The 66057-nt window shown below is 44.0% G+C and overlaps 1 protein-coding gene across 3 annotated transcripts; it reads left to right on the top strand.

The window, feature by feature from the left end:
* The first annotated feature begins 5356 nt into the window (after positions 1–5356).
* Positions 5357–46592, top strand: nuak2 (NUAK family, SNF1-like kinase, 2). 3 transcript variants are annotated; one of them, XM_068057462.1, is made up of 8 exons: positions 5357–5523; positions 6546–6851; positions 22724–22844; positions 29533–29684; positions 33997–34062; positions 39971–40090; positions 41145–41277; positions 42178–46592. In XM_068057462.1, exons 2-8 carry the CDS (start codon positions 6621–6623, stop codon positions 43281–43283), a joined length of 1929 nt encoding a protein of 642 aa, XP_067913563.1. In that variant the 5' UTR covers positions 5357–5523; positions 6546–6620; the 3' UTR covers positions 43284–46592. The 3 variants fall into 3 exon arrangements, with proteins under 3 accessions (XP_067913563.1, XP_067913562.1, XP_067913564.1); XM_068057461.1 differs by lacking the exon at positions 5357–5523 and adding an exon at positions 5769–6168; XM_068057463.1 differs by lacking the exon at positions 5357–5523 and adding an exon at positions 5769–6201.
* Positions 46593–66057: the final 19465 nt, after the last annotated feature.

The following is a 66057-nucleotide window of genomic DNA, read 5'->3' as shown; positions in this document are numbered from 1 at the left end:
GGTGAGAACTCAAGGTTCCGGTTGCTGTGTCGGTGTGGGATGAGTAAACACCAGGTGGCAGTAAGAGAGAACAGTGATCCTGTAAATCATCTTGGCTACACTGTAAGACCGATATAGAACATGAGTCACGACAGACACCCCCACTTTTAGCCACAATAATCCTTAAAACCAACAAACAGAACTTCACCCCCCTCCATGTATTTTGATTAATTAAATAAAAACCACTGGAATGCATTACAACGCTCAAAAAGCTTGCGCTGTGCTGTAATGCAAAGAGACAGGCAGGGCTGCAGTTTGCAAAACTGAATACTGCTCCCACTCAACTATTCCATCTATAATGAGCTTCCTGCATATTCTTCCTGTTCATTTTTAATCTCACTGTGCTGTTCAAAGGGAAAACAAATGAAGGAACCGCAGCCTCTGGGTTACATAGGATATACAGGACAGTAACAGGCCATTTGGTCCAACCAGTTGGTGTTTATGCTTTACCTGAGCCCCCTCCCGTTTTTCCACATCTAGCTCTATCAGCATAGCCTTCTATTCCTTTTTCTCTCATGTGTTTATCCAGCTTCCCCTTAAATGTATCTATGCTATTCGCCTCAACTACTCCCTGTGGTAGTGAGTTCCACATTCTCAGCACTCTCTACGTAAAGAAGTTTCTTCTCGGTGACTATTGTATATTCATGGCCTCCAGTTTTGCTCTTCCCCCACAAATGGAAATATTTTCTTTCCGTGTCTACTCTGTCAGAATCTTTCAGAATTTTGAAGACATCTATCAGTCACTCCTCAGCCTTTTCGAGAGATAAAAGACCCAGGCTGGTCCATCCTTTCCTGATAGGTATAACCTCACCATTCTAGTAATCTCCTTGTAAATGTTATCATGTTTAATTCCTCACTTTCTCCCCCTCCCATTTACTCCTCTCCTAAAGGTGCAGGCTCTTCTTTGTGGCGCAGTTCAAACAATGCTGGAATATTAGTGTGATCTGAATAAATTTGCAATCAATTTGTACAGGACTGTGCAATTCAGCAGTGTTACAGGGATCTTGTCACACCAGCCTTCTCTCTGATCAATCGAGTGTCTGTTACTAGGCAATGATCACCAGCTGACCACGGGGGGACTTCACAGAATTGGAGTTGGGGGAGGGGAGGACACTGCAGTTGTCCTCAGTGCCTTTTGGCTAAGAAATAAAAAAAGACAGTCCTCGCTCCTGCCTCTGATTGCCATTCAATGTGTGGATATCAGGTTAGAATAGGGCCGCCATGCCTCCACAAATAGTCTACCAACTTGCCCCCCTCTCCTGCACGCACATCAAGAATTGTGGGCAAGGTCTCTGTGCATCCGTATCCCAACTGGAATTGGCACAATTATGGGACGGAAATAAAGTCCAGTTAAACAGGTTTCCTGTGTTGCAGTGTCCTCGATGATCTAATAGCTGCTAATCGTCCCTGCGGAATCAGCTACCTGATAACATTGGCTTTACTTTTCTTTAACATTTAACTGTGCTCAGCTGTGTGCTAGGTCACTCCTTCTTAAAGCAGTTGATGTTGGCCAGCAAGCAGCTAACAGCTCAACATCCATACTGGAAACACAGGGCAGGAGCGAGTGAGGGTACCAGAGTGACAAGCTTCAGTGGCAAATATCAGCCTATATTATGTCCAAAAATCTCGAGTGAGATTTGAACCTAGAACTTTCTGACTTTGAGGTGGGAGTGCTACCCACTGAGCTGAGGCTTGAAGCAAGCCTGAAGACTCAAGATCCATAGAGCAAAACACCAACCAAAGTCGCAAAAAGTAACAGGGAAGATAGAACATATGAAGAACAAATGATTAGATGACGCCAAGTTTGGATTTTAAAAGTCTGTAGGTAAAAGGAGCAAGAGAAGACTGGGGAGAGCTGTGGAGTGTTTATGCCGAGGGAAAGAATGAGTTATAATAGAGACCCAGTGATGAGTCTTCATTTCAACACATTGAGGGTGAAGGGAGGAGGAAGAGTGACATGTTTGCAGTATAACGCACTGCTATGGGACAAGTGGGCTTGTGTTGTGGTTACTGAGGAATGATTGCCCATATACAACTGAAACACATAGAGCTGCTAATATCAACACGTCCTGATAGTCCTGTCTTGAACCGGCTCATGTGAGGAATGGAAGGAATGCTTGCGTGTTGTGGAAACAACTTTCCCTGTTACTGTCTCGGCAGGTCGTGCTGTGGATAAATTTCACTAACTGTAAGATCAAGGGTTGTGAGGCTGGCGAGTGAACTTCTGGTGATTGAGGGAGAGACCATGTCGACATTTAGGAATAGATTAGATGGGTGGTTGAAGGAAAAGGGCGATATGTGAAATTTGGGAACATGGTGGCCACAAAGTGGTGAAGGACAAATAGCAGCGCAGTTCCATGTTGCAGCTTCTCTGTAATTCTACATAACTGAGACTCCGGGTTGGATTTTCCAGTGGGCGTCGGAACCTCAAAGTCATGCTCATATTGGGGTCACGAGCCGGCCACGTCATCAATGCGCTCGCCGCACAACTTTCCTGGAGGCAGCCTCCTAACAGACCGCCTTCGTGCTCGCCGCCCTATTAAGGACAATGGGCGAGGCCCCAGGCCCAATCGGAGGGCCCGCAGCGGTCAGGCCTACAGCTCCACAGGGAGAGGTGGGCACTGCCAAGGCAGGCCGGGGAGAACAAGGGCACCTGAATATGGCGGCACCCTTGGCTGTCTGTGCAGAAGTGAACACATTCGGGCCATCAGGTTGGATGGGAAACCCCTCTGTAGGACTATTGATGAAAGGGCTGCAGCCGTTCATCCCTGCAGCCCTGTTATTGGGGAATGGAACCTCTGGCTCCAATGGCCCCCTGGCTTGCCACCTGGAAGCCACTTCAATTGGCACTGGTGCAAAATGGCCCCTAAGCTGGGCCTTAATTGCGCTAATTGGCTGTCCATGGAGGGGGCAGCTGACCCGGTTCCCAGTCTGCCCCGGAAAAGTGTGCTGGAGGCAGAAATACATTGAGGAGCCATCCCGACGCATCTCCCCCCATCCTATTTTTCTAATCCCCCTGCCCTCAACTCTGTCTCCATGGATCTGGGAAAATCCAGCCCTTAGTTTCTACACAGTGGGAATGCAGAGAGGAGAAAGAGCTTGCAGACAAGTGTGCTTGGTGGTGAGAAGGAACAAGGGAAGAAAGTTCAGAGCAGCATTGACCTTTAACCCTGAGGACAATTGATGTCAGGTACCGGGTAGCCTATGACCCTGAAGAATTACATCATCGGGGCACTGCAGCCAAGGAAGCAGAAGAGAGAGAGTCTGTTACCCTGACATCACTGTTTGCTTTAAAAAGATCTATCACGAGTTCCTGTAGAAATGTACCGCAGGGAGAAATCTCTGCAGGACAGCATATAACAAAAGCAAATAAAACAGCTTTAAAATAGATGAGTATGACTCTTTTTGCGAGCAGAAGGAAATTTCTGCTTGTTAAAAGGAAAGAGATACTTGCATTTATGTAGAGATTCTCTACATCGTGGAAATACCAAAGAGAATAAATTATATTTGACATGCAGTGACTGTAATGTGTCCACCCGCCATTCCACTCAACAGCAATCATGGGTTAAGGGAGAAAAGTTGACTAGGAAATTCAAATAGCTTGTTTGGGACCTTACAGATCCTGCCTGAGGGACAGATCTCCAACAATAATAATAAAAGAAAAAGAAAGGAAGAGAAAAAAAAGAACACCAGAAAGAATTAAGAGCCAATGAAGTGCAGTCAAGTGATGTAGTGTAGGAAATACGGCAGCCAATTTATACACAGCAAGCTCCCACAAACAGCAATGTGATAGTGAGCAGATGATCTGATTTACTGATGTTGGTTGAGGGGTAAGTATTGGCCAGGACAGCAGGGGAGAACTCTCGGCTCTTCTTGGAAACAATGCCATGAAATATTTTCTGTCAGTCTGAAAGGGCAGACGGAGCCTTGGCTTAACATCCCTTCAGAAAGATGGCACCTCCGACAGTGCAGCGCTCCCTCACTACTGCACTGGAGCGCCAGCCTGGATTATGTGCGGAAGTCTCCTGATAACCAGAGACTAAGGAAAGCTGGTAAGCAAAGAGACATCAGCACTGGAGAATTCAATGCGTATTACCCTATATTGGTATAAAGTATAGTGTATATAGTATAGTAGTGCTAAAGACATGTTTTCCTGTCTAAGCAATTTCACTGGGGACTTTTCTTCTTTAGATTATGAGTTCATTGTTTTTCAGTGGTTATGTCACCCATGATTAATCGCAGGCACCATGTCAATCAAACAGACTCAGGAAAGTAAAACAATGCTGAATTCCCGATGTCGCTACAGAACTGGAAGTCACACAGCCCCTTCCCATGCTCGCCTGATGTAGTCACTCTGCCCATATTTGGACTGTAAATCAATTTTGGGAATACTGAACCTTTTCACATCCCACTCGGTGCCTAACTGAGTTCTTTATTGGAACAAGGTGTCTGCACAAATGATGAAATCTGTCATTTACCCACCTTTGCTTCATACCCTTGATATCTCTACCCAATAAAAATCTGTCAATCTTGATGCTACATTTTTTAATTGACCCCCCACAAAGGAGGGTGAAAATTCTGCATTTCCATTGCTCTTTGGGTGAAAAAGTGCTTCCTTAATTTCACTCACTATTCTCAGCTGAAGAGAGACAGTCAACAATTGTACGTCCCTCGCTGTCGCATCCTTGGGCCATTTTACTGCAGTGTCGCTTTAAGATCTTTTTTTAAATCAAAAAATAAATACAGGCCAAAAAAAGTGGAAACTTTTGCAAATTGCTAACAGTAACTAATCTCTGCTTCATAGCTAGTTATTCATGGTTAATCTTTACTGAGAAAAATCATTGTTCTTGGACCTTGTGCAGCCATTGTTCCTGGGTTGAAGTGCTTACATCTCCTGATTGATCGAGACCATTGGGAATGCTTGTGGTGTCTGGTATCCCTGCACGTCCTAGTGGGCAAGACAGAGATAGTACCTGCACCCGGAGGTGCAGTGCCCCAAGATCGGGGTTGTGGGGAAGAAGGCAATTAGCTCGAGTCTCCACCTTTTCATTACTGTGCACAGCAAAATATAATGACATCAGGGAGGGCCAGGATCAGGTTCGACTGGGATGGCACCCACGGTGGAATAGCTGAAAAATGACCACTTTGATATTGCACAGCAGCCACCCAATCTTCCGGGAGGGGTGGGGGGGGGGGGGGGGCAGTCATTTGAAGGGTTAAAAAAAAGGTTTGTTCACTGATAACATTTCAGATGCTTCACCAAAACAGCTGCCAGGTTGGGAATGCTTTAATGATCAGTTTAATAAACGGGGACACACTCTGAATGTATGAGACTGAAAATCTCAGACTTTTAAAGTGCCGCCACCATCGACTGAGGCAGGCATCACCAGAGAGACACCTGGCCTGATCCAATGTCTTGGCCACTCGTGTTTCGGTAGGAGGCAGTGCGATTCGATTAGAAACAGGAACCGATTATGTTACCAGGTAATCTCGAGGATTCTTTTGTAATTGCTAATTAATTCCGGGAACTGTTCACTGTAAGAACTCTGTTCACGTGTTTCCACCTGGGGAATTTTGGTTCCTGTACACACACTTCAATGACGTCGCTTTCCACTTTTAATTTTTAATTCTGTGCAGAAGACCTGATGTAATTCTGTCACCCAATCCCAGTAAAGTCCCTGGCGAGCTGATGTATCACGGTTTTTAACACACATATGGAAGTCAGTTCTGATGGTCATCAAGTTGAAACATTCACTTTGTTTATCTCTCTCCTGCAGACGCTGCCTGATCTCTCTTACTATGGATTTCCAGCAATTTCTGTTTTTATTTCAGATTTCCAGCACCATCTGTATTTTGCATTAATGTCCTTTGCTGGGTTGGCCGGTCTGACTGCTCAGCTCTCGGGGATCAGTGTGCCTTCCGTCCTCAGGGTAGCTCAGGCGGGGTTCAGAGTTAAGGGGCTGCTTCAATTTGCCTCTCAGTACATCTGGGCAAAGGGGGAAGAGAGGGGAAAAAAATGCTTATATTCTTCCTGCTCCTGCTCTCTCTCCAGCCGCCCCGACTGGCAAATGTGCTTGGCGATGATGCCCCTAGCAGTCGAATAACCAGTGGCGGCTTCCCTAATCACAGGTGAATATAACAACAGCAAGGTAGGAGGGTTTGGTAAGTGGAGCATCTTCTAAACTACCAATAACTTGCGTTGACCAGAAAAAATATAAGTTTGGTAAAGATAACTGAGCTGGGTCTGGAGGCGCTCGACCAATGACGAGTCATGGGGCGGGGCTATTTGACTGTGACGCAAAGGGGCGGGGTTAGGCTAATTAGGCGGCTGCTGAAGGGTCCACACGCGACTGGGATCTGGATTATTGCAACTGTGTTAGTGAGCGGATGCATTGTATCCTTATTACCTGCACAATGAGCGAACAGTAACAATGTGTTACTTTACCACGAAGCTCTGATCTGCTACATTTACATCGTTTCTCTCTCTCCCTCCGCTCCTCTTACAGCCTCCCGATACTTTTTCATTCCTCCTTCGGATCTCCTTCCTTCCATCCATCCCTCCCTCTCTCTCTCTCTCTCTCATGGATCCAGCCTCTCCCTGTCTGAGCCGGGGCTCGGCCCTGGGTGCCGCCTGTTCGCCTTCAGTAAGTGGCGGCAGGGATCATCCTCTGCCGCTGGCCGAGATGAAGCGCCAGGCGGTGAAGAGACACCACCACAAGCACAACCTGAGACACCGCTACGAGTTCCGCGAAACCTTGGGGAAAGGCACTTACGGCAAAGTGAAGAAAGCGGTTGACAGATCCGGCCGAGTGGTGAGAATTCGTCATTTTTTTTTAATATATTAAATTTGCATATCATCTAAAATTGATCACAAATGAAGATCTAATTTTCTGCTCGGTGGTGTACGGGTAGAATTACTGCACGGAAGGGTTGTTGCTGCTGAGATGCTGGCGGCTTCTCTCCTGAGCGAGTCAGTGAAATCGACTCGCTGTTAATTTCCCCGGAGCCCTCAGCGCCTTGTCTTTAATAAACTCGCTTCACTTCATTTCACTCAGCGCCCAATTCTACTGATCAAATCTGCTCCATCGGCGCTTCTACTCACAAACACAACTCATTTTCTGACAGATCTGGGGCAGATATTACTTGTTACACGGCTGACCAGGATCTCAAGGCTGAGGTGCTCGCTTCCCCCACCCAGGGACGTGCTCCAGTTTCTCTTTAGAGTTTGTAAAAAGCTATGTGTGTGTGTGTTTTCATTGTTGATGTGGAAATGTGTTTCACAGGGAAAATATTTTTAAATGATCTTTTTTTTTATGTATGTGGCAGATCCAGTTAATAATACATTTAATATGGGTTAGATGCTGTGTAGGTTTTAACTAAGAACTAACAATCTGAACACGCTTCTGTTGGTGATCTCATGGCGTTATATTTCTGTGTGAAGATAACAATAGCTGATACTTCTGGTTATCGACACGATCATTGTTGCCGATTTCCAATTAAGTCAAATATCGATCCCAATGGATTTCCTGCACTTTTCCCAGGTGGCTGTGAATCATATCTCACCGCCCTAGCCATTTTTAAGCAAGGCTGGTGGGTTATGGCGGCTGAATAGGTCAAATGTCGGTTCTATTACATGGGATTTCTTTGTGAGGACTGCAAGCTGCTGGCCTCGGTTAGTGGGTCTGCTTTAATCTTCTGTGCAACCTGGTCTTGGGTAGAAGAGGTTCCCTTTCCCCAGAGTGTAGCAACAGCACCATTGAGATGCTGCTCATGGATTGACAGCAAATTGTTAGTAAGTCCCAATTCTGATCCTTCGCTGTTGCTTTCTTGTTATCAGGGCCTCTCTGGCCAGATGAGAATTTCAGGAGTTTCCCCGTGTATGGTTCTATTGCCAAGTCATCAGCAAATCCCTTATTCAGTGGGATTCCCACTCTCTGAAATGGTGAATTCTTCTCCCCTTCCCAATAAAAAGTTGTGGATGCTGACTCCTGACTCCTCAAAGCCTGTCCACCATCTACAAGGCCCAAGTCAGGAGTGTAATGGAATACATTTGCCTGGATGGGTGCAGCTCCAACAACACTCAAGAGGCTCGCCACCATCCAGGACAAATCAGCCCGCTTGATTGGCACCCCATCCACAAACATTCACTCCCTCCACCACCGACGCACATTGGCAGTAGTGTGTACCATCTACAAGATGCACTGCAGCAATGCACCAAGGTTCCTTCAACAGCACCTTCCAATCTGCAACCTCTATCGCCTAGAAGGACAAGGGCAGCAGATGCATGGGAACACCATCACCTGCAAGTTCCCCTCCAAGTCGCACACCATCCTGACTTGGAACTATATCGCCGTTCCTTCGCTGTCGCTGGGTCAAAATCCTGGAACTCCCTTCCTAACAGCACTGTGGGTGAACCTACCCCACGTGGACGGCAGCGATTCAAGAAGGCAGCTCACCGTCACCTTCTCAAGGGCAATTAGGGATGGGAATAAATGCTGGCCTGGCCAGTGATGCTCACATCCCATGCAAAGAATATATTAAAATTTCAAGACAGAGATTGATAGATTTTTGTTGTGTGAGCATATTAACGGTTAAAGAACAATGATGGGTGATTGGAGTTGCGGTACAGATTGACCATGATCTAATTGGCAGAATGGGCTTGAGGGGCTGAAAGGCCACTTTCTGTTCCCTTTCAGGGAAAGCATGTTCGCTTCTGCTTGTTACAAGCAAATTCCTTCAAGGGAACTGCCTTTCTCTCTCGCCCCCAGTCTGTGGCCATATGGCAGGGCTACCCTGTCAGTTAATTTTCCTCTGATTGAAAACTGACTAGTGACTAGCTGCTGTTTTTTCAGCAGTTCATGAAGGGTGAAATATAATGGGCCAAAATTGAATACTTATCTGAAATTTGGCCTGACACTGCGCTTGCCCCATTGTGTGGTCATTTCAGAGCTGTTACTGGGATTTTAGTAAGACAAAATAGTGGGTGTGTCGAGCGTGGTGGCTGTAATCTTCTGTTTCTACATCAGCAGCACATGATTTTCCACCCCTCAAAGTATAACAGCAGAGAGTCTCGGGCTGGTGAATACAGCAGTGCAAATCCCCAGCAACTGTGGCCACTGGAATTGCAGAGGATTCCCTCAATCTGCTTTTTGCATTGTCTTTGAAGGGGCACTTGTGTCACTGGTTCCCACCACACAGGTCCCGTGCAACCCAACCCAGTACCCCATGTAAACCTACCAGATTCACTGAGACCCAGTTGTAAATAGGTTGGCAGTTTTGGGAAGTCAGACAAACATATGCTTCAGTGTTACCCTGGTTTAGGGAGATGGGGTGGTGGTGAGGGGTGTGCATGAGGCCCTGAGTTAGGTACTGGCAGCACAAACCCCATACCAAGGCTGATATCAAAGTTGCTGCAGATTCTGTCTGTGTCTGGACAGAGCATTTTGAGCTGAGCTAGAATCATAGAATGATGCTGTACAGAAAGAGGCCATTCAGCCCATCATACCTATGCCAGCCAATTAGACCCATATCTTTACCCTGCAAATCTTTCCCCTTCAAGTATTTATCCAGTTCCCTTTTGAAAGTTACCATTGAGTGTACTGCCATCACCCTTTCCGGTAGCGCATTCCAGATCACAGATTGCTGCCTGGCGAAATTCTCTTCTTCTCCACACTCTTTCCCCCCCCCACCCCACCTGCCCCCTTTTATTTTTTGCCAATTACCGAAAATCTGTATTCTCTGGTTACATTGGAGTGAAGTAATGGCGGTCATGGATGGCAGCAATCTTAGTCAATGAATTGAGGGTAACACATAAGATATGTAATGGTACATTAAAAGACACTGGTTTAATTCTGATTTATTCATTTCACTGCATTGGTATCATAGTGATTCCTGAATCCGGTGCTCCCCCGGTAGGGATTGCACTTTGGAAAATCACAGGTTCATAGGCTTGAGATGTTCCATCCATTAATTTTAATGGACAGAAAATCATGGCTGTGTATCCATGGTTTCCCAATATTTGCTTCCCGGTGAAAATACTGTTGTACTATAATATTGGGATCTTTGTACCAAAGAATAAAAGGAGAATAGTGTGGCATACTAAGATATTTATATTGGAATCTTTGCTTCATATTTCACTTAAGTCACAAATTTTATCTTTTAGGAATCTGTACTGCACAATCTGTCAATCACATCATAGTACACCATCCCATACTAAATATTTTTCAAACTTTCCAAAGTCTGCTCATTTAGTTTATAAACTGCAGAAATTTGAATTACACCCACTCAGCTGGTTCCGTGCAGCTATTTTCCCATTTTTGTTGATCCTTCTCCTCTTCCAGTTTTCTCCATTCCCTCCAAGACCCTGGCTCACACTGGGGTCCAGTTCCATGAGATTGGGCACCTACCAGTAGCTCACACGACAGGTAATTCTTCAAATGAGTCAAGGCGATGAGGTTTGGTTGAATTTATTGGCCACATGGAACATCATGATCCAAAGTGGGATCCTCTCCCCATATTCTAAGCCCATGTGCTTTCCAAAAGGGATCAGAGTTCAGGATGGGGGGACAGTCCAGAGGCAAAGAGGGCAGTTGAGTTGAATATCACCTACAGCCACCTGCCTCCAATTAACTTAACAGCAATACTGAGATACTTTAAACAAGGGAACCCAGTTTATTCAAAACAAAGTCAAAATTTTGTCAAATCTTTGGAACACAATCTCTTGCAAAAGTGACACATGGATGCTTTAGTGTATGTGTGTCCAGTATGCCTTGACTGGTCAATTTGAACATGTAAATGGAAGCTTAACAATGCAGTTTGGGGATTGGGGCTTCTTTGACTCAGTACCTGGGGTAAGTCCTTAGGAAAAAAAAAAATTACCTTTGATGGGATTGGATTTTCTCAACAGGGTTGACCCTGCCCCTTTCTCCTTCGAAATAAATGCTTTCAAGAGGATAGAATGGCAGTTTGACACGTGGAGTAATGATTAGAGTCATGCTATTGTGCTTATTAACAGTGCTCATGCACCTGAGTTACAGTGAAAGCACTAATGTAAGCAGCACAGAATCTATTTGTGATTCAGGCTTGTTTGCTCAGTGATAACGTCTGAGCAAACAATCCTGAATCCCAAAATTCATGCTGTTAAATGAGGTACTTTAAAAATAAACCCAATTTCAACCAAGCTTTATGCTTGCAGAAGTTCAGCTTGCTGTCGGATTTAGAAATAGCAGGCATTTGATTGAATGCCCCGTGTCATTATAAAATCATTGCTATATGTTAACGTTTCACCCAGAATCTGGTATGGATGGGTCACTCGGTGCTCAAGCAACAGACCATAACTGGCAACCACAAAGTGTGAGAGATTGCAAGTCCACTGCAATAAGCAGAAATGCTTTTTTGTGTGTTTAGAGGGACAGACCTTGAAAGGGGACCATACCACATATTCGAACAAAAACAAAAAGCTTGGTTCACAAGAGTTTTTTATATTTATTCTCAATGTGGACATTGCTGGCAAGGCTGGTATTGCCCATCCCTAATTGCCCTAGAAGTTGGTGGTAGTGACCCTTATTCTTGAACCACTGCACTCTGTGTGCAGTGCTGTTAGGTAGGGAGTTCTGGGATTCTGACCTGGTAACAAGGAGGAATGGCCTTTATATCCAAGTCAAGCTGGGTTATTATTGTAATGGAAGGCTACCCCTCCCCCCAACACAGTGATCCTGAGAAAACCTTGTACTTGAAGCGAGATTTTTTTTTTTTTACTCCTAGTTTATTTTTATAAAGCATTTATCCCATGCTCTTGTCATGCTTTTAAAACTATTACAAATTTACTGTTATTACAATGCTGCCAGACGATGGAAATTCATGCCATAGTTCAGATAAATGCAGTGGCCGGGTAGTACTCAGTGGCTCATTGTGCTCACTTGAGTGACGAGCTGCCCCTCAACGCTCTTGTCAGTTGGCCTGTGTGAACGCACTGGCTCTCACAACAGTGCTCTCATTGAACGGGTGGTATTCTGGACTGGAGCCCTGGGTGAGATTATTCAAACAGGTGCAGCTGTGTGAAAGCTAGCCTGTTCATTAAATATGTAGGAAGTCTCTCAAGGAGTGGTCACTGGGTGAAATGTGCTGATTAAATCTGCACTCGTTGGGTTTCTAAAACTTGCTTTCACTTTGGAGAAAGTGCTATTGCAGAGAAGGATAATTAAGGTGCATTTGTAATGCTGTAAACTGACCCCACAATCATGGCGATAGTTACAGGAGGTGGTGGTGTGCTGGGGAGACAGTGGAGTGATCTTTGTTTATTGTTCCTTTTGCCTCTTCCTTGCTCCCAGAGTTTTATTAGTAGAGTTATTTTTGTTGGATTTTATTTAAAGATTCCCATCTACCTCCCACCCCCCTCTTCTCCACCCTCCCCCCCACACACACATTCTGCCACCAGCCCATCTCAAACTCCTGTCCCTCTTTTTATTTTTTGTTTACAGGCACTTGTATTTTATTTCCTAATGGAGAATCTGGGGTCCGGAATCTCGCTCCATTGTACAGGATCCCACCAAGTCTGAAAAGAGTAAGATGATAAGAGAAATCTAGGAGTAATTATAGGCCAACACTAAGCTTTGAAATTTGTAAACCTATAGATTGTAAAAGGAAAGCAAGATGGAGAAAGGCTTGGGGGTTTTGCATGTGAGGCATCTACACCTGTCTCATCTTGGCCAACAGAAAACCAGTGCCCCCTGTCAGGAGAATTAGAAATGTGGAATTTCTAGATAGATAAAAAGCCAAGGTCCATCTACTTTGTCTTTTATCAGCCTGATAGCTGGGCAACATCGACAATGGAGCTGTTGACTAATCACAGTGATCAATCTCTATCAATGAGTCCACAACAGACTCAAACATGTGAGGAAAGCCCCCCAGTGGTGGAGAGCTTTGGGAACCATAGATCCAAACTCACCTGTTCCTCCCAAGCACGCTCCACACATCAGGTCTCAAATTACCCATTCGGGTAAACTTGCTAACAGGTATGCAGAATCCCTGATGTGAAGCAGATGACTGTCCAAATAGCTGCCGTGTTCTGCGGGAAATGTTTTCGGGAAGTTACAGATCACTTCTTTTCACTGACCCTCGGGGTCCAATCTGCGTTCGCCTTCCTGGTGGACACTTGCACCAAAGAATGCAACGTGTAAGAGTGACTGTCATAGTGCAGCGTCTTGCAGCATGTCATAATACAGTAAATTGGAATTGTGTTGTAACTGGGCCTGAAGCTGGCTAATCAAATCTTGCTCAGAATTGTATCACCAAAAGCTCTTCTTGCACTTAATACTCAAGCTCGGCCATTCAGGGGTGTTGCCAGGAAGTACGTAACACACAAAGGGTAGTGAAAACCTGAGACTCTCTACCCCCAAAAGCTGCTGAGGCTGGGGAGGTGGGTGTCAACTAAAAGTTTTGCAATGGAGATTGATCGATTTTTGTTAGGTAGGGGTATTGAGGATAAGGAACCAAGGTAAGTAAATGGAGTTATGATACAGATCAGCCATGATCTAACTGAATGGTGAAGCAGGACTGAAGGGATGAATGGCCTCCGCCTGTTCCTGATTTAATTACATAGCACTTGAAATATTCATGGGTTTGATGGGAACAATACCTCAGTATTCAGTTCTGCTAGTTTCTGTTTTAGCTGTGGATTGATGTCAAGAAGGAGACGTTACCCTTTGATATCGTATGCAAATAAAAACTGATGGGAATTGCATTGTAAAAGGCTGTACAAGTACAGAATGCAGGACTGCAATGTAATATCAGCAAGTAAATTACATGCAATAAAATGACTTTCTCAATCGATTATTGTTAATCTGTTACTGAGCTGCCCCAAGAGCAAAGAGACCGTGCAGTGAATTGGATGGTTAGGGAGTGGGGACAGCAGCTGTCTTCCCAGTTTTGTGCTTTTTTTTTCTCTTGGGGACTTGCATTAGTCAGGGCAGCTCCAGGGGAACCTCCTCCCAACTTGCTCAAGTGCCTGTACTTCAGGTGTGGGCCTCAGCAGGCTATTTGGCAATGTGGGGCATCACATTGATCAGTCCTATTCCCACCTGAAATCCTCATCTGCAATTTAAACAGCGGAGTGGGAGCCTTGACTGACTTTTTTCTGCTTTTTTTCCCCCCCTCCCCTCCCTCTCTAGCCAAGGGGAATGCTAAACACCCGAACTGCTTTCCCCAAGGAGTTTGAACTTGGAAGTGCCCTGGTCTGAAATGGCTCAGTGCGATCATCTACAGACCCACTGAGGTCCACCCATTTAGAGAAAGTTCACCTGGCAGGCATGTGGAGCGGGTCTACTCACTGACTACATGTCAGCTGTGGCTCAGTGGTTAGCACTTCCACCTCCTTGAGTCAGAAGGTTGTGGGTTCAAGCCCCACTCCAAAGACTTGAGCACAAAGTCTAATCTGACCCTGCTGGTGCAGTACTGAGGGAGTGCTGCACTGTCGGAGGTGCCATGAGGCATTAAACCGAGGTCGCATCTGCTCTCGGGTGGACGTAAAAGATCCTATGGCACTTTTGTGAAGAAGAGAAGGGGAGTTCTCCCTGGTGTCCTGGCTAACAGTCATCCCTCAATCAACTTCACTAAAACAGATTATCTGGTCATTTGTGGGATCTTGCTATGTGCAAACTGGCTGCTGTATTTCCTATATTACAATACTTCAAAAGTACTTAGTTTTGCTGTTAAGGACTTTGGAATGTCCTGTGCTATATAAATGCCTGTTTTTCTTTTATCTGTGGACTGCAGGAGAGATGCCATATATAATTTCTGAACTATCAATAATATAATTGCCCCTCATTGGGACAGTATAACTCTATAAAACCTTGAATGGCTGATCCAGTTAGATAACCGGTTCCAATTCATGTGGATTTCTAGAGCCGTTGGTTGATTATAAACTTGTGCTATTTGATCAGTTGGTAAAGTGTTGGCAGGGTAGGGAGACAGAAGGCCAAGGCTGATGAGAGTGTGACTGAGCCATCTGGTGAGCACCTGGTTTATAAAAAATAGGAAACACCAGAGCCAGTGAAAGGAGGCTTGATACAAACACTTCCAGCAGCATTGGCCTATTAATTCCCACCTTATACTGTGTACCAGTGGATCAGACGGGGCTTGCCCACATTCTAAAGCAGGTCCCAGCAACTCTGATTCAACAAGAGTTGAATTTCTCTCAACTTGAAGCTTGATCTGCAATAGGCAGCGTGTAAGGAATGGAATAGAGTCATAGAATGATTATAGCACAGAAATTAGGCCATTTGGCCCATCGTGTCCATGCCGGCCCTCTCCAAGAGCAAATCTGCTTGTTCCACTCCCTCGCCTTTTCCCCATAGCCCTGCAAATCTTTTCAGATAGTTATCCAAGGGAATGATGCCAATGAAAATTGGACAAGGTTTTTCCCTGCACAACTAAAGCTCATCTCCTAGTGGGTCGATGAAAGAACAGGATTGGGAGTGTTTGTGGAGATGACTGTAGATGTGATCATCCAGCCTCCCAGATCTAAGGCGATAGTACAGATACAGGAAGATAACTTGGCATAAAACTAAAAGGGGAAGATTATATTTGAAGTAATTTATTTTTTGTTCAGCCCAACCCTGATGCATCAGTTGGTGCATAAATCAGGATCCCATTCAGGTGAAATGGAAAATGTCACACTAGTGCATTTAAGGGATGTTCCTCCAGTTAGGATAGAGGTACGTTATGCTATCCAGCTGTGACTTGACATATGGAACCAAGACTTGTAGCTGGAGTTAAGATACAGATCAGCCATGATCATCTTGAATGGCGGAACAGGTTTGAGGGGCTGAATGGCCTTCTCAACCTGTGACGCACGTGACTGTAGTGCAGTGACATGAACATTATGTGTTACTGAAATCCTCATACTGGATTATGGGTGTGGCACTGACCTGTGTCCTGGTACACAAGCCTGAGATGGTCAACCAACAATGCAGCAGGTGGGATGTGGCATTTATTTCTCATACTTGCCTTAAGTATTTACATAAAGTAAATGCTGTGGTTAATATGATGGGAAGTTGCTCTCCAGGCCTGTCAGTTTGAGCCTCGCCTGTTTTTATTGGGCCATTTTGTGCCGCTGAATTCCTAGTGTTGTCTGTTTGTACAGAGGGACACTGTTTAATCCAGTCGACATATACTCTAGTCAAGGTAAATATCAATTCAATAGTTTTGTTTTCACCTCTTAGCCATTGCTCAATAAAAAAATGTTTGGTTTTGAAATACTGAAACCAGCAAATCAACTTGTCCTCTTGCGTAACACCCTAGTTTAAAAAAACAGGCAGGTGCGAAAGTACGTTAGCCAAACTGTCAATGCGCTGAGTCGCTCCAATGTGTTTTTTTTATCCCATCACATTTTATGCTTTTTAATGTTACTTAAAGGGATGATGTACCCTTCAGGAAGACCCACTGTCGTGCCACATTGGACACAGTATAATTGCTACATGAAAGCTTGTGTTACAGTGGATTCTGTATCTCCAGCAACAATAACATTTGCAACACGGTTCAGATTTTTGTCACTTTGAGGTAGTTTCCGCCCCCCCCCCCCACCCCCCCCCCACCCCCGTTTTTAATGGAGCATGCAATCCTTGATGAAGGATATTATTTAGCAGTCCTCTACATGCCACTTTAAAAGCATTTCTTGTAGTATTATATTTACTGAATATTTTCTAAATTCTTCCCAATTTCCTCTCTGACCCCCACCCCACCCATCCTCCCCCACAAACCCTCCTGCTGTTTCATATCCAGAGTGTGATCTTTCATTGTACCATTGGTTAATTCAGTGCAAAAAAACAAACTTGCAGTCTGCTACGCCTTTCTCCTTCAGGCATGGGAGCGACACAGCTTAGTTGATCTGAGTGTGTCAGCCTCGGCTCAGTGGTAGCACTCCCGCCTCTGATTCAGAAGACTATAGCTTCAATTCCTACTTCAAAGTCTAAGCTGGCGTCATCGAAGGTGCCGCCTTTCAGATGAGACGTTAAAACGAGGCCTCATCTGCCCTCTCAGACTGAATAGATGCCATTTTGAAGAAGGGCAGAGGTATTCTCCCAACGTCTTGGTTGTTATTTATCGCTGAACCAATGAAAAAAGCTGATTCTCTAGTCACTATCTCATTCTTGTTTGTGGGAGGTTGCTTTGCACAAATCAATGCCACATTTCCTACATTACAACAGCGTCCACACTTCAAATAGCTTTTCATTGGCTGCACAGGAGGTTGTGAAAGGTGCTATATAAATTCCACCCTTGCAAAAACCAAAAAAAAAAGAGTCTATACGGGCTCCAATGAATTCCCATCAGAATTACATTTCAAGTTGGAACCGGAGAAGCTCAGGAAACTGAGTATTCCACTTGCCTCTGTCCCATTTAATACAGATTCTCATGTTCAATATTTTTGACTGACGGCTATATTACAACAACATTATCACACTCCTCACCTGCAGCAAGATGTCTGGGAGCACTTTACGGTGAGGAGAAGGGCATGGTGGAGAACAGACTTGGGGAGACTGGAAGAGAACAGAGAGGCTAGGATAGCAGACAGAGGGTGGTGTGTACTACCACCAAGGGAAGAGTGTCAGAATGCAGAGCAGGAGGCGATCACATAGATAGAACTTCAGTGAATGTATATGGAACCATAGAATCGAACAGCACAGAAGGAAGCCATTTGGGCCACAGTTCCTGGGCTGGCTCATTTGAAAGAGCTGTCCAATTTAGTCCCACAGCCCAGCTGTTTCCCCATAACTCTACGTTTCATTTACACAAATTCTGCTGTTTTTCCAAGTCTGGGAATCCCCAGACAGAGTGTAAGCTGTTTCACCATTTTTTTTTTCTTTCACTTAGAGATAATTTAATAAGTAACACATCACACATTGCTGCACAAATTCATCCCCCATTCAGGCTGATTCCTTGAAATCTACTTCTGAGTAATCAAATGGGTCAGTTGCTATTCAGCCTGAACTCCACAGCTCCCACCTCCTCCTTGCCCAATATTGTTCTGTGTCTTCTACATACACACACGACCTGAATCAGAATACTCAGTGGTTACTGATGACGCATACCGTCTCCCACAGAGAACTGCGAGGCATTGACATTTTTACATTTTTCTTTAACTGAATCAGCTTTGAAGACAAAAGGCAAATGTTTAGCACAGCCAGGGTGAGCTTTTCTGTGTCTGTCTGATGTCACCCCGAGGTTCAGCTCCCAAACGGAAAGGGGGCTGTGGGACATTGTTATTGTTTAAAATTCCAGGAGTTGAGAGGTCTCAAGAAAAAGGGATTTAAAAGAAAATTTAAGGGTTCTGTTTTATTTTGTTGAGTTTTATGCTCAAGTTGAACATAAGAAATAGGAGCCGGAATAGGCTATTTGGCCCTTTGAGCCTACTCCGCCATTCAATAAGATCGTGGCTGATCTACCTTCTTGCACTACCCCTATATCCCTTGATTACAGTTCCCAAAAATCTATCGATCTTAGTCTTGAATATACTTAACAACTGAGCATCCACAGCTCTTTAAGGTAGAGAATTCTAAAGATTCACAACTCTTTGAGTAAAGAAATTTCTCATCTCAATGGCTGACCTCTTATTCTGAGACTGTGAACCCGTGTTTGAGACTCCCCAACCTGCCGAAACATTTTCTCAGTATTTACCATGTCAAGCCCCTTAAGAATTTTATGTTTCAGTTTGATCACCTCTCAACTTCCTAAACTCCAGGAAGTATAGGCTTAGTCTACGCATCTCTCCTCATAGGGCAATCCCCCTCATCCCAGGAGCCAGTCAAGTGAACATTCGTTGAATTCCCTTTAGGGCAAATGTCCTTCTTCAGGTAGAGACACCAAAACTGCGCACATGACTCCCAAGTATGGCCGTACCAATGGTCTGTATAGTTTATAGTAAGACTTGAGGGATGTAAGTGCTGGAGGAAGTTAAAAACTTTCTGTTTTGGGCACTCATTGCCAGCATCAAGTGCCACCAACTCGGGTGGGACAAGAGTAAAGCTGCCTCAGCTCCAATCTCAGAGGAGAAACAAGTGTGACATTTTTAAAAAATTTCCCTCACCAGCTACACTGTGGTCTCTCTCTGATTGATGCTAATTCTGCACCGATCTGTTGCAGATCAAGAGCACATTTGTCAGGGTAGATAGAGTTCAGAACTAGGGAGCATATCCTTAAAATCCGAGCTAGCCTATTCTGAGGTGATGTCAGGAAGCATTTCTTCACACTAAGGGTAATGGAAACCTTGAAATCTCCCCCCACCAACTCCCCCCCCCCCCCAAACAGAAGATAGCTGAGGCTGGGGAAACAATTCAAATTTCAAAGCTGAGATTGATAGATTTTTGTTAAGTAACAGTATTAATGGATAGGGAGCTTCCTCCTCCAGCTTCTCTCATTCATACTGCCCTTCAAACAGGCAGCACCCAATCCATCATTTAGTTCTGGAGTGTAAGTGGGCTCCCCTACTCTGAGCTGACAGGTGTCCTTCTCAGTTCATCTGCATCGAGACTCCTTCACCCATCACAATATGCTCGCTGACCTACATTGGTTCCTGTTGTGGCAACGCCTTGATTAAAAAAAAAAAGTTTTCATCCTTGTTTTCAAATCCCTCCCTGGCCTCACATTCCCCCACCCCCACCACCCCCACAGCATCTCTAATCTCCTAGTGCCCTCCAAGACCACTAGCGCTCCTGCAATTCTGACCTCTTGCACATCCCCGACTTTAAACGCTGAACCATTGGCCATGCCTTCAGCTACTTAGGCCTTAAACTCTGGAATTCCCTCCCTAAATCTCTGCCACTATCCCTCCTGAAGATGCTCCATAAAACCTGCATCTTTGACCAAGTTCACTGTAAAGTTTTGTTAATTGCTCCTGTGAAGTGCCAGGGACATTTTACTATATTAAAGGCGCTATATGAAGGCAACTTGGTGCTGTTGTAGTTCCCTCATCACACGAGCCTCCTCTTGGCGAAGAAAGTCACACGTCAGTCATTTGGCTGCACACAGACTAACTGCCAGATCTGTGTCTGTTTACATTGAAACTTTTCAAATGCAAACAACCCAAGCTGGCTGGCTCCGTGTAAAAGGGTGTCATGGGTTTGCCTCGTTCTTTGACCAGCATTCCAAATGCCTTCCTCCTCCTGTTGTCAGGGTGACCAGGCTCAATAGCATTGAATTTTTTTTTTAAATGTCTGTTTGTTCGGGATCATTGAAAGCCCAGGTCCTTTCCCAGGAGACTTGTCTCAGTTCTGCAAAAAAATTCAGCTCCAAGTTTCTGCCCTGATAAGCTTCAATAAAAAGGTTTGCATAACAGCCAATGACCTCAGACAGATGTGGCGATGCCTTTGCAGTAACAGCCCTGACAAGCTATCAGTTCAGGTCGAATGCAGGGAGCTCAGTTTAAAAACTTCTAAACTGAGCAAACGAGGGGCAGGAAACCCTCCATCCTCAGTGTCCTGGAATTTGTGCCAGGCACCAGTGAAAATACCTGTATTCTTAGCGGAATGCCACTTTATAATTTTTACATTGTGCTCTGAATAATTGGCACTCAAATGCTCCCAGTGTGAAAGGCTCAGCGAATCCCAAAGTGCATTACAGCCAATAAATACTCTTCTTTGGGAAGTACAGTCACTGTTGTAATGTAGGAAACACAGCAGCCAAATTGTGCACAGCAAGCTCCCACAAACAGCAGTGACTATGACCAGGTAATCTGTTTTGGGGAGGTCAATTGAGGGATAAATATTGAGAAGGACACCGGGAAGAATTTCCCCACTCTTCGAAGTAGCAGCCTTGGGATCTTTTGCATCCAGCTGGGCAGATGGAATCTCTGCTTAACATCTCATCTGAAAGATGGCACCTCTGACAGTGCAGCAGTCTCTCGGTGCTGTATGTCTCTTTACTTGGTTGCTTTCTGGTTTGTGTGCTGGGTAAAGCTGGAACAACTGGCACAGTCATTGGGCATCCTGCCACAAAAAGCCCTGCTTAATCATGTTTTTCACAGCGGTCAAGATATGGAATGAGTTTATAAATTAACCGGTTGTGCAAGATGCACCCAGAGTATGTACATAATTATTCCCCACCTAAAGTAGTTGGCCTTGCTATACCAATGGAGAATCAATGACTGCAAATTAAGGAAGTAGTTTGGTAACCTGCAGATTCTATTTACCAAACCCTAGGATTTTGAATATTTTGAGTTGTAACCTACAGAGGACACCTGCATCACAATTCTCCATGTAACTAACTAATTGACTTTCACCCTCCGCCCTCTGACCTGCCTCTCCCGCATCTGTAATCTCTCTTTGGAATGCTGGTTTATGGTACAGCAATACCTTGATCTTAAATGTTCTCATCCTTGTGTTCAAATCCCTCCATAGCCTCACCCCTCCCTATCTGTGTAGCCTCCTCCAGCCCTAAAACCTTCCCAGATCTTTGCGCTTCTCTGATTCTGGTCTCTTGTACATTCCCAATTTTAATCGCTGTTCCATTGGCGGTCATGCCTTCAGCTGCCTGGACCTGAATCTCTGGAATTCCCTCCCTAGACCTCTCCACCCCTCTCCTCTTACAAGACACCCGGTAAAATCCATCCCTTTGACCAAGCTTTTGGTAACTTGTCCTAATATTTCCTTATGTGACTCCGTGTCAAATTTTTTTTGATAACACTCCCCATGAAGTGCCTTGATTTTTTTTAACTGTTAAAGGTGCTATATAAATGCAAGTTGTTGTCACTCCAATCAGGAACTGGAGGCAGTTTAAGATGCTGGATCCTGTATCCATCCCAGCTCTATGATGCTGCATGCTAATTCTCAGCAACCACTGCCTCAGTCTCTGTTACCAAAAAAAAAACCTGCCATAGGAATATCGCCTATCAGACGGAGGTGAAGATTCAGCACCTTGATTTTTTTCCTATAAAATCAAAAGAAAAAACTGCAAATGGTGAAAGCATGTCAGTTAGCATCTGTAAAGAGAGAGGGAAAACACGTTATGACATTTCAAGTTTGTGCCAGTTGCAATGAATGTTCCACACCCTAACTCACCAAATCCTGTCCTTTCACTTTGCATATGCTGACTGGGTGTGCAGTTGCAGCATTTTCTGTATTGTTTTAAATCTCTTGGCTTCCTGTGTTTTGATTAACCCCGGGTGGTGTTTGGCACCATACTGTTCAGAGTTGCTAGTTGGGCATGGACGGCCCATCCTGGGTTCATATTTGAGGACCTTGCAACTTCTTGGGTTTAACATTTGGATGCATGGGTCAGCAATAACTTGGAATTATCTAGCCGTAGTGAAGTGTCTTCACACAAGGAGTATAATCCAATAAAAGACATTGGCTCTAAGAAGGCAACATTAGGACAGGTGGCCAAAGAGGTTGGTTTTCAGGAGTGTTCTAATGGAGGACAGAGAGGGAGAGGTTTAGAGAGGGAATTATGGAGCTTGGGGCCTAGGCAGCTGAAGGCATGGCCACTAATGGTCGAGCGAAATAAGTGGGAATGCTTAAAAGGCCAACATTGGGGGAGCGCAGAGATCTCGGGTTGTAGGGCTGGAGGAGGTTTCAGAAATAGGGAGGGGGGAGGCCATGGAGGGATTTAGACATGAGGATGGTGATTTGTAAAATCGAAGCATGTCTTGGGTGAATTAAAATCAATTAAAAGGCACCCATTTCTATTTCCGTAGGTTGCCATTAAGTCAATCCGCAAAGACAAGATCAAAGATGAGCAGGACCTGGTCCATATTCGCCGAGAGATTGAGATCATGTCATCACTCAGCCACCCACACATCATCAACATCTATGAAGGTAGGCCTAGGCTTTGACCATACTGACTGACTGATTATATGGAAGCTGATGGAAGCTTTGAATTCCAAGCATACTTGCTGACCATTGGTCACTTCCCGAGTTGATTCCCAAATAAAAGAGAAGACATTCCCCATACCATCCCCCATCTGTCAATATTCTCCCCTTATTTTCCTGAACTTGCTGGGGTTTAAATTGGGCCAATTGCATCCATTTTTCAGGCCTTGCGTGGCCTCCAAAGGCCCCAGATATGATGTGGAGGAAGCGCATGCACACATCTGATTGGTAGATGGTCGCCTGCCATATTAGGAAAGGACAAGTGCAAAGCGTCCTTTATCCACAGCTAAAGCAAGTATTACGCCCTTTGCATATCTTTTGGATGAGACGTTGAACTGAGGCCCATGTGGTGTCTCAGGTGGGTGTAAAAGGTTCCTACAGCACTGTTCGAAGAAGAGCAGGGGAGCTCTCCATGGTGTCCTGGTCAATATTCATCCCTCATTCAACATCACTAATAAGATGGTCATTATCACATTGTTGTTTGTGGTACTTTGCTGTGCACAAATTGGCTGCTTCCTTTCCTACATTAAAACAGTGACTTCAAAAGTGCTTAATGGATTGTAATGAAGTTGTGCAAGTCTTTCTTTCACGTAGCAATAATGAGTCTAAATGTCTGCTTCAGATTTCCCTTCAAACCATTGGTTTACCCCGAGGCAGCCAGCATATTAGACCTGTGCCGAGGAAGGGGAGGCTCCCAAAAATTGGCGCTCCAAATTTAAACCCCGCTAACTCCAGTGGTGGAAGATTTTATTCCCCAGTGCGGTCAGCCCTCTTGTACCACATGTGAATATTGTTCTATGCATGTGAGCCTAGATAGTGAATGTCAACCAGCAATTGAGTTGCAATGGGAAATGGGCAGCACGCTGGGAACTGAGCCCTGAGCCCGCGGCTCCTCCTCCCACCCCCCCCCCCCCCCCCTCCATCACCAGCCAGTATCCCATACTTTGGAATGATCCATGAGATAGGATCCTGGAGAGTCTTGTTCCCCATTCTACCCCAGGAGTGGGCCCACACCCTCTGGGAGAAAGGCAGCAATAAATGAGGAAATCAAACAATCCAATAAAACACCAGAAAAATGACTCCAACTGAAACACTTGTATTTGTCCGCATGAAGTTCACCTGTAATTTTAGATTGTGTTGTATGTGCGTGAGCACCGGCCTGTGGGGTGTGTGGGGAGCTGGGTCTGCTTTGTGTAAAGTGCACAGCTGTCTCCAATAGTCCCAATAACTCCACTGGCAGTCTTCCCTTCCTTGATCTTTAAATAAAAACGTTGTTTGTTTTTTTTAATGCTTTTAAGTGGGTTGTAAAGCACGGAGCGCTGCTTGATTTATGAAGTGCCTCTTGCTATTTTTTAGCAAATAGCCCGCATCGTGGGAGCTGCTGGATACATCGGCGGTGGTGTTTTTGTGCGTGGGGTTTTTTGTTGTACCTCCCTCGACAGGCTGCAGTTTGGTGGACTTGTAGGTCATCCTCGCCGATCTCAGTCCCCATTGCCCCAAATGACCCAGTGCGATCCTTGGCCTCTGCTCAATCAGCTTTCAGGGTCCTAATGCCCCTTCAGTATCCATGAGCTAGGAACTGGGAAAATCAGCTAGATTTCTTCCTTCTTGTTTGACACCCCACCCCCAGCAGCCTGTCGCCTTGCTGGCAGCTGCACGTGTACGGATGTCGGATGAAGATTGGAGGGTATTGGCCTGCCACACGATGCCCTGCACAGCTGAATAGCCTACCGCCACTAGGCTCACAACAAAAATGAACACTGGGGCACAAAGGTGTGCCTGAGTGAGAGTGGGCATTTTGAGAGACAACTATTCCTGTACAGCATAGGCACAATACTGCAGATTGTCACTACTCAAATTGGTACAGAGTGGGTACACAGCTAATTAACTTCATATTTAACAAAACACATGCGTTGCCAGTATTGCACTTGATATGATTTTGCACCTTGGATATGAGGATAATCAGTCAGCAAAAGACAGTGATAGATGGTTTTATTGGCTGTTGCTGAAACGGGAGTATCGTGACTAGTTGCAATAAGTAGGTGCCCCTGATTGCATTTCCTTATAGTGCTGAGTGCTTTCTGTTGCTGTAATGAGATAACGGGTCTGGTGTGAGATTGAAACTCGAGCTTTTTTTTTCCTCTCTCTATGACGGGAAATTCTGCAAATCTAATGTTTGGTGCTTTAACAAAGCCCCAGCCAAGAGGAAATTGCTGACCTTTTCCAAGGTTGGACTGTTTTGTGAATTTACACATTCTTTCTTGCTGGCACGCATTCCTTTGTTCATTATCCCTCCAATCACATCCAGCCCCTATTATTGCCATGACTTCAGTGAATGGAAATGAGGGAAATTTCCATTGGGTTGGATCATGCCATCATTCTCTGGTGTCTGCTCCTTGTCATAAACAACACTCACTCGACCCAAATCTGACACTTTTTTTTTGGGTTTTGTTTTGTTCTCTCGACCTGGCTGATGCAGAGCTGCTTCTCCTCTCTGGGCACCAGCTGTTCCTCTAGTGCTGATGGGCCTTTGCCTTGTCCAAATCAACAATGTGTGAGTCTAGACAGTGAATAAGAAAGAACTTGCATTTCTATAGCACCTTTCACAACCTCGGGATGCCCCAAAGCGCTTTACAGCCAATTGAGTACTTTTGAAGTGTATCCACTGCTGTAATGTAGGGAAAGCACGTCAGCCACTTTGTGCACAGAAAGCTCCCACAAACATCAATGTGATAATGACCAGATAATCTGTTTCTTTTAGTGATGTTGGCTGAGGGATAAATATTGGCCAGGGCACGGTGAGAAATTCCCAGCACTTCTTCGAAATAATGCCATAGGATCTCTTGTATCCACCTCGGTTTAATGTCTCACCAGAAATGGAAGAACAGTAGAAGGAATTCAAACTGGGGAATGAGTACGACCAGCCAGGTGGATAGTGACTTGTATTTTCAGTTGCAAAGAGACATCTGCTGACTTTGTTTAACCAACATTATCGAGTAAATGTGTCCTAAGGTATAAACAAGGTTCCAATAATTTGATGGTTTGATGGTTCACAAACCTGACAGTTTTAACCGGGGAGGGGGGCAGAACCTGCCAGTTTTACGCCCGAGGTTTTCACTGGACATGAGGACTAGTGTAAGATGCACCTGGGCTCTAGCTAAAGTACAGCCAGGCAAATAATGGGTTCAGACTGTCATTTCTACCAAAGGATCTGTTGATATGACATATACCAGTAGAAAGATGGTGAGGGCTGAAACTGGAATCTTAAAGATGAATTGCTCTTTCATTTCGCTATTAGACAGGAATTCATAAAGTTTATCTTGGATTGATCTTGTGTCAGGTTTTTATTGCTCTTTATGAAGCTCCTAGTTTCATTCGGAAACTTTCCTCAAGACTCTTGTTTTTTTTTACTTTGGGGAATTTCTCTAAAGTGAAGGGGGACTCTACAGACTGATTTTCCCCAAGGGGATTCCCCTTCTGATTTTATTGCTTGGAAAGAATCAGCAAGCCAATGAGGAAGTCATGTTCATGAGCAGAACCTCAGGAGATCCAGACTCTCCTAGACATACTAAACCAACAGCCCCAGAATAACATTCCTAAATATATCCATGAGTTATGGGTCCAGGGAGCCCTCCATCATCTGTGGGACGTGTGCAGAGGTTCTTGAAGCTGCCACTTGTTCCAGGATGCTCTGCATTGTAGAGAACACTCTCTGATGTTTTCACAAAGAATGGCATTGGACTCTCTCAACACTGCTGACAGCTGCTGCACATTGTCAGAGAATCTTTGCAGTACCATCATATGGATGTGGTGTCCGAGAAGCATTCACAGTAGGACCTCTTGGGATCATTGTCTGAATGCTCAATAAACCAGTCATTACTCAAATGTATCCAACTATACCTCCCACTTCCTCACCCATTATCTTTCTTGAGTTGTGAATCACTCTGTTCCTCATCTAAACTATCCAAGTAAGCCTCTCTGGGATTAATGCATGCATGCTTTCCATGCACGTGACCTCTGCCACCTAGAAGGACGAGGGCAGCAGATGCATGGGAATACCACCACCTGCAAGTTCCCCTCCAAGCCACACTCCATCCTGACTTGGAACTATATCGCCATTCCTTCACTGTCACTGGGTCAAAATCCTGGAACTGGTAGGCTGTACCTACCCCACATGGTCTGCAGCGGTTCAAGAAGGCAGCTCACCACCACCACCTTCTCAAGGGCAATTAGCGATGGCCTTGCCAGCGACACCCACATCCTATAAAACGCATAAAACAAAATGTAGAGTGGACCAATTCCTGTCAGTATTGCCAGATATTGAGGTCGCTGGCTTTGGTTCCCCTTTCTCTCTAGCACCTTCCTTACATTCAGCCTCTAGTGGAGATGAAGAATAATAAGTGTTGTTCGTTTTCTGCCGTCTACTTTATTTTTCCTATTGGCTTCCTGTAAGGGTGTCCTCAGAAAATGGCACTCAGGACAAACTATGTCTCCATCCCCTATAGCATGCGATTCATATTGCTGCTGCCTCCTCCTCCTCCTCCTCCTCCTCCTTATCCTGTTCCTCCTCCTGTAGACTGTCCTTCTCGGGAATTGCACACAACCTTTTCCTGCAAGACTAAAGAACGCTACTTATTGTCGGTCGCTGCCTGTTTAATGTGACGGCTACCGCAGGACTTTCGTCACTTCTCATGCAGTTCACACAGAGAGATAGCGAGGCTTCAGTGAACACACACTGTAGGCGGCTGTGTCTATTAAACTGAAGCTTTCTATGAGCTGGTCACGACAGATCATTTAATATACTGAGTGAAACCCTTTGTCTTGGGAATGTAATTTTAGAAGAAAGATGTGCTGTCTGAAATGTTGAAAATCTGCATTAATTAGCTTGCAGCCATCACACTGGCCTTTGTTAAACTGGTGAGATCATTAAATCTCATTTTGAATTGGCGAGGGGCCCTGGGAGTTCAGGGAATGCCGACTAGTGATGGCCCCTCCTACATGAGTTCTAGCTGCGGTTTTGGCAGGTGCCCACTCTCAGTGTTATTTCCCTTCACTTTCCCCCATCTTTCCCTCCACCCGTGTTTAATTTCAGTACAAAGAATTTGGTGAAGTCCTGTCTTCACCTTTCCTACACACTGGTCCTACTTTCAATTCTGCAGGAGTAGTCACCCACCCTGCACCCCCACCCCCACATTTTCCAGGCCCTACTGGTGCAAACCATTGTCTGACCTCCTCCAAGCCAACATCCTACTCTCTACTCTCTTTTTTTTAAGACCCAGCTGTTTCTGGTGAGGCCGGAGTTGGGACATTGAGCAGGGGGCAAGTGCATTCCACTGCACTCCAGGTGGCAGATCAGGGAACTCAGAATTTCGGGGGTGGGGTTTGATTGTTTTTTTTATTAGATATTGAGTTGTAGTTTGTTGTTGAACTAAAAATAATGACTCTATTCTCAGTGAGTGGGTGGTGATGTGTAATAGATATTGTTCTATATTATAGAGAGAGAGAGAAAGAGAGGGAGTTCCTTGGCCTTTTTGCTGCATTGTTGTGAAGATTGTGACTCATCTGCCTTTGACAAACTTTATCTGCTCTGATTATTAAGAATCTGAAAGTTTTTATTTTAAATTCCGTGACCAAAGTGGCTGTGTGCTATACGGGCAGTGAGTGCAGGCAATTTTACTTGCAAATCGTGAGATTTGGCATCAATGGGCAGATGATGGGAGGTCAAAATATTCCATTGTGAACAGGATTTGACAGCGAATCTAGGGGTCACCTGCAGTGATTGGCATTGGGTGTCAGTACATTTCCACAGAAACAGAGACTCTTCCATCACTGTGTCCATGTTTGGGCTATTTGACCACGGGGGGGAATACAGCCAACCCTGATCCTATCCATACCCAAAGCCTGCCGACACATACTTTCCAACAGAGGTCACCTGGTGCCCATCAGGAGTGGGAACCCAGCCTGATTTTTACTCGCCTGTTGCCAAGCCAGGGCACAGTAGGAGCACCCTCATTGCTGCCCTCAGCTGGGTTCAGTTGACTTGGAACAGTCAAACCTGCGATTCTTGTGGTGTAGGTGGTTCAGTACCACACTGGGCTGTGTGCCTGCCAACTGGGTGGTGAGGGCAGTCCTTCAGCAATCAACCAGCTTATTCAAGTTTACATGTTCACGGTAAAGTTGCAGATTTTGTATTAAAAAAAAAATCTTTCATTTCTGTTCCTGAGTGTTTATTGCCTCTTTTGTATTCAAGGGCGATTTTACTTTACTGAATTTGTGACTCCCAGAGGGAATCTGTGCCCAAAGGGAGAGCCAACTGGAGGATCAGCTCTGTCGGCTCATTGCTTAGTCTCCCGTTGACTGAAGCTCCTCGCTGGGGCAGTGGAAATGGGCAAATTTCCCCTTTTTTTTTTACTTGAAAGACTCTTCCAACAATTTGAGTTATTTAAATGTGGCTCTTACAACTGCCAGTTTTGTTACCATCTGGTGAACTCTGAACTCGATTAGCAAAGCTTTGTTTCCGTAGCGACACGAGCTTGTAATGAGGTTTGATGATGTTTATGGAATAGCAAGTGCCTTTGAAACTTCAAAGGAATATTCTGTAAACTTAAGGACTTTTTACATAATTTCCTTTCAGTTTTTGAAAACAAAGATAAAATTGTGATCATCATGGAGTACGCAAGCAAGGGCGACCTGTACGACTTCATCAATGAAAAGCAGAGCCTGATTGAGCAAGAAGCCCGTCATTTCTTCAGGCAGATTGTATCTGCCATCCATTACTGTCACAAGGTATGATATTGGGTGGCATCTGCTAAACAGCTTGTCTCTCTGGGTGGGTGACATAAGGGGTTCTGACACAAATTGATTTTCTATGGGCTGTGTCGGCCCTATTGAAATCAGTTAACACTTTTCCACCCACACAGCTGAATGAAACACTCACTCTCTCTCATTCTCTCACTCTCTCTCATTCTCTCTCTCATTCTCTCTCTCATTCTCTCACTCACTCTCTCTCTCTCTCTCTCTCTCTCACTCTCTCTCTCACTCTCTCTCACTCTCTCTCACTCTCTCTCACTCTCTCTCACTCTCTCTCACTCTCTCTCACTCTCACGCTCACTCTCACGCTCACTCTCTCGCTCACTCTCTCGCTCTCTCTCACACTCTCTCACACTCTCTCGTGATTCATTTGGCAATTCCAACCACAATATTAAACTAAGATATTTAGACAGGAAAGCCGCTGGGTTGAGCTCCTCTTTTCCCCCAGCCCCCTTTACATGTTTGTTTTGCGGGCACGGGATGGGTAAGGGTGGGTAAATTAGCCAGGTGATCTGTGCTGGAGAATACGCACAGGCTGCTGTCTGCTGAGTCAGGATTGACCTTGGGCACGAAGCCCCCTCTGGTCAAATAGCCTGCTGATGCTCACTATTCGAGCTTGAAGAACAGCCGCTTGGGTGAGGGACCACAGGGCTGCTGGCACCAATGGAACTGTACCCCAGCAGCAATGGAACACTGTATCCCCAGCGCAAGTCAGTTGCTCTGGGAATGGAGGAGATAACAGAAAGTAAAACCCTCAAACTGTCATGCATTGTATTTTAATGAAGGCCACTGGGAACCAGACTGTTTTCAAACCATTATCTAAGGTGTAACCAGATTCTTCACTGATAAAGTCACAGGTTTGAATGATATTCTGTTTAAAATAGAATGAGCATATTGGGTGTGTTAACAGGTTATGACACACAGGCCAATCTGAATTTCCCGACAGTGGCAATTGCTCCTGGCTGACTTTGATGTAAATAATAATGTGTTCTGGGGGGTGGGGAATGAGTGCTTGACTGTTTTGGAAGCTGAATTTCCCCAAGAACCAAATATCATGGTGCTGTCAAAGTGACGTGTCTTTTAAAAATAAAAAGGGGAAGCGTCACAAAGTGTTTTCTCTTTTTGAATGTTTGTTTTTCCCCATTCGTATTCATTTGTAACCTAACCCCCATGTTTTTGACAATAACTAAACCAACAAGAATGCAGTCACCGTCACGTTGAAGCTAAAGCTGAGGAATGCGTGGGAGAGTGACGGTGTTTTTTTTTGTTCCTATTGAAACCAGAGCTCGGAATATGAGATCAAGAAACATTTTTACTTGTAATTAAAAAAACATTACAGTTTTTCTTTCCTCCTTCCCCTCCTCTCACTCCTGTATCAGGTGTGGTCTAATCAGAGCCCTTCTTGTGAGGGCCAGGCAGTCAGTATTGGCAAGACATTTAATGGCTAAGTGAGTATATAACATCAGGGTCTCCTCCCACCCACATGTGTTTTCCTGTAAAGGTGACTGGATGACGATTAGGGTCAGGACCCCCACCCAGGTTGGAAAGGATGCATGAGTTTGGCTTGAGTATAGGGGATTGAGTTCTTTTTAAAACAGTGGAGGGTTTCAATGGGGTTGGTACAGAGAAAGTAATTCCTCTGGTGGGAGAATCAAGAACAAAAGGACATAATCTTAGAGCTACGCGGTTTAGGAAGAAAATCGGGAAGCACTTGTTTCAGTCTCTTCTGCCAAAAAGGTTGTGGATACTGTAGGGTCAGCTGGAGTTTTCAGAACTGGGATGAATAGATTTTTGTTGAGTAAGGGTATCCAAGGATCTGGAACAAAGGCAGCTAAATGAATTTGAGGTCCAGGGCAGCCATGATCTAATTGAATGGCTGGGCAGGCTCGAGGGGCTGAATGGCCTCCTTCTGTTACTGTGTTCTTCACTGAGTTTACCCTTGCATCATTGACTGCTATGCTACCATTGTCTGGGCACTTCCACCATTACCGTGTACCCCTCTGTGCATCAAAAAGCTAAAAGACCACCTGGCGAAGGCCCCTTTAATTAATCTCAGTCCCTGTATGTTCTGTCCCCACTCAAGAACATTGTACAAAAAAAATAGATATGTACAGGGTATTTTTTTTTTTAAAAAGGAGAACGACTCAACACTTGAATTTCCTGTTTCTTTCCTCCCAAATAATCCAGCGTGGTCTACAACAAGCTCCTCTTGTGATTTCTTCGTGTTCGGCTACACGCAGAAAGCTTTTCCAGCCACCTGGGTCTTTTTAAAATCCAAAAAATTGAAACAGATGTCGGCAACCCAACTCGACCGGCTCAAAATAGACGATTGTTCCTGATTAGTAATAATTCTATTATTTCAGTCCCCTTCCTCGTAACATGTTGTAGAAGCTCTGCGAAAGGACTCTGGTGGGGGTGGGATGGGGTGCGTTAGAGGGGAAGGTTTGTTTTTCTCTTTTGTACAGCGGCTGATGATTGGTTCCCAGGTGTGTTGGTCTCAGTGAGGCAACCTGCTGGAGAGAGCTAGCCTGTGTGCTGTGTGTCTTGGCATTGTGCCACTTTGCATTAGGGAAGTACAAGTCGTGTACAGGGATCAGACAAAGCCTGTTTCTAATTGAGCCTAATTTACAAGCCCTGCAGTCGACGCAGGTGGAGGAAGATGGGGTGGGGGGCGGTGGGTTGGTGGTGGGAAGGGTGGGGGGAAAGGCATGCCAGAGGTGAAAGGTCATTCTGCTATGCCTTCCACGCCTCCTCCACATAAAAGTCTTGACTTATTTTCCAGTTTTCTTTGGATCAGACTCTAGAGGGAATGAAATCTTCAGGGCCCTTGTTCAAACACTCTTTCATTCAAGAGGAACCAAGAGTCTTAAACAGGCAATTGTTTGGGATTTGATGCCTAGGGTCAAAACGTGCACAATGAATATTAGGCCTCCAAAAAAAAAAAAAGCCAAGCTGGAGTTTCATCTAAAAATGTCACCTTACCTTATTTTCAGTACATCAGACAGTATCAATCAATAGTCTAGAGGCTAAAAGCACCACTTGCCATTGCACGATAACATATAGGGTCCAAGTTTGATTTTCAACCGTGCTGATCTCGGCTAGAGCATCAGAGGGAAATCCACAGTTATTCTTTGGATTTTCCCCTGCTTAACCCAGGACCAATCAGGCTCGCCATTCCTTTTGTAATCCAGGGCAGCCTTGAGGTATTGGAGCTTGTTGGTGTTGGATGAGGATTCGGGGAATGCCAACTCCAGTTGGGTCTATTTCCTGAAGGTTTCAACATGTGACCTGCTGCCTCTGTCTGCCCTGGCCCAGTCAAACATCCTTTATTTTCAACAGATACATGTTCATCTCTGTGTCCAATTCCCAATCTAGTAACTCTGTGGTATTGCTTTCATCACATGGACTGCCATGGTTCAAGGAGAAGGTCCTTCACCACATTCTCAGGGGGCAACGAAGGATAGTAATTAATGACAGTCTTGACAGTGATGCCCGCATCCCAAAGAATTATGTATTTTAAATAAACAAAAGCATCCAAAGAAATTAGAAACAAAATTTCCCATGATTTTTCTCCCGAGTTGTCCAGAAGATTAATTCCCAGAGGTTACAATCCTGGAGGATTGGCAACCCTAGGGCAGATGGGATTGGGCGCAGCTGTTGTGCCATCTGGTTTTGCATAGTCTTCTGGGTATTGTGGGACCGATAGCTATATGGACATTATTGGAGTGGGGTAATAGTGTGAAGAGCTGTGGTCTAGCAGGAGCTAGCAGCTTCAGGAGAAGTGGGAAGAAAAATTGGGGAGGTTTAAAAACAAGCTGGAGGCATTGACTGTAAGATGCCAGAACCCCACTGCTGCTGGGACTATGTCAGCCCTCCTGCTGGGCATCCTCCTGTAGGCTCTTCACTGGATCTGCAGGTAGACATCCTGAACTTTGGGGGAGCTCCAGGATTTCGTGCCTGCTTTTTCCAGTTCAGGTAGCTGGCTGGCGTTAGCAAGTTGAGCAGCATGGAGAGTGCGCAAGCCAATTAAAGAAGTGCAAACAATTGGACAATGCGGTTAATTCCGTCTCTGTGGGAGTTTGGAGCCCTTCTCGAATTAGAACCATTCAGCACTCGCTGCACAGAGGGACGGGGGAGGGGGAACTCGAAACTCCCATGCTTCTGCTAGCTAAATCTCCAAGTATGTAGCAAATCCAGGATTAATGCAGAAATGTTTGACTGTCTCTGAACATCCTCTTTTGAGCAAAGCTGAAAATTTATGATCTTGGTGCGGTTTCCTATTTTCCAGAATGGAATTGTGCATCGGGACCTGAAGCTGGAGAATATCTTATTAGATGCCACCGGGAACGTCAAGGTACGGAATACAGCTTCAGCAGGGATACACTAGTATTGGGACAACAGTTTCAAGGATAAAGGGGTAAAGTACCCCTGACTCATGTGATTGACTTGTTTTCTAATCCCTGCATGGCCCGGCCCCCTCCCTATCTCTATAACCCCCTACAGCTCTCCATGCTGGTATCAACGTACAGATAAAAATCCCCAAAGAAACCAGGACTATTAAAATGTACTTTTGTAATTGTGCATCTTTTTTTTAAAACAATAATTCCCAATACCATGTTGTCTATCAGAGAGCCTGGCCTGAAGATCATGTATAAAGGCATCGGGATGTTCTAGTTGAGGGCATAATTATTTGACCTGTGCTCCTCCAGTTCTGGCCTCTTAAGCATCCCTGATTTTAATCACTTATCCATTGGTGACCCTGCCTTCAGCTGCCTGGGCCCTAAGCCTTAGAATTCCATCTCCAAACACTCAGCCTCTCTACCTTTCTCTCCTTTTTAAGATACTCCTCCATATCTACCCCTGACCAAGATTTTGGTCATTTGTCCTAATATCTCCTTATGTGGCTCATTGTCAAATTTTTAGTTAATGCTCCTGTGAAGCACCTTGGGGTGTTTAGTATGTTAAAGACGCTATATAGAGACAAGTTGTTGTTGGTTGTATGCACAGGGGAAACTGTATCTAGAGTAAAGAGGGTGTTGTGCCCTGATTCTGTGACGGAATGTGGATGCTTCTCCAATTTTCTAAAGGGTAAAGTTTTAAAGTTACACATGGTTTTTATTTCACTCCGGAAGGGGTTGAAACAAGGTGTCCTTGTCTGGAAATCTGCTCCATATCACAATTTGTTTCTGTCTCTGCATTAGTACAGTACTCTGCGGTTCAATAAATCCTGCCTTGCCTGCCGCAGACTAAATTGATTAAAGTAGTAACTGCAGCCTCTCTGTTCACCAGCAAACCAATAATGGGATTGTGGTGTGATGGGATCTATAAAAGGTCAGTGTAGCAAAAACACATTGTCACCTAGCAACTGCTGCAAACACTCCCAAATCCAGCTATCTCAGAGAGTCTCTCAGTCCCAGTCGCTTTGCAAGTGAAAAGAGTTTCAGAAAAATAGTGACAATCTCACTTCCTCTGCCCTCCCCAACCTTCCTAACTTCTGAATCAGCCCAAGTCGAGATTGATCATGACCACTATAGACCTATGATCAGTGCCCAATTAGAGTTTAAACCATTATCATGACAACCTGCTGTTAAGAGCCACCTGTTCAGGACTACCTGAATTCTATCCCAAAGAACTAGTGCTCCAGTTCACCCTCATGATCATTGATTTGAATTGGATATTGTCTTCCCTCGCTCTTTTACATAGAATTTGCAGTACGGAATCAGGCAGGGAGTGACTAGTGGGGTACTGCAGGGATCGGTGCTAGGACCCCAGCTATTCACAATATACATTAATGATTTAGATGAGGGAACTAAATGTAATATCTCCAGATTTGCAGATGACACAAAACTGGATGGGAGGGTGAGTTGTGAGGAGGATGCAGAGAGGCTTCAGGGTGATTTGGACAAGTTGAGTGAGTGAGCGACTGCATGGCAGATGCAGTATAATGCGGATAAATGTGAGGTTATCCACTTTGGTAGCAAAAACAGGAAGGCAGATTATTATCTGAACAGCTATAAACTGAGAGGGCAATATGCAACGAGACCTGGGTGTTCTCGTACATCAGTCGCTGAAGGTAAGCATGCAGGTGTAACAGGCGGTAAAAAAGGCAAATGGTATGTTGGCCTTCATAGCGAGAGGATTCGAGTACAGGAGCAGGGATGTCTTGCTGCAATTATACAGGGCCTTGGTGAGGCCACACCTGGAATATTGTGTGCAGTTTTGGTTTCCTTATCTGAGGAAGGATGTTGTTGCTATAGAGGGAGTGCAGCGAAGGTTTACCAGACTGATTCCTGGGATGGCGGGACTGACGTATGAGGAGAGATTGAGTCGGTCAGGATTATGTTTGCTGGAGTTCAGAAGAGTGAACGAGGATTTCATAGAAACCTATAAAATTCTAACGACTTAACAGGGTAGATGTAGGAAGGATGTTCCCGATGGTGGGGGAGTCCAGAACCAGGGGTCAAACTAAGGATACGGGGTAAACCATTCAGGACTGAGATGAGGAGAAATTTCTTCAGCCAGAGAGTGGTGAGCCTGTGGAATTCACTACCACAGAAAGCAGTTGAGGCCAAATCATTGTATGTTTTCAAGAAGGAGTTAGATATAGCTCTTGGGTTTAAAGGGATCAAAGGATATGGGGTGAAAGCAGGAACAGGTTACTGAGTTGGATGATCAGCCATGATCATAATGAATGGTGGAGCAGGCTTGAAGGGCTGAATGGCCTTCTCCTGCTCCTATTTTCTGTTTCATTCAGCCCGACTGGTCCGTGTTGTTTATGCTGCACATGAGCCTCCTGCCGCCCTACTTCACCTAACCCTATCTACATATCTTTTTATTCCTTTCTCTGTCATGTACTTATCTATCTTCCTTTTAAAGGAATCTATGCTACTCACCTCAACTGCTCCAAGTTGTAGCAAGTTCCACATTCTCGCCACTCTCTGGGTAAAGAAGTTTCTTCTGAATTCCTTATTGGATTTACTAGTGACTGTCTTATATTTATGGCCCCTTGTTTTGGGACTCTTCCACAAGTGAAAGCATCTTCTCTACATCTACCTTATTAAATCCCTTTATAATCTCAAAGACCTCTATTAGGTCACCTCTCCGCCTTCTCTTTTCTAGAGAAGAGAGTCCCAGGCTGACCAGTCTTTCCTGATGGTTATAACCTCTCAGTTCTGGTAGCATGCTTGTAAATCCTTTTTTGCCTCTTTATCTTTTTTTGTAATAATAGAGATCAGAACTGTGCATAGTACTCCAGATGTGGTCTGTGTAAGAAATGGGAGCAGGAGCAATACTAATATTTTTATTGGCCTAAAAATTTGCATCAACATAGACCAGGGACTGCATTGCCTCACTGATAACTTGATCCTTCCAGTGAACCACTTGGTTCAATGCATTGTTTCATGTAAAATGCAAGAATTAAGGTGATTGGCAAACAAACCAGGAGACGTGAAAAACTTTTTTACACAATAAGTGGTTAGGATTTGGATTTGGATTGCACTGCCTGATTCATGAAAAGAGGAAAAAAAAAAAGGGGGAAAGACCAGGGGATTGGGATGAACTGGATCTTTCTTCAAAAGAGCCGGTGCAGACTCGATGGACTGAATGGCCTCCATCTGATCTCTACTATTCTATGATTCTGTGATACAGGGAAAGAACTCTGTGAATATTCATTTAATTACACTCCTGATTTATTACTGCTAGCTGAAGTTCTAAGAACAGAAATATGCCAATGGAAGAATATTAATGCATGTTAAGGAGTGTTAACGAGTCCAGATTGACTAGATTCCAATCCACAGACTTTTTTTGCCATGTGCAGTGGATTTCCATAATAATTAAATAGAATTTACAGATTCTGAACTATGTAATGAATCATTTAACCAGGTTACAACAGTGAAATACTGTCTGGTCAAATTTGATTGGTGAATCTTTGGAATTCTCAACCTCCAAGAGCTGTAGATAATCAGTTGTGGAGTATATGTAAGACAGGTCAATAGATTTTTGGCTACTAAGGGAGTTGAGGGATATGGGGATAATGTGGGAAGGCAGAGTTGAGGTAGCCGTGATCTTGTTGAATGGTGGACAGGCTAGAAGGGCCAAATGGTCCATTCCAACTCATTTCTTATCTCTTATGTTAATTTTTCTTTGTATTTATTCTAAGATGACGATGCACAGTGCATTTGTTTCAGTTCTTTTTTCTCTTTAGTTTTCTCCTGAAAGTGCTGCGTGCAGTTTCACAGGTATTTCTCCTCTCCCCTCCTCGCCCACCTCCCCCCACTGCCCCGACCTTGCATCCAGTTTCCTCATTAATGTCAGCAGGATACATGCCTGTAAAAACAACCCAGGACAACCTGATCCTGTCACCACCTGACAATAGTGCCCGTGCGCTTATTGGCAGGAGTCATTAGATGATGAGCGGGAGCTGGGAACCCTGGCTGGTTTCCTCCTCTCTGCCGAGGAAGCAATGAAGCTAATTGTGAGAGCACTTCACTCAAAAGGCCCGACTGTCTTATAACTGGCAGCTCAGTGGAGTAAACACAATCATCAAGCAAGCATTCCCCATTAACTGGGGTGTGCCGTTTGCATTGGTCCCTCGAAACTTTGCAATGTTGTCTATCTTATGTTCCAAGTCTGTTTACATTTTATCTCAATAATCTGGAGGCCCATGACCTTTGCTCAAAACTGACCCTGACATTCGGATTACTGGTTAATATTTAATATGGTCTTAAAATAAAATTGAAAGCATTGAGGGAGGGGGAACGGGGAGCAGTGGATTGATTGAAGATATAGATCATCCATGACCTAATTCAAAGGCAGAACAGGCTCGAGGGGCTGAATGGCCTCCTCCTGTTCCTCTGTCTTTTCTTAAGACGCCATCTGAAAGAGGCAGTGGAAAGGATTTTATTGCAGGGCATTTTCACAATGCATGTGTGTTTTGATGGGAATGATGCCTAAGTGTTAGCTGAATTGTTCGGATGGTTCTGAGGTTTAGACGATCCCAGTGGCTTACTGGGTAAGAACAGGTGCCCATGTGTTACTGAGCCACATATGCCAGAGGATCAAGATTGGATCCTTCGTCTGTGCTGCCTAACTGACTCAACTGGGGCACTAGAACTGGCTGCAATATCACCAAGATAGGAATGGGGAGGTGAAGCAGAAAGACAGCCAAGAAAGAAAGAACGTACATTTTTATAGCACCTTTCACAACCTCAAGGCATCCGAAAATGCTTTACAGCCAATGAAGTACTTCATTGAAGGAGGAAGTATAATCACTCTTGTAATGTGGGAAATGAAGCAGCCAATTTGTGCACAGCAAGCTCCCACAGACAGCAATGTGATAATGACCAAATAATCTGTTTTATTGATGTTGATTGAGGGATAGACTTTGTCGGAGGACTCCGGGTATAACTCCCCTACTCTTCAAACAGCGGCCTTGGGATCTTACACGTCCACTAAGAGGGTGGACGGGGCCTCTGTTTAACATCTCATCCAAAAGTTGGCACCTCCAGCATATTGCAGCACTCTTAGTATTGGCACTGGGAGTGTCGGCCTGTATTTTCTGCTCCTCAGCTTTTCAGCCTTTTGCAATCTAAATGCAGGGTTCCCCCTCATTACTGCCATCCCTGCTTGAAAATGCTTGAATGTGCTAGGACAGAATCAGAGACGCCATCCACTACGCTCCATTGGGAGGACAGCTTTCTGCCCATCATTGTCTAGGCTTACACATGAGGAGTGGTCACTCGGACCAGGTACAGTCGGTTGGTGCAGTAAAAGTTGGTGCAGGACAGAGAAAAGGAGGAAGTGACCAATTCACTATCGCTGCCTCCCACGTCAGGATCTGATTGCACGGGGGTTTTTTTTTTTTGGAAAATAAAAAAAGAATAATTCTTGGCTTGGTGCCTTACTGGTGTGTCAGAAACTGGGCCAGAAAGACCCTCTGGGAGACTATTCAGTCCAGACCCAGGTCTAGCCCCTCCTACTTTCGCTTACCCTGATAAAAAATGTAATTACATACATACCATCTGTCAGTTCCCCTCAGCTTGATCTGATCCAAGCACATATAATTCTCCTAAGTAAATACACTGCAAATTGCACTGTTTGCTTGTTTAGAGTCTTTTAGCAGTGCTGTGTACATGTTACGTGCTACTTATCACTCACAGTGAGTTGTCATTTGAATTTTTGATGTGACTCAGATTTACAACAGGCAAAGGTCAAGCAATGGTGATGGCTTTCTCCACTCTAAAGTCTTAACCTTTCCTTTCCAGATTGCTGATTTTGGTCTCTCCAATTTGTACCACCATGACCGGTTTTTACAGACCTTTTGTGGCAGCCCCTTGTATGCATCTCCAGAAATTGTCAATGGCCGCCCTTACAGGGGACCTGAGGTGAGTGTGCAGCATTTTAGTTGCTCCTCGGAATGGTAAAGACCTACTCCCAAACTGTTTTTCTTCATGGACTCAGTTATCTGGTACAAGCAAAGTTACCTGTTCAAAGGAGCTCCAGCATGCCAGTAGGAAATCGTGCTCCTCTTTTTCACCTCTGCAGGCCCACCAAGGATCTTCCTAAGCGGCTAAGCCAACTCCAGAGGAGACCTGGGCTTGACTGTGACATGGTGTTATGTCCAAAACTAGGGGCCATAAGTATACGATGGTCATCACTAAATCCAATAAGGAATTCAGGAGAAACTTCTTTCCCAGAGAGTAGTAAGAATGTGGAACTGATTACCACAATGAGCGGTTGAGGTGAATAACATAGATGCCTTTAAGGGGAAGTTAGATTAGCACATGAGGGAGAAAGGAATAGAAGGATTTGCTGGTAGGGTGAGGTGAAGTTGGGTGGTAACCGGGTCATGTGGAGCATAAACACCAGCATAGATTTGTTGGGCCAAATGGCCTATTTCTGGCTGTAAATGCTATGTAATTGTGTGGTCTTGTGACTTTAGTTGGGGTTGGAATAGGTCTATAGTATATAGCAGGCAAAATTAGCTGTGTAACCGTCAATATATTGCATCTGATTATGGAATGTTTAGCAAATAAACCTGTGAGTCCTTTCCTTTATAAGACGAGTGTTGACATTTTACACTTGTTGGCTTTAAGCCAACCTGGTAACAATTCTATAAATCCAACTTAAAACACTAGTAATAGCCTTCAGAAAATGCAACCAAAATAACACTGTCCATACACAGGAGAGTCAGAGGGTCACTCTCTAAGAATTATGCTGAAGACACCACATTATATTATACGCCAAGTTGATGCAAGGTGTTTAGACAGGGTTTGAACTAGGACCACAGAACTGAACCATACAGTTTAGTGAATAGACCCAATTTATGGGTAGTGTTTTGTTTTTAACAGAAGATTATCCTACATTCACCACGATCACCGGCCTCAAGTCTACTTGATTTGGTTTCCCTGGTGACCTGAATTTTCATCCTCTTGGCAGGTTGACAGTTGGTCCTTGGGTGTACTGCTCTATACGTTGGTCCATGGCGCCATGCCTTTTGACGGGCATGATTACAGAAACCTGGTCAAACAAATCACCAATGGCGAATACCGCGAGCCTACCAAACCTTCAGGTAAAGAAAGACTTGCGTTCAAATAGCACCTTTCACAGTCTCAGGACATCCCAAAGCTCTTTACAACCACTGACATGCCCTTGAAGGCTTCCCACTGTTGTAACATTGTAAACATATTGTAGGCATGTCGGTAGGAGCAGACTGATCACTGAGGAGCCTAACTGTTTTCCTTAATTTCGGTTTCTATAAGGATAAGCGATCAGGAGTGAAAGCCAGGCAAATATACAGTCCAGGTGAGATGAGCAAGTGTGTTTAGGGCAGACATCAAACCTGGAACCTTCCTGGTGCCTGTGACTCAGTTTCAAACCAAGAAGTGCACTTTCTGACTGAGTTATTGAGTCTTATTGAACTTATATCACATAAGTAATAGTATCAGATGGTATCCTAACTCGAACCAAGTCTTGTTCATCCATCACCCCTGTGCTCACTGACCTACATTGGTTCCCAGTCCACTAACATCTCAAATATAAAATTCTGATCTTTTGTATTCAAATCCCTCCATGACCTTGTCCTTCTCTATCTCTAACTTCCTTCTGCCCTACATCCTCAGAGATCTTTGCACTCCTCCAATTCTTCCCTGTTGTGCATCCTTGATTGGTGGTTGTACCTTCATCTGCCTGGGCCCTACACTCTATAAGTCCCTCCCTAAACTCTCCACCTCTCCTACTCTCTTCTATAAGCTGCTCCTTTAAAAACTACCACTTTGACCTAATGTTTGGTCACATGTCCAAATATCTCCCTATAAGGTTTGTAAAATTTTGTCTGATAGTCCTCCTGCAAAGTGCCTTGGAGACAATTCACAAAAGTGCTATATAAATAGAAGTTGTTGGTGGTGTTACTGTTGCAATTGCATTAATTGGAAATGATAGTGATTCACGTTCTTCTTTGACTACATCTCAGATGCATGTGGGCTGATCCGCTGGCTGTTGATGGTGAACCCTGATCGCCGAGCCACAATTGAAGACGTTGCTACTCACTGGTGGGTGAACTGGGGGTACAAGACGCCAGTCTGCGAAATGGAGTCAGTGCGCGACTGCGAATCGCCGGTGACTATCACTTTAGACTGGGTGCAGCGGTCGTCCCGTATTGTCTTCGAAAGTGGCTCAAAGATGCGTTGCTTCTTCAAGCAGCACAGCACACCGCTGGAGCGGCAGAGGTCGCTGAAGAAATCGAAGAAGGAGAACGACATTTCACACTCGCTGCAGGAGGGGGTGGCCTCCGAAAGCCAGGGCAAGTCCCTGTTGAAGAGGCCAAAAGGAATACTGAAGAAAAGGAACAATTACGAGCATCGCTCGCACAGTGTAGGCAACGTCAATCACTCCATGCCTTCAGAGGAGACTATGTTTGCTCGTAAAGACTCCAGCTCCTCAGCAGTGGAAACCAATAGCCAACAGCCCAATGCTGCTGCCCCTGCACCAAAGAAAGGGATATTGAAGAAGCCTGTGAAAAGAGAATCTGGCTATTATTCTTCACCAGAACCAAGTGAGTCGGTAGACTTGCTGGACTATGAGAACTCCTCTGTCTTTGAGGCGGTGAGTTTTGAAACTAACCATGCCAACAGCGATGGCTCCAAAGACACAACATGCAGGCGCAAAGGCATCCTTAAACACAACGGGAAATACTCCTCCAGCAGCACGGACTCTGCGATGGGCAGTCCCACCCTGAGGAGCTTGGGCTCTTTTAACGAGTTGGCCTTTTCCGACATCAGGCTTTCGTCAAATCGGAGCTACCCATCGAGTGCGGTGAGCGAGGACAGCATCCTCTCTTCCGAGTCCTTTGACCGGCTTGACCTCCCCGAGGGGCGGCAGGAACGCAGCCAGATGCGGAGCTGTGTCTCCGCGGACGACCTGCTCCACCTGGACGGTTCTGAGTCAGACTGCAGGCCGCGCCTTCGCAAGATGAAGTGTTTCGCTGAGTTGGGCGACAGCAACTTCTCCCTCATGGACCTCGATAATGTGACCGAGGTTTACAAAAAGGCTGTGGCGATTTGCAATAAGCTGATCTGAACGGGACGATTTGAATGGCTCTGAGTTATATCTGTGCCCTAATGATGGTTCATTGTATGTGATTGACGTCAAAGCAAATGTGCTGTGAGAGGGAAGATAAACTGGATAGAGATGCATCTGAGGTTGCAGAATGTGTCTTTGAAAAGAGAAATAGGAAGAGAATATGGAATAAAATGAGAGTACGGAATGTGAACGAAGGATTAGAGAAAGTAGAATGGAGCCAAGGCATAGTGCAAGGAGACACTTATTTGTTAATCTGATGCAATGTTTTGCATCAAGAATACATGGAAAATTGTCTAAAATTGGGCCTAGATCCTGCATTGAAAGACACTAATTAGGTGACCCAGACTTGCACTATGAACCCTGAAATGAACAGTGGCAGAAGGAAGGGAGAGATGGTTATATAAAGCAGGCTGATAAGATTGAAAATGTAAGATAAGGGATAAGGTTAAGAAATAATGGTATGTGGAAAAGGAAGAGAAGTGATATCCTATTCCCCCCCCCCACCCGCTCTTTTTTTTAAGGAGAAAGAAAATATATTGGTGAATGAGGGGGGTGGGGGGGGAGCATCTTTGCAACACTTGTGGTAACAAGACACCACCATTGTGTTTGCCTGTGCCATTGTTGAATAGTAAATCTACAGCAAGTGCATTTCAGCAATGCTATGGCTGGATAAGCAATACCTGTGTTATTGGTCAGGTGAAGGGTACCTTTTGCACCCATGTAACAGTCCCTGCCAAAAAAAGTGTACAAGACAATTGGACAGTTACAGCAGACTGAAAACTGTGTTTACTATTTATGTGTCAAACTTATATATATTTTGCCTGTTAATTTATTTTTCCCACTGTCTGAGACCTTTGGTCGTGTGTAAATAAACAAATGCTGAAGAAGTTTAATGTTATAATAGATTTTTTTCTACTGCTCAATTAATTATAATTGTGGCCAAAATTCTACAAATGCAATCTTTAAATTGCAATTGATTAGAGCAAGGGAATGTGTGTGTGTTTTCCTGGGGGAGGGGGGGAGGGAGTTGACATCATGACACATTTTTTGACTAAGTGCTGGACAAGTTTTGGCATTGACATACAGTCAGAATACTGAAAGTTTGTTTATGATCTAAATATAACATTCCATATTTGAATGTTGTGCAGAGCTGGGGAATGTGAGGGGGGAATATGGTGTCTCCATAGCATTCTTTTGCTAGGTATATTTTTCTGTACTGTCCAATTCATATTGATTGTTGCATGCCTTTCTGACTGAATGTATTTCTGATTGGTGAAATTTTTTCATTATCTTGAATGAGTACTTGAACCCCACCCGGGGATGCCCTGGACTCAGCGTTATTGGTTAAAAGCCTTCCACCCATCTTTTTTTTTTTAACCCCTGGCTCCCCACCAACTCCACACTTCTTCAATTTCAAAATGGCCTTAAGGCTGGATATTCAGAATTTGGTATAAAAAGGGAGGGGAGGAGAAGAGCTCACCATGAGGGAGGAGTCACAAAGTCGAGGTCAGCCTGGTGATGTGTTTGATATTAACTTGTGTTCTGTTGTAGGTGTGTCAATGCAAGGCGATTTGGTTTAAAGGAGTTGCATCATTTTGTCCAATTATCTACTGGTTAATTTCAGGCATGTCACATGAAGTCTATGAAATGGACTGTCCTGTGAATATCTGTGTGGGGGTTTGGGGAGATAGGGAAAGAGCAGACAGGAATTTAATAATATACCCATTACTAAGTTGGGACCATCGAGTTTTTTTTGGGTATTTGGGCAGTAATCTATTTTTTATGATTTCCTGTAGACCAACACATGATTGTAGAAAGGGGATGTTGAGACCTCAATTGGACATCAGTTAATTTCTTTATTTAAAAAGCAGAAAGATGCCATGATATCTGCCAATAATTGTCAATCCATTTTTATAATTGTGTAACGGGGCAATATTAGTTTGGGTTTAATTTGCCACTTGTGTTTGCAGAGAGCATTGACCACACTGAACCCCTATGAGTTGGTCACCTGCCTGTTTTCTCTGCTTGATAAGGGTGGCGAGGTGGACGCAATGGTTGAAGGGGTCTTGGAGAGAAGAGGATAAGCTAAAGATTGAAAGGAGTGAAGGAAAAAGAAATGTTAACCACCTAAGCTCTTGTTGGGAACGTAGGAACAGGACTGGGCCATTCAGCCCTTTTGAGCCTGTTGTTTACATTCAGTTAAATCATGGTGGCTCTGTAATTTAGCTCTATTTACCCATCTTGGTTCCATAATCCTTAAAACCCTTACCTAACAAAAATCAATCAAGTTCAGTTTTGAAATTTTCAATTGACCACCACCACCCCACCCCCCGCCCCACACAGTCTGCACAGCTTTTGGGGGAGAGAGTTGCAGATTTCCACGACACTTTGTATGAAGACACTTTGTATGAAGAAATGCTTCTTGACATCACCCTGGAACGACCTAACTTTAATTTTGAGATTATGCTCCCTTGTTCTGGACTCTCCCACCAGAGGAAATAGTTTCTCCCTATCTGCCCTATCAACTCCTTTAAACATCTTAAAACACCTCAACTGGACATCCCCAGAACCTTCTATAATCAAGTGGCCATACTTGGAGGTGGTCCCCAGTTCTGACCAGTCTGCTGCCGAACTGGTTGACCTAAGCTTGGAGCAGCGGTCAAGGGTTGCTACAGTTGGTTTCAGCAGCCTTGGGCTATGAAGGGGAAGAAACCATCAGCGTTCCCACTGGCTGTCGTGATCCATTGACCTTCCCATCTCCACCGCACCCTCTTGCTAGAAGGTCTGAACATGCAGGCATGGGGTGAGAAGATCAGCTTTGGCTGTGATGTTCCAATGAGCTCAAATATGAATGCTCAATGTCTGGATTTAAACCTAAAGAATGGCCAGTTGATTGAGGGCTTGTTCCCATGGAATCATAGCCCAGCAAGGGTTGGTTGCCTTCGTGTGAGAGGACGAGAAGATCTGTGGGGGGTGGTGGTGGCAGGAGAATATGATCGCAATTACACAAATATTTCCCATTTTGCATCATCTGAAATGAACAGACCAGTTTACGTCCCTGTTCCAGTAGCTGAAGCTCGGGGGTTACAGCAATCTGTGACCTTGTTGCCTATCTGCTGTGGATTACATGCTTTTTACATGTGTTCCTTGAGTTACTGAGTAATTTGTATCAAACAGAATGTTGGACTGAAGAAATCTATGATTTGTTTTGTTGTAAATTGCTAATTTATTTTTTTCTGTATCAAATTTCTTTTTTAGATTGTTAAAATACATTTGCCACACATTAAAAACAAATCTGCCTTTAAAGCTGACTCTTTCAAGTTTTCTCTCTTTCGTTAATCTGAAGGAAGGGGCATTTCAGTAACCATGTCAACCCAGATTGTGTGTGAATAATCAGCATGTGCGTGTGTGGAAACCTAATAGTCATGTCCTTTTATAGTGAAATCTTTGCCTCCGTAAGTGTTCGTTACTTTGAGAGCGACTGTTTCCAGTTGCTGAGCTAAAATGATTAACAAGATGAATAAAAATGGGCCTTGTCCCCCTCTTCTCTTCACCCCTCCACCCCCAGCTGTAAGGAGTTGATGAGCAGAAGCTACAACCTTCTGCATGAGAGAGGAGAGAACAATGGAGGTACGTAGATCTTGTAGCACAGAAACCAGACCATTTAGCCAATCTGATCTGTGCCAGTGTGTATGCTGTACACGACCCTCCTCCAACTCTACTTCATCTCACGCTATCAGTATATCCAATTCCTTTCTCCCTTATGTCTAGCTTCCCCTTAAATTTTATTTGCCTCAATTACTCGATATGGTAGTGAGTTCCACATTCTAAACACTCTCTGGGTCAAGAAATTTCACCTGAATTTTTTATTGGGTTTATTAGTGACTATATTCTATATTATGACACCCCCCACCCAAAGTTTTGGTCTCCCCCACAAGTGGAAACATCTTTTCTACATCTAACCTATCAAAACCATTTATAAGTGTAAAAGACCTCTATCAGGCTACCTCTCCATCTTTTCCAGAGGTAAGAGCCCTGGTTTGTTCTGTCTTTTCTGATAGGTATAACCTCTCAGTTCAGATATTGTTCCTATACATTTTTTGCACTTTCTACAGTGTCTCTTTCTCCTTTTTACGATGTGGTTAGAACCATTGCTTAGAGCAGCTTCAGTGGTCGATCAACAGAAGGTCGTGCACTTCTCTTATCCCATCCTCCGCTGCAAAAACAAAGAACAAAGAAAATTACAGCACAGGAACAGGCCCTTCGGCCCTCCAAGCCTCCGCCGATCCAGATCCTCTATCTAAACATGTTGCCTATTTTCTAAGGGTCTGTATCTCTTTGCTTCCTGCCCATTCATGTATCTGTCTAGATACATCTTAAAAGACACTATCGTGCACGCGTCTACCACCTCCGCTGGCAACGCGTTCCAGCCACCCACCACCCTCTGCGTAAAGAACTTTCCACGCATATCCCCCCTAAACTTTTCCCCTCTCATTTTGAACTCGTGACCCCTAGTAATTGAATCCCCCACTCTGGGGGAAAAAGCTTCTTGCTATCCACCCTGTCTATACCTCTCATGATTTTGTACACCTGCATCAGGTCCCCCCTCAACCTCCATCTTTCTAATGAAAATAATCATAATCTACTCAACCTCTCTTCATAGCTAGCGCCCTCCATACCAGGCAACATCCTGGTGAACCTCCTCTGCACCCTCTCCAAAGCATCTATTGAGAATTGAGAGAAAACAGATATTTTCATACTCACTAAGAATCTAAAAGCACAAGTATTATTAAGAGATCTCTGGGCTCTGCGCCTCAGGAAGGAAATATTGGCCTTGGAGGGGATGCAGTACGGATTCTCCAGAATAATACCTGGGATAAAAGGGTTAAATTAGGAGGACAGGTTGCATTTACTCAGCATGTATTTGCTTGAATATAAAAGATTAATGGGTGAATATAATTGAAGTGTTTAAGATGATTAAAGAATTTGACAATAAATAGAGAGAAACCACTTCCTCTGGTGGAGGAGTCCAGCATAAGTGGGCGTAACCCTTAAAATTAGAGCTGGGCAGTTCAGGATTGAAGTTAGGAGGCACTTCACAACGGCGAGTGGAGATCTGAAACTTTCTTTCCCCGAAAAGCTGTTGATCAATTGAAAATATTAATTTTAATTAGATCTTTGTTATGCAAGGATTTTAAGGGTTGCGGAACAAATCGCGTGGGTGGAATTGAGATTCAGATCAGCCATTTGAATGGTGGAATGGCTGAATGGCCTTCTCCTGTTCCGATGTTCTTAAGCATAGGTTTTTAACATTTCTTTTTCCTTATCTGCTTCAAGTCTTGAGGGGCTGATTGGTCTACTCTTATTCCTATTTGAGGGGGGGGGGGTTGTGTGTGTGTGTGTGTGTAAATTTGAAGGTTTCTTGCCTGTTTTCCATTGATTTCTGAGGCAACTCACTGCTCCTAATGAACTGAAATTTTGAGCTGAGGTTTTCCCCATAAATGGGCAGTGGTACTGTAATAGGACAGTTATTCCATTCAATATTTTCCTATGCCATTGGAGAAACTTTTTTTTCTGCTTCAGTCAAGCTTGCTAAAGTTAGTGTGGGACTTCAATATTATGAACAGTACTAGTCTCAATATAAATACATTGACTGCAGCATGAATCAGAATCATACATAAATAAACTGACATGTACTTGTCTGCCAAAGCAAACAGAAATGATCCATAAAACTTCTTTTGTGACCTAGTTTTAATGTCTCATGAAATACTAAATATCTCCAGCACCACACTCCATTACTAGAGTTGCTAAACTTCCAGGATTAACTGGGAGTCTCCAGGGATTGAAGACGATTCTCTAGGAACAATTCTGCGAAAAGGACCAGGAGAAATTCCATAGGGGATTTAAAATAAGAAATCAGTTTGTTTTTCATTTGCTTTGGATGCTTTTGTTTGTGAGTTTATTAGTATGCTGCAGATGGGGGTAAAAGTGCTGTTTGACTGACAGACCAGAATCATCCAATTGGGTAATAAAGAAACTCCGCGTTTCCCAGTTGTGTGAAAGTAGGTGTGCCGTGAAGATGGAATTGTCGGCTGACCAATGGTAGGAGCTTGGGAGTGGGGCAGTTGGAGGCAGGTAATCATGTGATCAAACCTCCAGGAAGATGTCTAACCAGTGTTGGCAATCTTAGTCATTAGCCAGCTGAATAAGCTGGGCCGGGTCCCTGCTTCTAGACCTAAGTCAGCTTCTCTCCAAAGGAGAGCACTGGAGGTGCAATCTGGGCCATTGTGCCCTCGGGTTTTCCATTCCTTTGTCTTCTGGTCTCAGGAAAATCCATTTCAACCTCGCATGAGCAAATCAGTATAAAATATGCCCAGAGATGATTAAATCCTGAATGAAGGAGCTGGATAAATACCTGGTTGGAAATGGGATTGGTGGTTAGGGAGGTAAATACAGACAGAAGAGCTTTTACTTCACAGAAGTATGGTGGATTAGCAATTTATGCAGGTATTAGCTGTGGCTCAGTGGCAGCACTCTCACCTCCAAAGCCTAGCTGTGGCTTCAAGTCCCAGTCCAGCGAACCTAATCTAGGCTGATGCTCCAGTGTAGTACTGAGGGAATGCTGCATTGTCAGAAACGCCCTGTTTCTGATCAGATATTAAACCAAGGCCTCTTCTGCCCTGTCAGGTGGACATTAAAGATCCCATGGCATGATTTTGAAGAAAAGCAGGGGAGTTCTCCCTGGTGTCCTTAGCCAATATTTATCCTTCAGCCAACAGAAAGCATATTATCTGGTCATTGTCATAATGCTGTTTGTGGGAGTTGTGCAAATTGGCTGGCATGTTTCCTATATGACAACATTGAACACACTTCAAGAGTACTTTATTGGCTGTGAAGCACTTTGCGATGTCCTGAGGTTGTGTAAGATGCTATATAAATGTAAATTCACCATCAAGGCTCACACAGGAAGATTGGTGACTTAGACAAAGCATCAGAGGAACTGTAATCCAGCAAGGGCAGCTGGCTTGAGAGGAGAAAAAACTCGCTACAACAGTGACTATGCTTCAAAAGTGCTACATTCCCTTCCAATTGAAGTATAGTAATGACGGGAATGCCTTGTGCTTCCTCCATTGGAATCCTATCAATGATCGAACCTTTTCCATTCACTCTCATTAATACAATTCTAATGAAGCAAATTCATTCCCATTCACTCCCATTGATAGAATTCCAATGGACTAAATTCCTTTCCCATTCACTTGCCTTATGTACATTCCCTGATTGAGACACAAAAAGTGCCTCAGTTATCTGGTTGTTAATGTTTGGCACAAGAAGTGCATTCGATGCAAATATCACCCTCAAAACAACATTTTAAAAAGTTAATCTCTGTAAAGTGTGTTTTTGTTTTGATTGAGATGCTGCAGGAATGATAAATGGGCTGTGAGACAAAGATTTGCCACTTGGCTATTTTTAACTGGATTTAGTCGATATTCTTGTCCAACAATAACAGTTCTTGGCAAGCACGTCCCATGTTTATTGGGATTTTGCTCCTTCAACAATCGCATTACAGAAACTAAATACCTAAAGTAGAAATTCTGGCCAGCAGAGCAGACCCGGAGATGGGCAATGCTGCAAAGTGCCAAGAAAACACATTGGTAATGGAGCAAATATTGAGGCGAAGATTCAGCTCAGGATCAAGCATCAGACCCAGATTCCACAGGACTGGATGTAGCCAGAGGTGCGAGTCGGGGAGATTGATGGAGTTAAGGACAGAGGTAAGTAGGAGCTGATTTGGGGCCAAATTGGATGCTTTTACTTTCAATAAACTGGAGGAAATTTTTGGATTTATTCAAAGTAAGAAAGGACTTGCTTTTGTACAGTGCCTTTCACAATCTCTGGATGTCCCAAACTGCTTTACAACCAATGAAGTACTTTTGAAGTATAGTCACTGTCGTAATGTAGGAAACGCCGCAGCCAATTTGCGCACAGCAAGCTCCCACAAACAGCAATTTGATAATGACCAGATAATCTGTATTTTTCTATGGGCTCAAGCAGGGGTAGTTGGTCAGTCAAGTGGCATTCTTGGAATCGGTAAACAAGGCTATAGGCCTTGGGACAACTACGGAACTTGACGCCCTGCTTCCAGTTGGGGTCACCAAGAGGTAGCAGGTAAGGAGGAGAGAATGTGGACAAATAAAGTCCACTGAACCCATGTGACAGATTGCATTGCATCAAAACAATTGATAATGAATGAACAACTTTGGCACCTTTTATCGTTTCGGGGACACACTGCTGAGGCAATTCCTCTGAATAATTTAAACAAGTTCAGAGGGTAAGATGACATGCTGAAGTGAGATGGACTGAGCCTGATGCCAGAAATTCAACCTGACTCAGACAATTGGAAATGGGACAGTTTCCTGACTGTCTGGTCTCCAGGTTTCATTCCTGTGTTGCCGCAACATGAGTGAAAAATGACGCAAACCTATAATTGGTCTCGGCAAATCTAGGTTATGTCATGCTTTATCTCAATTAAAAAATGCAATTGAATCACTCCAAGTCGACCCTTTCGCTACAGCTTATTCAAAGAGCAGTTACAGTGAGGCTGTTATCGAGATAGATGAGGGTGGGAATGTTGCAGTGAGAGGCATGTTATAGTGAGGATTTTATAAGGAGGGATGTGTCACACTCAGGGTGTTGTAATGGCCATGTTTTATTAAGGACATGGGCCAGGTTTTGCTCTCAAAATAATGGTGAGGCTAATGGTGCTTTAGATGAGGGCCAGATGCATTGATAAATGTGGATATCCAAAACTTACTGTTTGCACTGCTCCACTGTTAGCTCTCGAAAATAGCATCGCACTGTCTGGCTCACCATTTAAATGTATTGAATGTGAAGTTGCTGTATTTGTGTGGTAGATACAAATTAAGCTCCCACAGAAAGTTAAGTCTTGCCCCTTTCAAGTCTAAGTACCCCTTTAACAACCTGATAAGTGTTGATTACTGCCTATCAACTGTTTTGGCACTGAAAATTAACTTTTACAAGTGTGAAATCTCATTCCTTCAGGTTTTAATTGTTGTTGGTGATAATAAAAATGTTAAATTTTGTTTTAATTTTGTTTTTCATTTCTGTCTCTTTTTTCTCTCTCTTGATCCACTCCTTTTTCCCTCTCTTTTCCCGTACCTGATCTGGGATTTCATTCACCCACTCTAATTTATACTTCCTTCTCAGTCCTTGCGCTGTTAATTTCACAGTCCTTCAATCTGACTGGTTAATGAGATGCACAGTTGCTTTCCCTGTTCACTCAAGTCCCAGACGCTCAGATTTCCCTGCTGCAATGTTATCAGTCCACCTTTCAGCAACTTGCCACTCAAAAAAAATTTAAAAACCTAAACATGCAAAGGTAAGTCTAACTAACAGCAGACACTGTTAGATTCAATTCTACAGCAATAGAATCATAGAATGATTACATGCAGAAGGAGGCCATTTGGCCCATCGAGTCTGTGCTGGCTCTCTGTGAGAGCTAGCTCTATTCCCCCATGCTTTCCCCATAATCCTGTGAATTTCTTATTGTTAGATGTTTATCCAATTCCCTTTTGAAAGCCACAATTGAATCTACTTCCACCACAATCTCAGGCAGCTCATTCCAGATCCTAACCACTCGCTGCTTCTTTTGCCATTCACTTTAAATCAGTGTCCTCTGATTCTCTAGTCCACTAATAAGAATAGTTTCTCCCCATCTAACCTGTCTAGACCCCTCATGATTTTGAACACCTTTACCAAATCTCCTCTTCACTAAGGAGAACACCAGCTTCTCCAATCTATCCACGTAACTAAAGTCCTTCAACCCTGGGCTCATTTTTCTAAATCTTTCCTGCACCTTCTCTAACGCCTTCACATCCTTCATAAGGTGTGGTGCCAGAATTGGACACAATACTCCATTTAAGATCGAACCAGTGTCTTATAAAGGTTCATCATAACTTCCTTGCTTTTTTACTCTCTGCCTTGCTACAATCAGGTGAGGAGGGGTCGAAGAGCTCCCCTTTTGTCCCTCTCCTTGTTTGACCACAACAGGTTTATTACTTTTTTAAAGTGGATGTGCTTGCCAATTCAGTGAGTGTTTAACTATTTACGTGCTATGATCATAAAAAGAACCAATCGGACAGGTTTTCTTGAGTTGAGAAAGAGATTATTGTACTTAAACTGATCTAAGTAAAAGAATAAACTACACTCCAACTTTCACACACACACACACACACACACACACACACACACACACACACTCGAGCTTCACATACACACAAATAGGTTACAGAGTGTGGAAGGATAGATTGGTCGAATTAGAGTCTGGAGCAATAAAAAGGAGTATACAGTCTGTGGAGTTTGGTGACTTGGCTGGCTTCAGCGCTTTAGGCTGAATTTGGTAGCCCTGAGGCTTCCGGTTTGCAGATGTGGACAGCTGCTTCAGTGGTTCTCCAGGAGAAGAGCAATGCCGATGATTTCCTTCATGGGGTCTCTGTCTGCAGCAGTGATAGGCCTGGGTGGTTACGCCCAGTAGGGCAGTGTTCAAAGCTCGCAAGGTGGACTGGAGAGAGAAAGGGAGGAGGAACCACACTTGGGTCTTCTCTTGTCGGTGTCTTGCTGCTTGTCTCGGTTGCTGCAGAGAAAACACCAGCTTAAACACATAGATGATGGACCTGTCACATGACCATCACCCAGTGATTCAACATGATGGTTATCAGTGTGTATTCCCTCTTGCAACTTAATCAGTTCATGTTTAGGAATTCCCTTCTCTCAACCAGGGTCCCATTATTCAAGTGATAAGGTTTGAGTGGTTCATCTCCACCAATTTAATGTCCCAAGTGATTGCCTTAATGTCTTTCTAATGGGAGCAGACGAGGTAGTTGACCCAAATTCCCCAAGTCACTGTTCTAGAGGGGGCTGAGCAGACAGCTAGTCTCCACCTTGATGAATTGGAATGTGGAATATTGAGATGCAAATTGCGGTGGCCATCTTAGCTGTTTGTAAAGTCACATTTTATCTGTTCCTTTTTTCTTTTTTTTAAACTTAACTCAGGTTTCCAGTCAATGGCGCAGTGGTTAGCACTGCAGCCTCACAGCTCCAGCGACCCGGGTTCAATTCTGGGTACTGCCTGTGTGGAGTTTGCAAGTTCTCCCTGTGTCTGCGTGGGTTTTCTCCGGGTGCTCCGGTTTCCTCCCACATGCCAAAGACTTGCAGGTTGATAGGTAAATTGGCCATTAGAAATTGTCCCTAGTATAGGTAGGTGGTAGGGAAATATAGGGACAGGTGGGGATGTGGTAGGAATATGGAATTAGTGTAGGATTAGTATAAATGGGTGGTTGATGGTCGGCACAGACGCAGTGGGCCGAAGGGCCTGTTTCAGTGCTGTATCTCTAAACTAAACTAAACTAAACTTAGCACGCTTCCGTGACAGCCTCTGTTTATAAAGCCCAGGAACCCATATGCCTTTTTAACAAATTTCTCAACCTGCCCTGCCACCTTTAACAATTTGTGCACAGACACCCCAAGTCCCTTTGCTTCTACACCCCGTTTAGAATTATACCCTTTAATTTATAAATATACTTGGCTCTATATAAAATAAGGGGCTTGATACCATATAGAGAGTATCATAGATCAGATGTTACAGAGTGTGGTAGTTACAGTGAAATGTTGTAGAGACTGTTATGTTACAGTGAGAGTGTTATGAGGACACATTTAGACGTGCAGCTGTATCTTCACAGGAAGCCATCCTAACATCATAGAGGCAATGTACGTGATTCATATTATAGTAATTCAATTTAAACCAGAGACTATTTAAAACTCCAAAATGACTTTAGTCATCAGCTGACCATTATTGGGAATAGTTTTGCACAGGACACAAATGACAAAAAGAAAGACTTGCATTTATATATCGCTTTTCACAACCTCAGGATGTCTCAAAGTGCTTTACAGCCAAGAAAGTTTTCAAAGTGTAATCACTGTTGAAATGTAGGCAGTCAATTTGTGCACAGCAAGCTCCCAATAAACAGGAAAATAAAGGGGTGATTGTTCAGTATGTGCATATTTACGGGATCAGCAGAACTAAGGATGATCTCAGTGGATGGATTAAAGGTTTTCAGGTTCCACATCAACTGCCCCTGCTTTATCCACTGGAGGCAATAAATTACCAGATAATGTTTTTTGGTGTTGGTTAAGGGGTAAATATTGGCCAGGACACAAGGGAGAACTCCACTGCTTTTCTTCGAAAAGTTCCACGGGATCTTTTACATCCACCTGAGAGGCCAGACAGACCCTCAGTCTTATCTGAAAGATGGCATCTCTGATAGTGCAGTGCTCCTTCAGTACTGCACTGGGAGTGTCAGCCTATATTATGCGCTCAAGTCATTGAAGTGGGACTTGAAGCCATGACCTCAAAGGCAAGGATGCTACCCGCTGAACCATATCTAACAGGCTAGTTAGTGTATAGTATTTTAAGCGCTTTTCTAATATCATGGTGGCGTTAAACCTTAGCTCAAATGGACCTTAGCATTCTCCATCTCAGAGCAATAACATGATGAGGTGCTATTAAAGTACTCCACCTCTTATTTTCTGGTTCAGTTGCATCTTACTAGGGCGATAATTATTACTGCCTGTGATGAGCTTTCAGTGAGAATGTTAGGTAGTTCTACTCAAAGTTGAATTAGCAGGCAATTTGCTATTTTATAATAAGGCACAAAACTGCACAAATGCTCCTGCACGATGTTTCATTATCAGTATGATATAGAGTGGTTTATTATCGGCAGAGAATTCCTCCAACCCTGAAATGGTTCAGTGCATAGATACATGATACAATGTGTACAGACCATGGTCTGTGCTGAGTTCATTGCCCTCAATTTGAACAGCAATTATACTTAGAAGCTACAACACAGACACAACCACATTCGGGTCAAGCAAATAGGCCTTATAATACTTGTCCTGTTCCCATATCCCTTTCCTCCCCCTTTTCCTTCTTTCACCTATCTATTGGGAGCATGCCAATTGGTCTCACTATTGCCCTGAGCAAAAGAGGGAGAAATAATTATCCAAGGTTCTTGACTCCATTAGAATCATAGAATGGTTACACGTAGAAGGAGGTCATTCGGCCTATTGAGCCTGTGCCAGCTTTCTGCAACAGCAATTTAGCCAGTTCAATTCCCCGCCCTTTCCCTGTAGTCCTGCAAATTATTCCTCTTCAGGTGCTTATCCAATTCCCTTTTGAAAGCCACAATTTAATCCACCTCTGCCAACCTTGCAGGCAAAGTATTCCAGATCCTAAACACTCACGGCGTAAAAAAGCTTTTCCTCATGTTGCCTTTGAATATTTTGCCAATCACTTAAAATCTGTGTCCTCTGGTTATCAACGCTTCCATGATTGGGAACAGTTTCTCTCTATCTATCTATTTCACATCAACTCTTGTTGGATGAAGTGTGCCTCTGAGGAGAATACTGAGTTTAGATGTGATAACACACCCTCCAAACCCACCAAAATTCACTTTCTAGACAGATGCATTAAGATTATCTAGTTGAGAATGTATTGAGAGACTGTCAGCACCCAGAGAATTGTATCATAGCATGAAGCAACACCTTCAGGAGAGGAAAGTAGAGGGAAAATGGATAAAACTGTGGGTGGGGTGGGGTGAGGAGTTCAATTTATAGGGCTTCAATAGTATCATAGAATCATAGAATTGGACAGCATAGAAGGAGGCCATTCAGCCCAACCAGTCTGTCCTAGAAGAATCTTTTGAAGAACAATCTAGTTAATCCCAGTCCCCCAGTCTTTCCCCATGTCCCTGCAACTGTTTTCCCCTTCAAGTCTTCCTCTAATTCCTTTTGAAAGCTATGATTGAATGTCTATCCATCACCTGACCACACAGTGCATTCCAAATCCTGTCCACTTGTTGCATAAAATAATTTTTCCTCATATTGCCTCTGGTTATTTGCCAATCATTTTAAATCTGTGCCTTTGCTTGACATCTCTTTAGCCATTGGAAACAGTTGCTCTTTTTTGTAACTCTGTCTAAAGTACCCTTCACGATTTTAAACAACTCAATCAAATCTCGTCTTACCCTTCTCTGCTCTAAGGAGGACAACCCCAACCTATAAAATCTATCCACATAACTGTAATCCCTCATTCCTGGAACCATTCTAGTACCCTCTTCAAAGCCTCCACATCTTTCCTAAAGTGTGTGGTGCCCAGAGTTAGACCCAATGCTCCAGATGGGGCAAAACTGGAGTTTGATCAGGGTAATGCAGTTGATGTGGAGTATATGGACTTCCAAAAGGCATTTGCCACATAATAGGCTTATCAGCAAAACTGAATCCCATGGAATAAAAGGGAAATGGAGGCATGGATACAAAGTTGGTTGAGTGACAGGAAACAATGAGTAGTGGTGAATAGTTGTTTTTCGGACTGGAGGAAGGTATACAGTGATGTTCCCCAGGGGTAGGTACTCGGACCACTGCTCTTCTTGATCTTATTAACGATCTAAACTTGGGTGAGCAGGGCACAATTCCAAAATTTGCAGATGACACAAAACTTGGAAGTATAGTGAACTGCGAGAAAGTGATAGACTTCAAGAGGACATAGACAGGCTGGTGGAATGGGCGGACACGTGGCAGATGCAATTTAACGCAGGGAAATGCGAAGTGATACATTTTGATAGGAAGAATGAGGACACGCAATATAAACTAAAAGGGTATAATTCTAAAGGGGGTGCAGGAACAGAGACACCTTGGGGTGCATGTGCACAAATCGTTGAAGGTGGCAGGGCAGGTTGAGAAAGTGGTTAAAAAGGCATATGGGATCCTAAGCTTTATAAATAGAGGCATAGAGTGCAAAAGCAAGGAAGTTCTGAAGAACCTTTGTAAAAGAATTGTACTGCCTCAACTGGAGATTGTGTCAAATGGGCACCGTGCTTTAGGAAAGATGTGAAGACTTTAGAGAGGGTACAGTAAAGATTTACGAGAATGGTTCCAGGGATGAGGGAACTTCAGTTATATGAATAGATTGGATAAACTGGTGTTATTCTCCTTAGAGAAGAGGAGGCTGAGAGGAGATTTGATAGAGGTGTCCAAAATCATGGGGGGTCTGGAAGATTAGATAGAGAGAAATTGTTCCCATTAGCCGAGAACCATAGGACACTGATTTAAGGTGAAAGGGAAAAGAACCAAAGGTGACATGAGGAAAAACTTTTTTACGCAGTGAGTGGTTAAGGTCTGGAATGCACTGCCTGAGAGTGTGGTGGAGGCAGGTTCAATTGTGACATTCAAAATGGAATTGGATAAGTACCTGAAGAGAAAAATAAATCGCAGGGCTACAGGAAAAGGGTAGGGGAGTGGGACCAGCTGAATTGCTCTTGCAGAGACGGATCGCCTGGCCTCCTTCTGTTCTGTAACCAATCTATGATTCTATGAAACTGGTGTTTCAACGGGGGATGCGCAAAACGGGCAACAGCAAATCAGCAACTCATTTCACACTCTGCACAATGTTGGGACGAATTGTAAAATAGGCTGCTGATTCAGTATTGCCTGTTTTCTGCCACCATCCAAGGCAAATTTCTTCTGCAATGTGTTTCACCTCATACAGTGACTTACAGAGGGCAGATTACTAGGACAGAATCCATAGATAATGTTTCATCCATAAGGTTCTGTAGTAAGGCCACAGGCGTTACAGTGAAGTGCATGGCAAGCTTGAGAAAATTAAACTATGGCAACCATCAGGTGATAGAATGCTACAGGATGAAGCGATGAAGTCCAGGTATATAGCAGTATTTCTGAGCATGTTAAGGTGAGGATGCAGTATATCCGAGAGTGTTAAAGTGAGGGATACAGTATACCTTAGAGTGTTACAGTGAGGGTGCTATAATCAAGAATGGTATGGGAGGTGGGGACTATATTTGAGAATGTTCTGATCAGTAAAATGCTAAGCTATGTACAAGATTGTTAAAACAAGAGGCTGCCACCGGGTATAATTCCCTCATTAACTATTGTTTGTTGTAAGTGATTGGCAGTAGTGGTGTGTGGATGCGGTTAGTGCAGGAACCTGCCACGATTCAGCAAAGAGAGAGCTGAAGAAATGCTGATTCAATGGGTTGAGACAAGCTCTGGGAGGAATCTATTGACTCGAAGCCCACGATTGTGCTTGACCTAATTTCTTTTTTTCCCCCTCCCCTTCTAACACGTTCAGACAAAGAAAGGATTACACACGCCCAGCTGTCTGGAGGAAATTCTAATAGCACTTTCAGAGCGAATTGATTTTATTTTCAAACAATGCCGGGCCTTGTTTTAGATGCAAGCTCCGCTGCAGGTGTTGACATTAAAGAGAATCCAAAACCCTTGTTATCAATAGCCAAAAAAAAAGGAGTTTTACTTTAATATGCCGTAACCACAGACTTCCTTCTTTGAATGAGGCTTTGAGCTGTGAAATTCCACTGAAGATATGAATGTTTTCTCTGTTATGTGAGACCTCTTTGATATTTAGTCCATGCTCGTTAGGCTGAGAAAGGGCACAGTGGGGGCAAAGTAGGATGACACAGCATTCAGTTTTCCCTGAGGACTGGAGGTTCTGATTTCCCTGCAGGATGGGATTTCCGAGCCTGGTTGTGCCAGTGAAGGACGAGGTCAACCCAGACATTCCTACTGTAGAGGAAAATTAGCCAGCCTTTCCCATTGAGCCCATTTCTCATCTACCTCCCAGTGTCCAGGTCAAGGGCAGCATTAGTCGGGGTCTGAGAGCAGGGCAAGTGCCCACCCATTCTCCCAGGGCGTAGTACTTAGTGGCAGAACAATACAAGAGTGAAGCAAAAGAGAATATCATCAAACTCGAGCAAAAACATCTGATAGAATAAAACATGCAGAATCTTTTTTAAGGAAATATTTCATACATTCTATTATTTTCCTCTGCAGAATTCTAGGATCAGAGGATTGGATGGGTTCGATGGAGAAAGTCTGTTTGATTTCATCCCTCAAGATCACTGACCAAATTTTCCTCAGTCAGAAAGTTAACAAAATCAATTCTCCTAAACCATCTGCAGTGGCACTTTTGGTAGAAATGGTTAAGGATTTCAGCTGAAGTGTTAACCTGTCTGATCCACACTGAATTTCTAGAATCTTCAGTTTCAATTTTACATTTGTAACATTTTTCTTTTTAACTCTGTATGGTCTGTAGCATCTCGTCGACAACCTGACAGTGATCCACATGTCCACTCCCCTTCTTTGCTCCTAAAATGACCAGAAAACGGATGTCCGAGTGTTGAGCTCCTGATTTCGAGCAGGTCTTCCTAGAAGAAGATGTCATATGTAGTTAAGAGGGTTGGTGTTCTTACAATCAGGTAAGGAGGGGTCAAATTTCTCCCCTCTTGTCCCTCTCCTTGTTTGACCACAATAGAGTTTATTTCTTTTAAACAGTGGATGTGCTTACCAATTCAGTGAGCGTTTAAACTTTTTTGTGCTATGATCATAAAAAAACCAATTGGACAGGTTTTCTTGAGTTTAAACAAGAGGTTAGTTTATTGTACTTAAAATCAAAAACCAATCTAAGTAAAAATAATAAACTATGCTCCCACTTACACATGCACACACACAGACACAAGAACCATACACACACAAATAGGTTACAGAAGGAGGAAGGATAGATTGTTTGCATTACAGTCCAGCACAAATAAAAGAATATGCAGTTTGTAGTGTCTGGTAATTCAGTTGTCTTCCAGCTGAATTCATGGTCCTGAAGTTCCTGGCTTGTAGAGGTGGCCACCTGGTTCAGGGTTTTCCTGGAGACAGTGATGTAGATGGTTTTCTCCCCAGAGTCTCTGTCTGCAGCAATGACAGACTTGGATGTTTTGCAGTCCGCAGGTAGGGTTCAGAACTTACAGTGTTACCTGGAGAGAGAGAGAGAGAGAGAGAGAGAGAGACAGCCCCACTAGGATCCTGCAGTGGTTAGCTCAGATGCTTGTTTGATGTGTCCAAAAGCAACGCCAAGTTCTCACACAGATGAGGAGACTGTCACATGATTACCCAGTGTATTCTCTTTTTCACTTTAATGAGATCCAAGTCTAAGAATTCCAATCTCTCTCAGGACTTATTGTTTCAATGATAACCCCTTGAGGTTTGTCTCCATTCGTTTTAATATTCCAAGATGACTTTGAATGTCTTGCTAATGAAGGCAATCCCAGATAGCTCATTCAACTGCTCAAGCCATTGTTCTGGATAAGGGATATTCAAACATGCGTCTCCAGCTCGATACCTTGGAATGTGAGGTATTTCAATGCAAATTGCGGTGGCCATCTGAGCACCTGTCTTTTTAAAAGTTGAATTTAGGTCTCCCACCGATGAATTAAAAATCATCATTCAGCATAGCATGTTTTCATGACAGTATTTATTGGCAAGAGGGTGGAGAATGAGCTGATGGGATGTGCACCCAAAGCCAGTGATACCTCCACTCACAAAACTTTAAGGGGATGAAATTGGACATGAGTGGCGAAGGAAATCAGACAGTATCACATCAGTTGCCTGTTGTACACTGCATGCACTATTCAGTTCAATTGACTTCAATGGATCTCGGGCGGGGTACATAACTTGCATTTAATGCCCATTTTACACAATTTCCCAAAACAGATTTCTGTCACTTAGGATCTCTCAGGAACCTTGCTATTGGCTCTGGAATATTGAGTAGCGGTTTTCAGAAAAGGAAGATTATGAGAGCCTGCTAGATAGCTTAATGAGCGAGTGAGTAAAAGGAGCTAGAGACACCAATAATGTCTAAGCTCCAATCTACAGTCTGTGTTGGGTCTGCTGGGCTCAATGACTTAAGAAAGAAAGACTTGCATTTATATAGTCCCTTTCATGACCTCAAGATGTCTCAAGATGTCACTGTAGGAAATGCAGCAGGCAATTTGCTCTCATCAAGAATCCAGCTAACAGTGATGTGATAATGACCAGATAATCAGCTTTTTAGTAATGGCATTTGAGGGATCAGTTTTGGCCAGAGCACCAGTGATAACTCACGGAATCATATAATGGTTACAACACAGAAGGAGGCCATTTGGCCCACTGTGTCAGTGCCGTCTCTCTGAAAGAGCAATTTAGCTAATCCCAAAACTCCGCCCTTTCCCCGTAGCCCTGCAAATTTTTTCTCTCCAGGTGCTTATCCATTTTCCTATTTGAAAGCCACAATTGTATCTGCCTCCACCACATTGTCAGGCAGTGCATTCCAGATCCTAACCACATGCTGCATAAAAAAGTTTCTCCTCATGTTGGCATTGGTTCTTTTGCCTTTCATCTTAAATGTCCTTTGGTTCTCAAGCCTTGCCAGAATGGGAACTCCCCCGTTCTTCTTTGAAACCATGCCATGGAATCATTTACATCCACCTGAGAGGACAGACAGGGTTTAACATGTCATCCTAAAGAAGGTTCCCCTGACAATGCAGCCCTCCCTCAGTGCTGCACTGGAGTACCAGCCTCGACATTGTGCTCAAGCCTTTGCAGTAAGAATCAAACCCACAATTTTCTGACTCAGAGGTGAGAGTCATACCACTGAGCCACAGCAGACACCTAGCAAAAAAAAATTAAGTTGTCGGATTGTCATCAAAACCCAACCAAACACGAAACATTATCCCTCTTTGGTGAGGCATTTTAACTGAATTTAAACAGGATGATCCCTCTGCATTCTATCCGAGAGTCTGGAGTGGGGCAGAATTAGTCTCCCTTCATGGCATTTTGCTTTCGGACTGTCTGTGCAGCCCTGTCTCTAAAAGCCAGACTCATTTTCTGGTATCAGCGTCTCCTTTTTTTTAAAAGCTGGACTGCAGTGTCAGCTTTTAGTCAAAACTATTTACTTCTACTCTCAAGAGTAGAGTCCGCCAGCTTGACCTGGCAATGACCCCCTACTGAGTTCAAATGTATAGGATTGTCGCTGCAGTGTGAGTGGTCATTGGAATGTCAGATTATCTTCCATTGTCTCCGGGATGTCAGGTTCTGATACCCCTGTCTGAAACTTGATACACACCTGCAGCCTGGTTGTGATATAAATTTAACCCTTTGAACACAAGCTTTAACAACAACAACTTGCGGCAGTAATGCAGGAAAAAAGTCCCAGGCGGTTCACAGGAGAGTAACAAGATAGAAACATTGACACCAAACCACATAAAATCATAGACTAATTACTGCACAGAAGGAGGCAATTTAGCCAGTGATAGCCCCTTCTGGAAGAGCAGCTCACCTAGTCCCACTCCCCCACAGCACCTGCAAATTTTTTCTCTTCAGGTCTTTATCTAACTTTCTTTTGAAGGCCTCGATTGAATCTGCCACCACCACACTCTCAGGCGAGCATTCCCTATCCTAACCACTCGCTGTGTAAAAAGGTTTTTCCTCATGTCGCTGTTGCTTCTTCTGACAATCTCCTTAAATTGGTGTCCACTGGTTCTCAACCCTTCCGCCAATGGGAGCAGTTTCTTCCTATCTACTCTGTCAAGACCCCTCACGATTTTGAAAACCTCTATCAAATCTCCTCAAACCTCCAATCTATCCAAGTAATTGAAGTTCCTCATCCCTGGAACCATTCTCATGAATCTTTTCTGCACCAACTCTAATGCCTTCACATCTTTTCTAAAGCGTGGTGCCCAGAATTGGACGCAATACTCCAGTTGAGGCCGAAAAAGTGTTTTATAAAGGTTCATCATAACTTCCTTGCTTTTGTACTCTATACCTGTATATATAAAGCCCAGGATCCCGTATGCCTTATTAACCTCTTTTTCAACCTGCCTTGCCACCTTGAGTGACTTGTGCACATATACCCCCAGGTCGCTGTGCTCCTGAACCCCTTTAGAATTGTACCCATTGTTTTATATTGCCTCCACTCATTCTTCCTACCAAAATGAATCACTTCACACTTCTCTGCATTAAATTTCATCTGCAACTTGTCTGCCCATTCCACTAGCCTAAGTCCTCTTGAAGTTATCACTATCCTCCTCACATTCACAATGCTTCCAAGTTTTGTGACATCTGCAAATTTTGAAATTGTGCCTTGTACACCTAAGCCTAGGTCATTGACACATATCAAGAAAAGCAGTGCTCCGAACATTGACCCCTGGGGAACCCTACTATATGTTTTCCTCCAGTCCGAAAAACAACCATTCACCATCACTCTCTGTTTCCTGTCACTCAGCCAACTTTGTATTCATGCTGCTACTGTCCCTTTTATTCCATGGGGTTTAACTTTGCTTACAAGCCTGTTATGTGCCACTTTATCAAATGCCTTTTGGAATTCCATATATACCCCATCAACTACATTACCCTCATCAACCCTCTCTGTTACCTTATCAAACAACTCAAGCAAGTTAGTTAAAGACGTTTTTCCCTTAACAAATCCGTGCTGGCTTTCCTTAATTAATCCACGTTTGTCCAAGTGACACTTGGTGTAACACTTGCAATTCTGCAGTCCTCTGGCACCACCCCTGTATCTAAGGAGTATTGGAAGATTATGGCCAGTGCCTCCACAATAAGGTGATGTTAGGTGGTAAATCAAAAACTTAGTCAAAAGAACCAGGCTTTGAGGAGCGTCTTAAAGAACCAGCAAGAGTTGGAGAGGCAGAGAGGTTGAGAGAGGGAATTCCAGAGCTTAGGGAACCTAGGCAGCTGAAGGTTCGGCCACCAGTGGTTGGGAAGTCAAGAATGCACAAGACGTCAGAACTGGAGAAACCCAGAGATTTCAGAGGGCTGTTTGGCTGTAGGAGGTTACAGAGATAGTGGGGTATGAGGGATTTTTAATGCAAGGATGAGAATTTTAAATATACTTGTGGATCTCCAGTCAGGTTGCTCATGATGATTCAGATGATATGCAGTTTCAAAGGACAAAGATGTTAAACTATGTAATACACTAAGTGTTATTCTTCTGCTAAGACATAGCTGGGTCTCTTTAAAATCTAATTACTGTCAAGACAAGCAAAGTTTAATTGTTTGGTGAGGGAACTGCAGATTACAAAATACTTCTAAGTTTCAGGATGCAGGCCAGGGGCACCCAGTATTAGGTGACACCCGCAGGTTGATATCTGAAGTGTGGCATCTCGAATGACAAACACACACGAAATCCATCTCTTTGAAAAATAAATAGGTAAAGGAATGTCCTACCACTTTAACACAGTGTCATGCAATGTATACAGGCATATTCTATCCCTGTGACACACAATTTCCCTGGTGAATTCTGATGTCTTGATCTGTAGCTGTGCCCGTTGCATTATCTGGTGGGATTGTCCAAGGGACTTGAGATACAAACAAGAGCGATAGAATTCAGGCAATTCTATGCAAGGAGCAAATTCAAGGTTGAAAGCATCCAAACCATGCTTTTCCATAAGGGAGACATTAGCTGTCAGAATTGGGGCCAAGAATTCGCTTCACGTTTTGTAACTTGTAAATCAAAGCAAACTTTATTAGATTGCTGGCAGCATGCCGAAAAAATAAATAACATTGAAATAAGATAGCACCTGAAGTTGAGGCTGTGGCGGGGAGGAGACGGGAGGGGAGGGGAGGGGAGGGGATGTCACATTTAGCCTCAGTGTCTTTGGCTGGGGAAAGGTAAAATCAGCCAAGGCTCCCTCTCCAATAGATGTACATCAGGCACTCCTTGTTTGGAATCCTGCATCGGGAACGGCAGCTGTGGAGCTGTACCTCAGCGAGAGTTACCCTTTAAGGGGCGAATATTGCAGAGAAATGTCATTATTTGGGCTGTTGCGCTCGTGAGCACATG

Source organism: Heterodontus francisci, chromosome 25 (assembly GCF_036365525.1).
Source record: "Heterodontus francisci isolate sHetFra1 chromosome 25, sHetFra1.hap1, whole genome shotgun sequence".
Lineage (NCBI taxonomy): Eukaryota > Metazoa > Chordata > Chondrichthyes > Heterodontiformes > Heterodontidae > Heterodontus > Heterodontus francisci.
This window is presented reverse-complemented; position numbering and strand designations above follow the sequence as displayed.

What these genes read in the sequence shown, in the direction of transcription:
- nuak2 (XM_068057462.1), top strand. Translation starts at nt 6,621, where the DNA reads ATGGATCCAGCCTCTCCCTGTCTGAGCCGGGGCTCGGCCCTGGGTGCC. An exon ending in CATCATCAACATCTATGAAG is followed by an intron (nt 22,845 to 29,532) that starts GTAGGCCTAGGC and finishes ATTTCCTTTCAG; the next exon opens with TTTTTGAAAACAAAGATAAA. An exon ending in CCATCCATTACTGTCACAAG is followed by an intron (nt 29,685 to 33,996) that starts GTATGATATTGG and finishes CCTATTTTCCAG; the next exon opens with AATGGAATTGTGCATCGGGA.